The 72089-nt window shown below is 35.4% G+C and overlaps 1 protein-coding gene across 2 annotated transcripts; it reads left to right on the forward strand.

The window, feature by feature from the left end:
* The first annotated feature begins 8790 nt into the window (after positions 1-8790).
* Positions 8791-57974, forward strand: Slc38a11 (solute carrier family 38 member 11). Of its 2 annotated transcripts, XM_076866458.2 has the most exons (12): positions 8791-8829; positions 9306-9420; positions 11643-11717; positions 18032-18166; positions 19299-19364; positions 20534-20640; positions 24264-24343; positions 40583-40653; positions 41317-41478; positions 44591-44703; positions 48065-48196; positions 57681-57974. In XM_076866458.2, exons 1-12 carry the CDS (start codon positions 8791-8793, stop codon positions 57972-57974), a joined length of 1389 nt encoding a protein of 462 aa, XP_076722573.2. The 2 variants fall into 2 exon arrangements, with proteins under 2 accessions (XP_076722573.2, XP_076722574.2); XM_076866459.2 differs by lacking the exons at positions 8791-8829; positions 9306-9420; positions 19299-19364 and having other exon boundaries at positions 11657-11717.
* The last annotated feature ends 14115 nt before the right edge of the window (positions 57975-72089 follow it).

Raw genomic sequence — 72089 nt, forward strand, 5'->3', positions numbered from 1 at the left:
TGCATGAAGCTAGTATCATCCTAATACTAAAACCAAAGATACATGGGGGAAAAAATTTTAGACCAATATCTCTGATGATCATAAAAGCAAAAATTCTAAATAAAATACTGACAAATCGCATATGAAAACTTATCAAAAAATAGTGCACCATAATCAAGCGGGATTCATTCCTAGGATTCAAGGTATGTTTAACATACAGATCAATAAACATAATTCATCACATCAATAGACTTAAATTAAATTATCTCAATAGATGCAGAAAAAGCATTTGACAAAATATAGTACCTCTTCACATTCAAAACACTAGAGAAACTAGGGATCGTTGGAATATATATATATATATATATATATATATATATATATATAAAAAATACCTTAACATTGTAAAAACTATATATGCTAAACCCAAGGCCAGCATCTTTCTAAATGGAAAAATAATTGAAAACATTCTCTCTAAAAACTAGAACAGGACAAGGATGTCTATTTTTACCACTTCTATTCAACATACTCGTTGACCCCTTACTAGAGCAATCAGACAGATGAAAGAAATTAAAGGGATACAAATAGGAAAAGAAGTACTCAAACTATCCCTAATTGTCTACAATGTGAATCTATATTTAGAAGACCCAAAAAACCTCACCAGAAAGCTTTATGAACTCATAAACTTATCCAGCAAAGTAGCAGGTATTGGCACAGCATGGTATTGGCACAAAAATAGACATGAAGACCAACAGAATAGAAAGCACAGAGACATATTCACATAAATACAGTTATCTCATACTAGATAAAGACACCATAAACGTACGTTAGAGAAAAGATAGTTGATTCAACAAATGGTGCTGGGAAAACTGGAAATCCATATGTAGTAGCTTGAAATTGAACCCCTCTCACCCTGCACTTGAAGTGTTTCAAGGATCTAGGCATTAGACCAGAGACCCTGTGCCTACTAGAAGAAAAAGTAGACTCAACTCTTCATCATGTCAGCTGAAGAACCAACTTCCTCAATAAGACTCCTAAAGTGCAAAATATAAAATCAAGAATCAATAAATGGGATGGTTCTTCTTGAAAGGTTCTTTATAGCAAAGATAACAATCAAAAATGTGAACAGAGATCCTACAGAATGGGAGAATATCTTTGCCACTTGCACCTCACATATAGCATTAATCTCCAGGATATACAAATAATTTAAAAAACCCACCAAAAATAAATAAATAAATAAAATAACCCAATCCAAAAAAATGGGTCTACCATGCGGCCAGCGCAATGGTTTCATTAATGAGGTTCTTGGCATAAAAGTTAGCTTGTGAGATCGAAATAAACACACAGACTCAGTTACCTTTTTCTATGACCAGGTCCGAGACGGCTCCCCTCTCTGGTTCCCTCCTCTAACCGCCCGGCAGGGCAGCAAGGATTACTCAGGGCTAGCAGGAGAGAGAGAGAGCGAGCACGCCAGGGAGTAGCCTTTTATTGGGGAGCAAGAAATTCAGGGGAGAATTCCATCCAATGAAGGTTGAAGGGGGGCCGCACTCCAAGGTCAGGGTCAGTGATTGGGCCTCCGGGGTCAGTGGTCAGTTACACCCCCACACGGACAGGTTCTCTCAACAGGAGAGGGCCGGGAAAGCTCCGACACAACCAGAGCGCCTCAGACCCTAACCGGGAGTCACCCAGTCACGTGTGAGAATGGCTCCCGACAAATGGGAAAAGGAACTAAATAAGCATTTCACAGTAGAGATATAAATGGTCAACAAATATATTTTAAAAATGTTCAACACCTCTAGCAATTAGAGGAAATTATTAACAATACAAGTAACAATAAATACTGGTGAGGATGTGGGGGAAATGTATACTCATACCTTGCTGGTGGGAATGCAAATTGGTGCAACAACTCTGCAAAGCAGTATGGAGACTCCTTAGAAAACTTGGAAGGGAACCACCATTTGATTCAGTTACCTAACTCCTCAGCACATACCCAAAGAACTGAAAATCAGCATACTACAGTGACACAATCACATCAATGTTTATAGCAGCTCAATTCACAATAGCCAGGCTATGAAACCAATCTAGGTTTCCTTCAACTGCTGAATGAATAAAGAACCTGTAGAATATATACACAATGGAATATTACTCAGCCATAAAGAAAAATGAAATTATGGTATTTGCCAGGAAATGTATGGAACTGGAAAGTGTCATGCCAAGTGAAATTAGCCAAACCCAAAAAACCAAAGGCCAAATGTTTTCTGTGATATGCTGACACTAACACACAATAAGTGGGTGGAGGGAGGAGGAATAGAAGTTCTTTTGGTTAGACGAAGGGGAAGAAAGGAAAGGAAGATGGAATGGGAATGGGAAAGAAATAATGAATGGGACATAACTTTCCTATATATATGAATACATGACCAGTGTCACTCCACATCATGTACAACTACAAGAATGGGATCTTAATTATGATAAATCATACTCCATGTATGTATATTATGTCAAAATATACTCTGTCATGTATATCAAAAAAGAACAAATATATATTTTTTTAATTACCTAAGGCCAGAAGGAAAGATAAATGTCAGAGCTGGGAATTTGGCCACAGTTTGCCAGCTCCATAATTCTACATTATGGGCCATCTTGTGGTTCTAGAAACAAGGTTCTTTTTAGTCTCTTTGATCACTTTTTGAATTTTGTCCCACTTTCCATTCATTGTGACAAGGACTAAGTCCAGCAAGCCTTAGGTATCAGAAGGTGATTTTCCAGCCCAGAAAGAAGACACAGTCTCAGCTGCCCCTTATCCTTTTATTGCCAAATTTCCACCCTACTGTCTTCTCCAGCTGTGCAACTTATTTAGCTGAAGTGGTCCTAAGTAATTATCTCATGAATTCTGGTACACTAACTAGCCTATCCTAAGGGTATGCAATATCCTTCTTCCCAGTCTAATTCAATTGAGATGAGACTGAAATGTTACAAATGGAAATTGACTCAAACAGAATGGAAAAAAAAAAAAGGATCAAAATAATTAATTGAGGCTTTATTTATACTGGTAAAACCTTTATAGATCTCCTTGACCAAAAGACACTGAAGTGTACATGGCACCCAATTTCATTTCTTCATTTCATTTCTTCAACCCTGTCCTTGGTGTATTTAATTAGTGAGTGATAAAAGGTGGTATGGTTTGAAGATAAACCTCAGTTTTCTTATCTATTGTTTTATACCACATTTTGCACCTTATAATGAGTATGAAATGACTGCCCTCCATAGCAGACATTCATCTACAGCCTCTGGAGCTGGGGAGGTGTCTCATGATCTTACAATGAAAATATGAGCTTATACAGGTAGGATTAAGTTTCAGTTCAGATTTCCAGTGAAGCTGGGCACAGTGGTACAGGCCTGGGATCCCAGTGATTCAGGAGGGTAAGGCAGGAGGATCCCAAGTTTGAGGCCAGTCTGGGCAATTTCAGAAGGCTCCTCAGTAACTTAGCAAGGCCCTCAGTAACTTAGCCTCACTCAGTCTCAAAATTTAAAAAAATGATAATATTAAATGAACTGGGGATGTAGCTAAGTAAGGCGCCCGTGGGTTCAATCCCCAGTATAAATATATATCTTGGTGGAAATAGGTTTTCAAATTGCATTTTCTATCACACATGTAGAAAATGCAGACAGTGGAGTAGAAGACACTGAGAGTACACCCTAGTCAGAGCCAGAGCTGCAGTACCTGGGTCAGCCTGTAGGCTAATGATCAGACACTAAGAATTCTCTGTAGATCCCACCGTAAGACCTGGACACCAATATGGACCAGAAACGTAAGAATCAAAGGGTACAAACATAGGACACATAGAAGAGCATCCATACCAAACTGACAGAGTATTTCCCTACCTCTGTAAGCCAAGGTTTCTTACCAGGTAATTTGTAAGGCAACAATTTATAGTTTATTTTTGTGCATATACTGATAAAATGTACATATTTATTAATATAGGTTTTGATTAGTCGTTGATGGAACACAGGAACCCTTCTATTAGTTCCGAAAGGAATTTAAAGAACTTTTTAGGATTCATCCTATCTTCCATATTTGTATAGAGCAGCACCTAAAAAAAGTTCTTTAACTAAATTCCTCCTATTTTACTACTAGACTAATAGACTTGGTACCCAGAACCATATTAAAAAGGGTTACAATTATCTATAAGGGACAAAACATACATACACACACACACACACACACACACAAAAAAAAAAAAAAGAAAAACAGAAAAGAAAAAAACTAAAATAGCTATGGTTTAAGCAAGATTGGATTTTATTTCCTTTTCACATCCCCATGAACAATCTAGATCTGGCATATCCACCAGGGACCCAGTCCCTTATTTTATTATCTAGCCATTTTCAATATGAAGCATCCAGCAGGTGACTGCTCTGGGAGAAAACTCCATCTTCTGCCATGTGTCTGGGCATTTCATCAGGAAAGAATGACAAAGGAGAAGTCAAGGTATTATTATCCTTCTCTTTAAGGACACACATTTCATCTGCATCCTCTTAGTCAGACTTTGCAACATGACAACAACCAGCTGCAAGTGAGGATATGAATTTCAGTTCTCTTTTAGGCAGCCACAGTCTAGACAAAAATCAGAGGCTGTCTGCCTTAAACAATACCGACCTAACAGGGTGTTTTTCTGTTTAGAAGTAGCAGCAGATATCACATATGGAGAACTCATCATATGCCAAACAATTAACTAAATCCTTTTAAAATAGCTTTATGGGTTGAATGGTGCCAACACCCAAAAAAGACATGTTGAAGCCCTACCCCCTAGTACTTCACAATGTGACCTTATTTGGAAACAGGGTCTTTGCACGTGTAGTAAAGTAGAGATGAGGTCCTTAGAGTGGGGCCTAACCCAATATGTTTGGTGTCCTAATGGAAAAGAGAAATTGTGACACAGACATAGACATACACAGGGAGGAGTGTGTGAAGGCAGGCAGGGAGGATGTCAAGTGAAGATGGGGAGTTACAGTGGGACATCCGCAAGCCAAGACATGACAAATTGCCCCCAGACCACCAGAAGCGAGGAAGAGACAAGAGTCCAACCCTAAGGTTTGGGAGGGAGTGTGGCCTCACTGCTACCTTGATTTGGGACTTCCAGCCTCCAGAACTATGAAACAATATATTTTAGTTGTTTTATGCCACCAACTTTATGGTACTTTATTGCTAGTGCTATAGAAAACTAATAAAATTTGGTTATTTCATTTAATTCTCATAACTATGACCAAGAGAAAGGTACGTTGGTCTTCCCCTATTAGAGACTAAAAAAAAGTTAAATAACATGCCACAATTCCTTGAACTTTGATGCAAACTTTTGACTCAAAGGTTTTTCCAGAGCCTGAGCTTCTAATCTGCTGTATACTAGCTGAAGAATTATCCCAAAGTCCATTTTTTTAAGACCTATCATTCTTTCTTAGCTTAGAGATTACATCAGAAAACTGAGAAGTACTATGAAGATTTTAGGCAATAGTATTATTCCCTTAGTCCCTCTGTAACATAATATGTAGCCTATTGTCATGGTTTGGATATGAGGTGTCACCCCAGAGATCCTGTGTTTTTTTTAGAAATGTTCAGTGGTGATATGATTGAATTGTGAGACCTGTAACCTAATCAGTTCATCCTAGTTTGAATGGACAGACTGATGATTACTGAGGCCTGGTGGGGTGTGGTAGAGGAGGGGTATCACTGGATTTGCACCCTGGAAAGGTGCGTCTTCCCTGCATCCCCTCCCTCCTTCTCCTCTTCCTCCTCCCCCTCTTTTTTCACCTTATTCTCCTCCTTCTCCTTCTTGTTTCCCTCTTTCTCTCTGCACACATCCCCCAAGATGTTCTACCTCATCTTGGGCCCACAGCAATAAAATTAGCCCAACACGAGGACTGGGTTGTGGTTCAGCAGTAGAAGGCTCACCTAGCATGTGCGAGGCACTGGGTTCCATCGGCAGCACCACATAAAAATAAATAAATAAAATAAAGGTATTAAAAATTTAGCTCACCATGGACTAAACCTCTGAACCCATGAACCAAAATAAAATTTTCATCCTCTCAGTTGTTCTTGTCAGATATTTTGGCTACAACAACGAAAAGCCAACTAATGTACTTATCATCTAACCAGGATACTTTGGAGGATGAAAAAGATGCTATTTATAATTACACTGGAACAAGAAGTCTAAAAAGGGGTTGGGCAAGGCAAGGTTCACAGTTGCCCTAATTTTTATTCTTCAGCCCCACCCTCATCCTGAATCCTAACCAGGAATATCACTATAGTGGTTCCAACAATACAGTAAAAATATATCAAAATACTTGAGCATTTCGATAATAATAACAACATGGTGCAACAGGACTAAAATAGTACTTACTGTAATATAAAAATCCCAGAAAAGTTACAAGAATGACTTTGAAAAATGATTAATCCATGAAGAGAAAGGATACATTTTCATTATTTAGCTGAAAGTATCTAAGCAAAAATCCAGACTCTCCAAAGACTGAGAATCCTATCCCTATAAAGTTAAGAAAGAGAAAGGTTTATATTGTTTGAAACTCTGCATACTAGTGGTCTATTTGTAACAGTAACTAAGCCAATATCCCAATAATGTGAAAAATATCAAGCATCTGTTTTTTTTTTTCTTTTAACAATACAAAATTGCTCCTCTTACAGACACCTTTCCAAGATTAAGGGAAAATAAACTCTTATAAAGTTGTATATTGAAAGTTATTCCCTTTAGTTTCATCCCTACTTGAACCTACTTGAACTGAGTACCCATCAGGAAGAACTTTCTAAATTCAAATTGCTATCCGGATACAATTGCCTTTGATTATTTCTAAGAAGGCAAGGTGTTCTTTGATGTCAACTTGCCTGGACTGCAACCAAATAATGAGGAAAAGCAATATTTCAATGTGGGCTCACTATATCTCTATATAATTGTACAATCCTATAAAAAGCTCAAATTAAGTCTCTCCCTATTCCTGAAAGTCTGGTTTCCATGGCCTCTGGGACTAAAGCAGACTCAATAAAGCTGATTTTGTTTTTGTTTTTGTAAGTGAATATGCACTTACCCTTCAAAAAAAAAACACTCTATAATCTGACTAAACTGTAGGGTTCTAACACATTAGCTGTGTTTACCTCTGCATGGGAGGATTGTTAGTGATTCTCTGAGTCCTTTTCTTTCTTCTTGAAAATATCTCATTGAGAACATAGCACTTTTGAAATTATACTACATAACAATATTTTTGAAATTATACTACATAACAATATTTTTGAAATTATAAGAAAGGTCCTTTAAAGAAATATCATTAACATATGAATAGAATCACTGTTAAATATGTATGTGTGTGTGTGTGTGTGTGTATATATATATATATATATATATATATATATATATTACTATCATACATATTATAATATCATGTATTTCTATCATATGTTTGTACATATGTATGTACATATTGTTACATGTGTGTATGTATACATATATGTGTACATATATACATATACATATATTACTTTGAATATGAAAAATATACATATATTACTTTGTCTATGTATGTGTATGTGTGTGTATATATATATATATATATATATATATATATATATATATATATGGTACTTTGTAACAAATAAGCCCAAACGTTAGTGGTCTACAAAAAACAATAAACATTTATTAACCCACATTTTCTGTGGATCAAAATTTTGAGAGCAATTTGGTTGGATAGTCTGGCTCAGTGTCTTTCATGACCCTGACAAAGTGTTAGCATTTGTTGATTTGATGGTAGAGAGTTTGTGTCATTTATAAGTCTCTTTAGTTTTTCCATGTTTTTAATTTTTCACAATTTTAAATAAATATGTTTGAAAAAAGTCTCTTTTTAAATAAATACTTATATATGATTACCACCCTCATTTTCCCCGAAACTCCTCTCTGCAATCCGCCTCTGTGTGGTTGAGTACTCTGGGCCTCGGTTTCATTATGTGTAATACAAAGAGGTGAACAGAGCTAGCACAGACACTCTCGGTATGTTCGCTTTTCAGTCCCCAGAGAGCCCTCTTTCCCTTTCTTGGTTTTCTTACCCGAATCCAGTAACAACCCATCCTCCTTTTCTTTAAGTCTCCTTTTCCGAAGAGTTACCAAGAAGCATTTGATCAAGACTTGCACAATAATCAAGTTTGCTAAAAGTTCTAGGAACTTTTTTGGCTTTTTCCCCCCCTATTTATTTTCTAATGACTCCTTTTTTCCATTTCCACTTACCATTAAAGTCCTACATTTTCATTTGCCATCTCTCCCCTAGAAGAGGTGTAGAGAGAAGGAAGAGCTACCAGGAAGGATGCTCCATGGAGCAGGGGTGCCACTGCGCTCTTACCTGGGCATCAGATCATAACCGTATAATCTGGGCAGGGCAATGAGTGGAACAAGTTGTATTCTGCAGCTTCGTTAAGAGTAGCTCTCAGTCATCCCTGTGGGAAGGGAGGAGGAGAGAGATGCAGAGTGGGTGGGGAGAGGGCTGCCCAGGTCAGAAACTTCTGCAGCATCCCGTTATCAGGAGGAGAGTGCTTGTGGCTGGGCAAACTCCCCTGGGAAACCGCCCCGGACTGTGAGGACCCAGAGTTCAGGTCTATAACACAGCAGTGGGTGAAGACAGTCTGGGAAGCCAGCGAACCGGCTCCCTCCAGCCCCTCCCTGTGCGCGGGTACCTCGTGTGTATGCAAGGCGGTGGGGGAGGCTGGGCAGGCGAGAGCCTACTGCACAGCCCCAGAACCTTCCACTTGCTCAGGATCTCCGCGCAATGGGGTACCAGGGACAGCCGCCCCTCATCCCGCTGCAGGTAAAACTGGCAACTGGGTCAGGCTCTGAAGCCAGTTCCTCTGATTTCATTCATGCTGCAACAGGTCAGCTACATTCATCTGGGGTCTTAGTTTAGTGAAAAATTCTGCAGGAGAAAACTATTCTCCTTAATCTGACTTAATCTGACTTTCTTCCTTGGAAAGTACTTTTCAATAACCTCTTTATTTCATGCAATCTCATTGCTGGCTCCCCACAGACTCTGTACTCTGGATTTGCAAGGATCAGCTGGGGCAGCTGCAAACTGACACTTGAGGATGGAGTTGTTTGCAAATGTCCGTTGAATTACTATTAAACGCTATACGTTATTATCCTCATAATTAGTTTATTATAGTTTTTCATATTACTTATTACTACTAGTATCATGGTAGAATTTTGCATTGGATATTTGTCTGATATTTTCCAATTTTTCAAGCTAGTAAATATTTGTTTAATCACCATTTTAATCTATTAAAATAGAGAGATCTAGATGACAGAGAAACCCTTGTTTCTGAACACGAGAATACAAGGAAATCTTGTCAGTCTGCTGCTGTTTTTAATGTTGTCAACTCGATTATAGGATCTGGTATAATAGGTAAGTGTTCTGTGTTCTGTTTGGTTTGGTTTGGGGTTTTAAATTAAAAAGATAAAATCTAAGACTCAATATACTGCTAGTATTCATTGATTGTTTTTTAAAGGAGAAAGTGTTAACTAAGAAAATTTGTAATTTTCTTCCAGAAAAATCTTCCTTTATTTTTATCCTGCATTGTAAAAATATGCCTCCAGCTATTTTATCCTGAGGATGGAGTTGAGATTCACACTCTTTCCACAGTTGATAGCATTCTCCACATACATGGTGGAGTTGCACAAGCAAAGGGGCTGAATTTTGTTGTTTGTTTTGGGTACTGTGGGTACTGTGGGTTGAACCCAGGGCCCCTTTACCACTGAGCTACATACCCAGCACAGCACAGCCCTTTTAATTTTTTTCTTTGTTCTTTTCTTTCTTTCTCTTCCTTCCTTCTTTCCTTCCTTCCTTCCTTCCTTCCTTTCTCTTTCTTTCTTTCTTTCTTTCTTCCTTTCTTTCCTTCTTTCTCTCTCTCTCTCTCTCTCTCTCTCTCTCTTTCCCTCCCTCCCTCCCTTCCTTCCTTCCTTCCTTTCTTTCTTTCTTCCTTTCTTTCCTTCTTCCTTTCTTTCCTTCTCTCTCTCTCTCTCTCTCTCTCTTTCTCTCCCTCCCTCCCTTCCTTCCTTCCTTGACCTTGCTAAATTGCTGAGACTGGCCTCAAACTTATTATCCTCCTGCCTTAGCCTCTGAAGTTGCTAGTATTACAGGCATATGCCACCAAGCCTGGACTTTTTCTTTCTTTCTTCTTTTTTAATAGGCTGCCTGATCAATTGATTATATTGTCTGATTCACTTCTTTCTTATTCATGAAGTGTCAACCATTACTCAAATCACCTTCAAACCTTTTTTTAAATATTATTTTTTAAATATTACAAGTAGAAAAGTTTAATGTGAAAACATGAAAAATTAAATCCATACAATATTTCCTTATCTGTCTAAATGATGTTAGATTTTAAAGTGCAAACTTGTGATGTGTTCATTTTAAATATCATTTAATCAATAACACAGTTTGTTCATTGTTCTTAGCAGACGAACCAAATAATCAATTAAAATAAAGAAACAGTTCATATTTTCCCATGTTTCTGAGGCAAGGAAAAAAATTCTGAAAAAAAGTGCATTGTATTATAGTAACGAAAAGCAGTTATTATTTTCAGTGTTTATTATTCTTTTCATTGTTTGAGAACATTCCATTTCAGAAAGGGCAAAGAAAACAAAATAGTGCAAACTGCATTATTCATTGAGAATACAACTTTTTACTACAAAGTTTTAATAGGTTAATCTACTGAAAATTTTATGCTTATCTGTCTTGAGTTACTTTTCTTCCTTTTTCACAAGTTGAAGTTGATATGCTTCTTTATTTTACTTTCATCCATATATGGACATTTACTTAAAATTATACATGATTTGGAGGTATCTGAGATAAAGCAGAAGAAAGTAGGGGCAAAACTTATGTAAAATTCTGCCTCCATGTACCATGGAGGTATGGCAGTTCTGTGTAGCAGGGTTCTGGAGTTAATTGCTGATGTGCATGCTTTAAGTTAACCCATGCCAGCAACATTTAAAATACTACTTAATTATGTTCAGCAGCCTTTTTAAATTATATTTTTCAGAAAATAAAACATCTGTGTATAAGCATTTAAATTATGTTTGTTTTGAATATTTTATTTTTCATAATCTAAAATAGTTCACTTTCTCCAAAAAATGAGACATAATTTTATATGTCTCCTTTAGCTTCATAAAAAACACTTTTGCATTCACATTTTCTTCCCTTTTATCTATATGGTTGCTGCATTTTGATTCCAGGGTGAGTCTTTCTTAATATCCCATAACCCTTCTTTGTTCCTTATTATCCATGTAAGAAAGGGTTTGGGGCCATTACTACCCATATATTCCAGGAAAATGTCATCCTCACCCACATTATTTGTGGGAACTGGCATCTATTTTTCAAATTTTCTGTTTTTTAATTCTTATTTCATCATCTCATAAATTTGCTGTCTTGACATGTTCCTAACTTAAAAGTATTTTTTTCTGAAATAAGTATTAATATGCTACCATTTAATTTTAGGACTGTATATTGCTTACAACTATGTCATAAATATATGAATTTAACTTAACATTACATACAGGAATTAGAGGAATTTCTGTATTTCTACATGTCTTATTAATGTGAGGGTTGGGGTGTTTGTGTTTTTCCAGGATTGCCTTATTCAATGAAGCAAGCTGGGTTTCCTTTGGGAATATTGCTTTTATTCTGGGTTTCATATATTACAGGTAAAAATGCTATATAATTGCCTATTGCTGCAACTTAAATTGTGCAATGATTCCTTTACACACAAAATAATACTCTGCAATTGAATTTCCTTATTAATTAAGAAGCATATCAAAGGATTCTAAAGAATTTAAGCATTATGTCTGAGGGGATTTACTTTTCATCCTAATCCTTTAAACAGATTAGAAGAAGTAGAAGAACATTATATACTACCAAGCCTAAATCCTATTCATGTGCCTCTATCACTTCATCCAGAAAGCAATAGATGGGAAAGTCATTTGGAAGGTTGATTAAGGCTAAGAAAAGATGATGCTCTCAAAGTTCAGGCAGCCAAACTTGAGGGCAGGTGCCTGTGAATGAGGGCCCCATCAGCTGTGTTTGTGCAGGTCCACCTGGAAGCCCAGAGCTCAACCAGCAGGGTTCCCCTCCTCTACTGCCCCCCCAACCCAATCCCTGCTCAGTGCTTGCCACTGCCTTTAAATGCAGCAATAAGGTGCTTCTAAATCCCTTCTCTTCTGCTCCCCTCTCCATGCAACATGTTCATTAACGCCCCCGTTTTGCCACTCCCCATCTAAATGCAGGCTGTATCACTCATAATCATCTGCTCTTCCTGTTTTTATCCCAGCCTGTCATCCAACCAGCTCACCTTCTAACAAACACAGCATCTTTCCTCCACCTTAGGATCACAGAGAAAAAGGCAGCTGTTCTAAATAGACACCCCCTGTAATAATCACTACTGTGGTGACCACTTTGAGTGGTGACCTAGTATCCTACTACTAGCTAGTGCAAAAAACTCACTGTACCCTGTCTGCAGGGTGGGCCTGGGACTCAAGAGCTTCACCTTCCTGTGAGATTATGACTCCCACCATACCCCCAACTACTACTGTCCTATAGCCATCAGCCCAGAGCTGACAGAAATCCAAAAGCCAGCCTCTGCCTCCCTTTTACCTCCACAAGGTCCAATATGTGACATGGTAGGAGCTCCATAGTTCTACAACCACAGGGTTGGGGCGCGCTGGTCTCAACCAGGGACACATCCTTGCAGATTTGTCTTCTCTATCTTGTTCCTCTACTCCAGTCCTCCTGGAGCTCTTGCCCCAAAACTTCTGTCTCAGCTTTGCATCTGGAAGCCCTAACCAAGATTCCATCCTTTATAAAATCTCAGATTCCCAAGGCCAGCCCCCAATACTGCTATTTTTCCTTGAACTGAGAGGCAGTAAAGCATATAATAGATAGCAAATTCAAAGACACAGAGTTATTGGACCCCTTTCCTCCCTGCCATCTTCTCCCCACTACCCTCTCCCAAGACCTAAACTACTTCCAATTCTACAGCTCTTAGTTTGTGGCTTAAAACTCATTACCTGATGGCAGGGGACCCACAATTTTGTGCTCATTAAGATTTGCTGGTGTGTAAAATTTGGATTGCATTTATTAAAGCACGTATCACACTAGAAAAACTCATTCAAGAGATTTTTTTTTAAATTTCCTGTTTCCCAGTCAATCAGCACTGACAAGCAATTTCCACCCAGGCCTACAATAGCTTAAATGCACTGTAAACATTTACATACACTGTCAATCAGTAGATAGAAAAGCCAAGCAATATATATCACCTGAGAATTCAGGACTTAAGGAGAATGAACAGCTTACTAAAATCGGATCATATGATACATGAATAAATGATAAAGTAAGTGACTTTCAAATAATGATACATATAAACCCATGACAATGACTATGAGTTGTCCTTTTCAAAATCACATATTACCAAGCTCGTGGAAATTACCAACTTACTCATGTACTTGCATAATTCAAATACTTGAATAATTTTTTACAAAGGATTATTACACAAAAGCCAAATAATTCATAGGTTATAATTCACTTTGTTTCTTGGGCTTTGAAAGCAAAATCTACATGTAGAATATAATTGGTCACATATACATAATGGTTTAAAAGAAAATTTGCCTGTTAAACAACTTTAATTCATTCATGGCTTATTTTTAAATGTGCCTATAATATATTTAAAGGGGATCAAAATATTATAGTGATTGATACTTGAAATACCTTAAACTTTTAAGAGAATATATGTATAGCCTGTATTTTATAAGCAGACAAAAGCATTTATATTCTGTGGACTTAATTCTTAAAAATTGTTAACTTTAAGCAATACATTTTGAACTTTTATAAAACTCTCAACGTTCTCATCTCAAACATACAGTTTTTCCCCAAAACCTTCACAGCATCTGTGAAATTGGTTGCCTCCTCTCAGTGACTGACACCCTCATTGGTTCTCTTCCGTGGCCAATAAGTAGATGTTCAGTTTTTTGTGCTTCTAGTGTCTGTCTACTTTCTGATGAGTCCTGCTTATTGCTTAAGAGTTATCTTTCTAAAACAGCCTCATATCGGCTACTGCACCATTTTAAACTCTCTACAACCCTGTAATAATAACAAAAACAAAAAAATCATTGCAATTAGATTCCTTCATGATTTGGTCACTGTATTTTTACTCTCATTTCTAATTACTTAATGACCTGTCACTAATACTGTCACATTTAGACCTTCTCTTTTAGCAATTCTGGACAATCTCATTCCCCACATGTAAAATATGCTTTTACAATGCCTTCCTGATGCTAGTCCTCCTGCCTGATATTCCTTTTATTCTCTACCTGGAAAAATCCTGTCTTTTGTCCTGCAAGGCACTATTTAACTCTTCAGTGAAGACATTCCTGGTTTTCAGTAAAGGAAATAGAATTAATTGCGATATGCTTTAGGCATGAATGATAGTTTAAAGTCTCATTTCTAGGTCATTTATCACATTAAATGAGAAGCAAATAGATAAACAATTAGCAACCCTAGTATACTGAATTAGTTAATTTTATCAGACATGTACAGATCACCAATGTGCTGGGCATTGATATACTGCACCCAGTAGAGCAGTGATGAACGATATCCATGCTGTTATAAGAGCTCACGATGTAATGTATTAGACAGAAAACACATAATTATAACACATCATGAAAATACATGGTGATTAACATAGCCTCAATAGAATAAGCATATTCTGGGAAGGAGGAGATGTCCACTGAGTGTTTATGGAAAAATGTAAGTTAGTAAAGAAAATGGATGGGTACTCTAAGCAGATAGAAATGTGATTCAGTATGGCTAAAGTGTAGGGCTGATGTTCCTAAGTGGAGAGAGAGGAAGTTGGAGAGGTTGCTCTCATGTAAAGATAGTCATTACCATTTCCTGAGGACTGGCTTTATGATGAGCATAATAAAACCACAATATTAAATCCTTCTGTCCCCATGCGGTAGGTATTCATGTCTTACTTTTATGAAGGAAGAAATTGTGACTTCACTAGATTACAGTGGTTTATGCAAGATCTGCAGTTACTCGTGACAGAGTTGGGATATTAATTTAAGTGCATGGATTCTGGTTCCAGTCTACCACGTCCTGAATCCTGGATCTTCCATTTCTAGCAATGGGGAAATCAGCAATTTACCTAAACTTCTAAGCCTCACTTTTCTCATTTATCAAGTTGTAATAATAATAACACCAATTTAATGATTGTGAGGATTAAATGAGTTAATATGCAAATCTTTGGGAAGAGGACTGGCTTACAGAAAAGCATTCTAAAAGTATTGGCTACTATTTTGTTGTTGTTATCATTAATATTCAACCCCCACAATGATTTTTTTTTTCAACCACCATATGCAACCTGTTAAAAATAAGTAAAAATAGCACAACTTTTCATTAATTTAGTTAGCCTGTTGTTGTGGCTTGAATGTGAGGTGTCCCTCAAAAGTCCACAGTTGAGACAATGTAAGAATACTCAGAGGAGAAATGATTGGGTTGTGAGAGCCTTAACCCAGTGAATTAATCCCCTGATAGAAATTAACTGAGTGGTAACTGAAGTGGTAGGGTGTGGCTGGAGAAGGTGGGAATTGGGGCGTAGCTTTGGTCTATACATTTGTATCTGGCAAGTGGAGACCTCTCTCTCTGCTTTCCGATCATCATGTGAACTGCGTGCCTCTGCCATACTCTTCCACCATGATGTTCAGGCTCACCTTGAGCCCGGAGGAATGGACATGGCTGTCTATGAACTGAGACCTCTCAAACTGTGAGCCCCTAAATAGGTCTTTGCTCCTTTACAGTTGTTTTAGTTGGGTCCTTTAGTCACAGCAGCAAAAATAATAACTAAAACACTTCTCTAACATATCAGACATTGTGGTAGACATTTAAACTCCATGATCCTTATATCATTCTTCAAGATGGGCATATTGCTTTGCTTTACAAAGACTCAAGAAGGGCTGCACAGATAAACACATATGGTTTTTCTGCCCATGAAAGAATTTTATTTTTATTCAAAGTACTAGTGGATAGCCCTGGAGAGTTTAAAGTAGAAGGCTGATTAGATTTAAACTATGGTTAGATTCATTTGGGGGAGGGGGGTTGTCAAAATTTTACTGGGGACAAGTTTGGTGAATGGGAGAACTGTAAAGAGGTTATTGCAGCAATCCAGGAAAGAAATTGTAAGGCCAAAACTCTATAGTAAAGGAGGTTAGAGGTTAATAATTAGGAGATATTAGTCAATATTTATGATACAACAGTTACTGGATTTGGGGACCAAAGTTTATAGCAAGTAATGAATACTGAAGAGTTTAGGAGGAGTCTCAAGTTTCTGTTGATATTTTTCACCAATTGGAGAAGCATGGTTGAGGAATCAAGTTCCAGAACAAATGCACAGACTAGCATTTGGACTTTTTAATATTGAGATGCCTATAACATCTTGAAGGTAAGACTTGTATTAGGCAGCTAGATATAGAAGTGTGGAGTTTTGAAAGGTCTGAACTGGAAACACAAATTTAGGTGTTACTAACATGTGCATGAAAATTGAAACCAGGGATGTGATAAGGTCACAGGAAGACATCTTGAAGAATGAGCAAAAATTCCAGGGATACAGGGTTTGAAGCAGAGTCAAGAAACTGTTGAAAACCAGTATAAATGCCAGAATGGTAGGAGGACAACCAGGAGAAAGTGCTGTCACAAAGACTGAGGCAAGATGGATGAGTTAAAGGGAAGTGATAACTAGAAAGGGGAAAAAGTCAGAAAGAGCAAGTGATATTGTAGATCGGAGGAGGAGAAAAGAAATTATATTCATCAACTTGGAAACTGTTGATCTTGTGGAAAGAAGCTTCAATTATGGGGAGAAAATCAAGGTGGAAACCATACCACAGTGATTTGTATTTTCTAGTTTGTATTCTAATACTTTTCCAAATTACTTAGAAGATAAAAAGAAATTGCCATGATGGAAATATAAGAGAGATAGATTAAAGAGTGCCAGGCCAAGGGCCATGCTGGTGGTCCATGCATGTAATCCTAGCTATTAAGGAAATAGAAGCAGAAGGATAGCATGTTCAAGGACCACCCGGATAATTTAGCAAGATGAGAACCCACACACACAAAAAAAAAAAAAAAAAAGAAAGAAAGAAAGACTGGTGATGTAGCAACCCTGGTTTCAATCCCCAGTGACTCGAAAAAATAAAAGGAAATAAAATAAAGAATCAGTACCACACCTTGTACATGTCTTTGTACTCAATAAAGCTATAGTGTCCTTCAGTAAAAAAATAAAAAATAAAATAAAATCAATCAATCAAGTTAAATAGAGAAAGTAAGTTTTAAATGTAATTTCTATTTTTTTTTATTTTTTATTATTGGTTGTTCAAAACATTACATAGTTCTTGACATATCATATTTCATACATTTGATTCTATTTTTAACTTTGATTCTAAAATTGGAACTGGAATTCCTAAAATGTGAATTTTTAAAATATTCTTAACCATGATATATAAAAAATTAAGTTACTTTGTTATAAAACAAATACTCTGAATCTCCTAAAATTTATTTTCTAAAATGTCTACAGCACGTCCATTCTCAATATTTGCACATTGACTATGTATGAAACTCTTAAGTCCCTGTGTTCTGTTGCTTGAAGAGTTGTCACATTATGGTAACAGTGGTTACATTGTTGGTTGGAAAAGTAAAATGGAATCCTGACACATTGACTCCAGTCTGTATCCCTCTTCTACCCAGTTCACTGTCTGGATATGTTAAGTGCATATGCAGCCTGATTAAAAAATATGTCACTAAAAACATGACCGTTCATGAAAGGTAATTATATATATATATAGTCATGATAATGCTATACCATTAAACGTTTTTTTAAAAAAATTCCCTTTATCTCTGTGATAAGTCAAAAAAAAACATTTTTATCAAATGTATTTTGATACTTGTTTAATTGTTTTTTTTTTTTTTGCCACAGACTTTTCCCTTATTTTGTTGATAAAAGGAGGGGCCCTTTCTGGAACAGACAGCTACCAGTCTTTGGTTAACAAAACCTTTGGTTTTCCGGGGTATCTCCTCCTCTCTGTTCTACAGTTTTTATATCCATTTATAGGTAAGATGATTATGAAGATGAATACTACAATGATTTGTATTAAATAGTTACTTCTGAATAAAAACATTTTAATAATCATTTAAGAATCATTAAAGAAAATTAGCAGTTGAAATATTTTCCAAATTAAATGTTTACATCTTCACTAATTTTCTCCTTATTTTCTGGTCCTTTTGGTCAATTCTCTGAGTGTTTTTCCAAAATAAAATGACATTGATTTTCATCTAGTTAAGGTTGGGCTTTTCTTATTTGGCAAAACTATAGAATGTTTTGTAATTAAAAGTGAAATGAATGAGAGACATAACAAATTTCTTCTAAGGCTCAGTATATTTTTTTCTTTGTTGTGAAACCCTAAGCATTTGTAAAATGATGTACTAGACAAACATGCTATCTAAGATTTCTATGACAATGGTGAAAATGCTACCTGGCACTACTATTTTTTTTCTTAATTATTTTTGGTTGTAGATGGACACAATACCTTTATTTTTATTTATTTATTTTTATGTGGTGCTGAGGATCGAACCCAGGGCCTCACACATGCCAGGCATGTGTTGTACCACTGAGCCACAACCTCAGCCCCTACCTGGCACTTCTTAAATGGTAAAATGTTAATAGAAACCAATGCCCAAATAGACTTCATTTTTTAAATCATTATCACAAAAGATATTGTCCAAATGTCTAACTGCATATGTTTCCACAAAAGGTTAACATTGTATTTCTCCCAAATGTCTTACAATTTCAATTGAAGAAATACTTTGGTGCCTTCAAAATTTACTATTATTATTCTTCACTTTAAGCAGTACATGTATTCCTGAAAAAAGGTTTTGAAACTGAACTTTCATACCAAGATAAACTGCATTTTAAATTTTAAATGACTACCAGAACTCATTATTTAAAGGTGTTCTGAGGAAAATCTATTTGTAAATTGAAAATTTTTTTGTAATGCAAATTGATATTCTACCATAAATCTGTTGAATAGTTATTTTTATGGTGGCTCATATTAGTAATTATAATATATATTTTAAAAGGTAGGATTATGTCAATTCTTGGAAAGTAATAACTGATTACATTGAAAATATTCAAGATGAGATGTGTGGTGGTTTATTAATGACTATTATTTTAATTATATTTTTAGCTATGATAAGTTATAACATAATAGCTGGAGATACTTTGAGCAAAGTTTTTCAAAGAATTCCTGGAGGTAAGTGAAAATAAGACTTTTGAAGAATTAAATTGCTTCATTTTATATGATTATATATATAGTTAATGTGTTTCGTTATAATTTATAAATAAAATATTTGAAGGTGGAAGAGTTGGTTTACTTCAGATATCTTGCAGTTCCCATGACTGATGTTGATCCTAATTTTTGATCTATTTTTATACATAGTTTTTATTTAGCTAATTAAAAACTTTGTTATTCTTCATATACTTAGAATAGTCTACATTTTAAATTCCTTATGTTTCATATCACCGCTCTGTGGTAACATTTTTCACATCCTATTTATACTATATCTTTTCTAAAATAGTTTCCCCATTATTTGTATCAATCTATAATTTAATACAATAAAATTAATCCTTTTCTTAGGGTAGATTCTGTGAGTTTTCACAAATGTTTATAGTCATATAATCACTGCTACAACAAAATACAGAACCTTTCCATCACCCTCCAAAGTTCTGCCCAACTCCCTCTAGTGAAAAGAGTCCTCATCTCCAGCCCCTGGCAACCACTGACTTGGTTTCTCTCCCGGTCTTTGGCTTTTCTTCAGAATGCCATGTAAATGGCATCATACAACGTGTATCTTTTGAGACTGGCTTCTTTTCCTTGGCAGGTGTGTTTTAGATTTGTCTAGATCTATAGTTGTATCAGTAATTGGCCTCTGAAGGGGCTTTCCATTTTATGGATATACATAAAACAAGTGTGTCTTTCACCCAGGAGAGGGACATTCTCATTATTTGCAGGGTGAGATGGTTACAAAAAAGTTGCTACAGTATTCTCAAGCATACCTTTACAACATGCACCAGGATCCCACTTCCTGTTCAACATTTCACCATATCATGGTTATTAAGAATAATTCAGAGACCATGAGTCTATTTGCTTTGAAGAGCAGAGAAACTGATTAGGGAACTACCAAAATAATATGAATATGAAATTTTATAAATTCATTTCAGGCCTAGTATACCCATAAGTTATTTTGTTTTTGTGATTTATTTCTATTTTTACATATGTTTAAAATCATTTTCATTTAGGGATAATTTATATTATTTCAGTCATTTTTTTATAATTAACTGCTTGCCTATTTAGTTGTGTAGTTGTGTGACCAATGTGCTACTTGTATCTCCAAACACTAAATATTATTTGTTGTATTTTAGTTGATCCTGAGAATGTATTTATTGGTCGTCACTTCATTATTGTGCTTTCCACGGTAACCTTTACTCTGCCTTTGTCCTTGTACCGAGATATAGCAAAGCTTGGAAAGGTAAGTTTTACATATTAAATTGATGTAGAAATGAACCTTGTTACCAGCATTCATTTTGTTGATCTAGCATCTAGTTGGCAAAGTTCTGAATTATAGTACTCTTTTTAGTTTCTTATAGTGTTTTGTGATTATGCTAGAGTAAACCATGGTTGAATCATTAGCTTGTTTGGGGGAACCAATGGCTAAGTAGTTGATGAATGTGAACTAAATATATTCTTCCTGTTTCTTTTTCAAAATAGATACCCTAAGTGGTATCAAACAACAGGTATTAAATTTAGAAACATAAAGAACTATATTTAAAGCAAGTTTCAATTATTGGGAAAGTGTTCCATGTTTAAACAATTCAAAACTAAACTAAGCATCACAAAGAAATGAGAAATGGTTGAAGAGGTAATTATGTTTAACCTGATTTAAACATTATGCAATATATAGATATAGTATACATTGTGTTGTACCCCATACAGCTTTTATGTTTCCATGTAGTAGCTAAAATTTTAAAAATAAAATAAATTAACCTAGTAGTAAGCATGAATCATTCAATGGCACAAAATATTTTTATTTGTAGATTATAATGTCTTTTATGCCTTTTTCCATTCAGTAAATTTAAATGTCAATGTGTTGATTCATCACTTGTTGAAAATTTGGCCAATGTTTTATTCTTATTGCTAAAGATAAATACTGAACTCTTTCTAGGGAAGCCGAGCACATAATTATTCTACTCATCACATAAGCTCATTTGCGTAAACTAGACTTTCTGACTGTATTTTATACCCTCACTCTCAAGGATATTTATATTTTGCCCAAAATATCATTGGTGCTGTCTCCATGATTCCATGCATTCTGATGAAGAATATTTTAAAGGACTATTTATATGATACTTTTATATTCTATTTCGACAATTCCAACAACTGACTGAATTTTACTTTTCAAAGTGAGGTTTGCTATTATATACCCAGTGATGAATTCTCTCTTTCCACTTTAAAGTGAGGGTAGAGACAGTATTCAAGAGTATTCTGGAACTACAAGGGAATGATATTGGCCAAATTATGTTGTCATATTGGTTACATTGTGTGGATGTACAAATATTTAACAAAGAATCCCACCATTGTATACAACTATAATGCACCAATAAGAGAAAAAATATTCTTTCCACCATATCTTCCATCCTTAACAGTCATTCAGAAATAAATAAGAGTACCAAAATGGGATTTGTGTGTGTGAGTGTGTGTGCGTGTGTGTGTGTGTGTGAATTTTCTGAATGATGGAACTGTTTTTCATTTTACATGTTCAGTGTAGACAGAAATATTATCCAAGAACAGAAATCAAAGTCCTCATGAAAATAAAGCTACTGATATTTATTCTATTATTAATATTTGAACATTTCCCTCCATTTAAAAATTTTAATATTTTATTTATCCCAATACATCCAAAATATTATTTCAATATGTGAGCTATATGTTATTTTTTTATTTGTACAAATTAGTTAGACATGACAGTAGAATGCATTTTGACACAACATACATAAATAGAATATTCTTCTGGTTGTACATGGTGTAGAGTTATACCGGTGATGTAACATATACGCACATAGGACAATAATGTCCAATACATTCTACTATCCTTCCTATTCCCATGCCCCCTCCCTTTACTCTCCTCTGTCTAATCCAAAGTATCTCTATTCTTCCCTACCCTTTCCCCTTGTTTTATATTAACATCCACATATCAAAGAAAACATTTGGCTTTTTGATCTTTGGGATTGGCTTATTTCACTTAGCATGACATTCTCCAGTTCCATCTATTTACCTGTAAATGGCACAATTTCATTCTTCTTTAAGGCTGATATAATAATTCATTGTGTATATAAGCCACATTTTCCTTGCCCATTCATTTGTTGAAGGACACCTAGATTGGTTTCATAGTTCAGTTATTGTGAGTTGAGCTGCTATAAACATTGACATGGCTATGTCACTGTACTATGCTGATTTTAAGTCCTTTGAGTATAAATCAAGGAGTGGAATAGCTGGGTCAAATTGTGATTTCATTTCAAGTTTTCTGAGGAATCTTTATACTGCCTTCCGTAATGGTTGCACCAATTTGCAGTCCCACCAGCAATGTGTGAGTATACCTTTCCCCCCCACATCCTTGCCAACACTTACTGTTTCTTGCTTGTATTCTTGATAATTGCCATTCTGCCTGGAGTGAGATGAAATCTTAGAGTAGTTTTGATTTGCGCTTCTCTAATTGCTAGAGATATTGAGCAATTTTTCATATGTTTGTTGATCAATTGCATTTCTTCTTTTGTGAAGTGTTTGTTCAGTTCCTTAGCCCATTTATTGATTGGGTTATTATTTTTTGGGGGGGAGGGTGTTAAGTTTTTTGAGTTCTTTATATATCCTGGAGATTAATGCTCTACCTGAGGTGCAGGTGGTAAAGATTTTTTCCCATTCTGCAGGCTCTTTCTTCACAATCTTGATTGTTTCTTTTGCTGAAAAGAAGCTTCTTAGTTTGAATCCATCCTATTTGTTGGTTCTTGATTTTACTTCTTACTCTTTAGGAGTCTTGTTAAGGAAGTCAGTTTCTAAGCTGACACGATGAAGATTTGAGCCTATTTTTTCTTCTATTAGGCATAGGGTCTCTGTTCTAGTGCCTAAGTCTTTGATCTACTTTGAGTTGAGTTTTGTTCAGGGTGAGAGACAGGGATTTAATTTCATTTTGTTACATGTGGATTTCCAATTTTCCCAGCACTATTTCTTGGATAGGCTATCTTTTCTCCAATAATGTTTATTGCCCCTTCATTTTGAGGATTTATGCTTGATTTCTTTTTAGAATCTCTTTATTGTAGTGATCTTTCATCTCCTAATCTTATCTCTGATTTCACTCCTTATATCATCCTTTACATGGCAGATCAGTTTAACTATGTACATTCTAAACACCTCTGACATTTCTTTTACTGCAGTGTCAATGGATTCTATTACTGGAGCATCTTGGTTTGTGTAGGGCAATTTGTTCTCTTGTTTTTTCATGTTGTTTGTGTGTCTATCCATCTAGCAGTGTGGATTTGAGGCAATAGAGTTTCTATCCTGTAAACCCATAGGGTCCCTAAAGGTCTCCAGTACCTGTCCTTTAAGGGAAAGACAAATAATAACAACACCCATTGCAAACAATATATAGCCTTAAACCAAATAGCTCCTATTAAGACATCTACAGTTTTGTTTCAATAAACAGAAATACATACAGAACAGTTGATATTTTAATCAGTTAAAATAGTGACAAAAACGAAGGAGCAGAACAGACCCAGAAACAGAAGAAAAAAAAAGTACAATTTTATATTTTATGCAGAAAGCCACTGAAAATGTTTAAAAACATGTTGCAAAATTATAACAATAGTCATCTTTAGTACTTGAATATCTGTTTGGAGGTGAGGGACCAAACTGTGATTTGATAAGAAGTTACATGCCTAAGGTTAACAACACTAGCATATAAGAATATATATGACTAAAGAATCAGACTTTAAAAAAAGAAACTGTGCATTAGTTTACCCAAGTAAAAAGGAAAAAGATGCAATATTTTAAAAATAAATAATCTGTATGCTATACTAACAATCTTTACATTTTTCTTTGCAGATCTCCTTTATTTCTACAATTTTAACAGTTGTAATTCTTGGAATTGTAATGACAAGGGCAATTTCATTGGGTCCACACATGTAAGTCTTGTTACATTTGTTAGTCTTTGATTTATAGCCTTTACATAGATGTTTAAATGATATATTATCAATGCAGAAATATAATCAGAAACATGAAGAAAATATAGAAATAAATATAATCAGAAACACCATTTATCTTAGTGTTTGAAAAACTAACAGAAAATAAGTATAGGCAAGTAAACATGCATTATTCACTTGAACCCTACAAGACTGAAGGGGTTAAAACAAATTTACTGAAGATTTTAGTGACCAGTCCTAAGAATTTGAATAAGAAAGGGGTTTTGAATGATGGAAAACAGGAACAAAGTAGACATGGATTTATTTTTAACAAAGTTTTGGCAGTCTAAGCCAAAATGAGAATAAAGAATATAGTGTTTTACCCTATTAAGTTAAATGTAGTTACTTTCAAGACTGCCTTTTATTCTCTTCTAAGGTTATGTTCTTTAATTATTTTGTGTTAAAATGCTCCATCAGCGAGGGATGGCAGCACACATCTGTAATCCCAGTGACTTGGATGGCTGAAGCAGGAGGAGTACAGGTTTGAGGCCAGCCTCAGCAACTTAGCAAGGCTCTAAGTAACTTAGTGAGACTGTCTCAAAATAAAAAGGGATGGGGGTGTTGCTCAGTGGTTAAGCACCCCTGGGTTCAATCCCTAGTACTAGAAAATAAAAATAAAATAAAAATAAATGCTCCATCATTTGTTAACTAATGGTGATAGTTGGCAGTGGTATTTGTTTTAAATGTTATTATTTGGTCAAGTAAAATATTGGCACACTGCTATTAGTTCCCCAAATGTTAAAAATGTTATTCATCCATGAAATTCAAGTGTGTGACTGCTAACCTAAGCTACAGTTTTTATGCTTTACTTATAGAACAGGTTCACTAGGTAAGGGCCATATAACTTATATTTGTAGTCCCAAGAATTTGTTGGAATGAAACCAACTAAAATAGTCTTTAAACAGAGTTGGATTTCTACAATGCATAATAAATATTTATTGAATGAATAAATAATATATTAGGGAGTTTTCATGACACCTTAAATATTCTGTCTGCACCAAACCAGGCAAAGTAAAACAAATTTAAGACATAATGTCTGAAGCAGTGCAAGGGGCACTGAGTCTTCAATGAGAGGTATCTATGACAAAAAATGAAAAGAATACCTGGTGATTAGCTCTAATTGATAATGCAGGCCACAAGGTAATTAGACTGATTGTTGCTCTGCAAAATTACTTCATTTCAACTGTATGTAGTTATGAAAAAATTCTTAGTATACCAGAAAAATGTAAAAACAACAACGCTAAATCTCAAGTTTATTTGGAAGAAAGTATTAAATATAGTCCAATTATATTTAATATGGCCTTTGCTTTACAAAATAAAATGCCTATCTTTTAGAAAACTTAAAGAAAGTATAACTCTCAGTCATGTTGATATTAATTTTCTCTTCAAATTACTTAATCCTGATTCATAGTCGAGTAAGTTAGGTCAGACCATCACAAAACACCATAGAATGAGTTCCTTAAACAGAGGGCAGAAGTCAGAGGTCAGATCCAGTGAGTTTGGATTCTGGTGAGGGTCTTCCTCCTCTTCTCTGTTCTCACACAGCAGAGAGAAAGAACAAGTTCACTGTGGCCTCTGCTAATGAGGAGGTTAATGCCAGCTCTCATGGCCACATCTAACCCTGACTGCCTCCAAAGTCCTCTTTTCCAAATGCCAGCCCACTCAGAGTCAGAGCTTTGACATGAATTTGGAGGGAATTCAAGTCAGTCTCTAACAGTAGAGATTGTGAAATGCTATTGAGTGTTTATTGTCTCCAGTTACTGTAACATTCTCTGAGAGAAAAAGAGTAGAAAGGCATAAATCAGTACCTGATGCAAGCTGTTCACAGTCAATTATGGAGAAGGGATTTATTTTACAAACAATCAAAAAAAGAAAAATAAATAAATAAAAAATACGTGATAAGTAGCCAAGTAGAACCATGAAAGGGGCAGAGGAAACACCGAGAGAGAGTGTTTAATAGATTAGGTGAGATTCCGGGAGGAAGAAAATATGATCTGGGAATTTTGAAAGATAAAATGGAATTTTTCTAGATAGATAAGGGGGTAAAAGGCATTACAGGTCCAAGAAAGGCATCTATAAGAGCTATAAGAGTTCAAAAGCATATATTCAATTCTACTGATATTTATTTAGTATATATTATATTGGTTCTGTATTCAACTCTGCTTTTCAAACTCTAAATTTATAGCAACAAAAAGCATTCAACAGAATATAATAAATAATAATTTGGCTAAAATTTTAATTATATGAAACCAAACCATTGTAATTGAAACATTTTATTGTTAACAATTATTCTAAGGAACAAATCATATTACAACAAGAAGACATATATTTAGATTTTTTTTTTCTTCTGGTACTGGGAATTGAAGCCAGGGGCTCACACATGCTAGGTGACCACTCTTACCACTGAGGCCCAGCCCTATATTTGATATACATAATACTTTGAGGCAAAATTAAAGGCGGGGGGAGTAGCTAAATTAGGGAGTAAAGAAATTAATCCTTAATTGTGCCCCAGAAGCAGAGTGTAAATCAGTGATTTCCACCTCTGGCTTCATATTAGAATCCCCTGAATAGCTTTAAAATCTGTTGTTTCCAGGCCCCACCTACAGAGATTCTGACAGAACTGACCTAAGGGACAGGCAATTGAATTCATTACTTAACAGTTGAAGATTCTGTGAACAAGGATCTCAGCTTACAGGAATTAAAAGCTCTTGGTTTAAAGAGATTACAATCATGAGTATATCAACTGACACATCGTTTCTAAAATTAAACCAGAGATTTTGTGTTATCTTAGTTGCTGTTGTATGATTATTTTTTACAATTCATTCACCACTATTTCTCAGTATTTTTATATATAAGTGAAATGTGAGGTACTATCATGAACACAAAGTAAAATATCTCTGCTCTCAAGGGCTCACATTTAGTGAAGATGATAAAGCTATACAATGACTATCAGATGAATAGTGTGGCTTGATACAGAGAAAACAGGTTAGGAGAGTCCACATCCTGGTGGTGTTAAATAAATTGATTTTATGTACTAAGAGCTATTTAAATTCAGCAGTATAAACAAAATGTGGACAGTATCTTCCTCTAGCAGTGATATCATATTTAATCTGAACCTTGGAAATTTTCTAATAACAGGGGCTATTTACTTAACTCTCTCAATGTTTAGATATTAAAAGAGTATGTTTTTAAATATTGTGCCTCCTTTTATTTCTGTTTGAATACTACTGCAAACAACTTCTGTTTGTCCCTATTTAAGATCAGGCTAATTAAATCCCATGTTCAGAGGTTGGCTAGTCAAGCAAGATTCTTTCTGAAAATATGGCAGCCATGAATGCTTATAATCCATAAAACATGAGAAATTCAATACACCATGTGTGATTTCTTCATTTTTGGTTCAGATGAATGATCAGAAAAGCTGTAGTTTTTTCATAGGGCTTTTAAAGTGGTATTTGAAAAAGATCTTTAAACCCGCTATCAGAAAAGAGGAAGGTCTGTAATGGCCACTGGTATTGACCTTGTTACTATGGAAACATCTTTTTAGTGGTTGTGTTTTAAAAATAAAACACAATTCAATTTCCTTTTCCATAACTCATAGGGCTATAAATCCTGCTTCTTGATATGATTTCAAATATCTCACAGTCCAATGACTTCCAGTACTTTTTGGAAATTATGTTCAATTTTATTGTGTTTTCTAACCTTTTGCTTTCTAAAAACTGAGGTGGCAAGGAAATTTAATTGCTTTCCAGAAAGTGTGTGAGTATAAAAATGCAGTAATACATTTCTCCTATTTTTTTCTACTTTTTTTCTTAGCTAGAGTAAGAGGCATTGGGTTGCAAAATCCTTCATTTATTTTCTCATTAATATTCAATTTTTACATTCAGAATGGGAACAATAATATGCAGTTCCAAACTTAAAACTATTTTTCCTTCCTATGACATCTCTTTTAAAAGCATCTTAATTGGGCTGTGGCTGTGGCTCAGTGGTAGAGCACTCACCTGGCACGTGTGAGGCTTTGTGTTCAGTCCTCAGCACCACATGTAAATAAATAAAATAAATGTATTGTGTCCATCTATAACTAAAAAAAGTTAGAAAAAAAGCATTTAAATCAATAATGTGGAATTCTAAACATAATTCCGTGTGTCTGAACTTTTAACAAGCATTTATATATATGCAGTGTGCCTTTCCAGAGAATCTCAGTACATATTAATTTCCTTACCCTTTATCTACTCTAACCCTGAAATTCTACCATTTAATGCTACATATAAAGCACTAGAGGGGTTTAAAGAAAGGATCATTTAAAATATGAGTAAAGGCAGAGAAAGAGTACAAAATAAAGAAATAATTCATTCTGCCAAATACTGGCCATTGAAAATTTTGATGATATATAAATTATTCCCCTTTTTGTTGTGCAAATGACAACCACAGGATTATGAACTGGTTGACACAAAGGAGAATTTATTGACTCAACTGTAAAGTTCAAGATTATTTTTTATAATTAGATATGATTGGATGTAGGGTCTCAAATAATGTTTTCTGATTTGGGGCTGTTGTTGTTGTTGTTGTTGTTGTTGTCTCTTTTCTCTGCTTCCTGTTCTGGCTCTTGTATCTGAAAGATTTTCCTCACTGTGTCACAATGGCCACAGCCGTCTTAACCTATATCCATTGAAGTCCAAGTCCATAGAAAGGGAAAGAGCTTTCTCTTTTAGGGTTCCTTCAGCCTCACTTCCCAGAATTAGTAGTGGTTGGCTCTAATGAGGATTCTAATGAGGACCCAGGATGATCTCAGACCTCATTATCACAGTTTGTGTTGAGTTGCTTGTGTTTGGACTATACATGCCCATTCTTGGAGTTAAGAATATAGTCAACCCTTCCAAAGAGTAGAAAAAACAAAAGGTGATCCCAAAAGAAGTCAAGTCAGTGATGCTAGAAGAGTGGCCATTATGTGGTGCAAACCACAGAAATCCTCTTCAGAGGATAGGAGTTTCAGTTAAATGGTACAGGAGGAAGCAACTGAGAGAGAATTAAGAATTAAGAAAATAATAGAAAAATTAATTTGGCAAATCTTCCCCTTCTCTCTTTCCTTCTTCCTTACCCTTCTCCACTTCCTCTTATCTCTCTTCTCCTTTCTTCTTTGATGAAAAGCATCAATGAATAAAAGTAGTATGGTAAAACTGTCTTGAGTCAGAGCTCTAAACGTACTTTTTAAAAAGTGTATTTAATATATATATATATATATATATATATATATATATATATATATATAAATTTTTTTTACCATGGGAGATAGTGAGCATGTTATAGATCAAGTCAAAAGATGAAGCCACAAGTCCTCCATGAAATCTTGAATGATTGAAATTTAGAATTTTGGAAAGGAGCTAGTACATTTCTTGAAACGGTAGAATAAGGATATGGAGAATAAAACATGGATACCTTCTGAAGACCATAGTAGGAGACTTGAGTGTCTGTACCTAGTAGCCTCAAGTATCTCAACAAAGAGATTATTACCTAAGAGTATGATGAATGGGAATATGTTCAGGACTTGAATATTCTAGTTGATTACATTTGGAGCCACACACAGGAATAAAATAATGATATTTCTGTTAAATTGTCTTTATTCATATTTTATACATTTCCCTTTGTATTTTATTTTTCTCAACATACCACAAGTGCCACGATAACAGAAATCACATTTGCTTTTTCACACTGTATACCTATTACTCAGCAGAGTGCCTAACATGAAATTAGAATTCAGCAAAGAATTGTTGAATTATCAGTTGAATATTTGAATGAATCCATATGCTTTCTGGATTTAGTCAATGTAACTTGGGGATTGACTGACCAAAATTTCAAAGTAATGAGATAATAAAAGTTGTCTTGAGACGATAAAAAAAAAAAAAAAAAAAAAATCATGTCAAACAAAATTCTCCTAAGTCTAGTTCCAATGCTTTGCAAAATTTGCTAACTCATTTGCTAAAACATCATTTGACTTTAGGTTCTGCCGCTAGTGGTGTGTTTCACTTGACAAACTGCCCATGTGAAACATCACCCAGAACTATTGTTTGATTTGAGACTATATGAACCTAGGAAAAACGTCTGCAATATGGTATGTGCTTAAGGAGGATTCATCCAGTCATTCCAAATATCAGAAGAGCAAGAGGAACAGCCTCAGTGGCTCAATGTCAAGTCCTCCTTTACTCATGATCAGGTATTTTTATAAATGACTGTCTTAGTCATGTTTACAGCTCTCTGTTTATTCCAGTCAGAAATCTAACTGGTCTCTGGTACAGATTCACAAACAAAGAGCAAAAAATGACTAGCCTTTTCTTTGAGCCAGTAATAATTTATTAAATGGCCAACTGACACCTGTCTCTCTTGTAAATATTTGGACTACAAAGATGAAGAAAGCACAGTCCCTGACATCACATCCTTATGTTTTATAGAATAAACATATAAAGTAGTGGTTAGTTCTATATAGAATAAACATATAAAGACAATCACAATATATTATTATTCGGTGCCATGGAAGCAGAGGAAGGGCTCTTAATCCAACCTGTGTAGGCAGGTAATATATCAGGATAAGACAATATGTGATTTGGTGCTTGAAAAAAACACAAAGGCATTAGTTGTGTCAAAAGGGGATGAGGGTGGGGTGGAAGCTACTGTTAGCACAAATGTGTGAGGTCTAGAGATGTACTATGTGCAGTGGCAGAAGTTCAAGGTTCCAATATTAGGAGGAATTTGGACAGCAGGCACACACTGCCATTGGTTGGGGGAGCTAGCCTGTAAAAATAAGTTTATGTTACTCCTTTCTAAACAATGTGTCTATTTCTGTCATTCTAGGACTTCCTTTTTCCTCCTTCTTGTGTTAGGTACCCTGTATCCCAAATGCCTTGATAATTTTGTCAAGAATTCTATATGCTCTTATATTGCTCATATATATGTTATATGATTTTAACAATGACTAATCTCCATATTGTCACTTTTGAAAAATTGCTGAAAATCGTGCTGTCCTTACCCACTGTTTTAGTCTGTTTTGCTGCTACAGAAATATCACAGGTTGGGTAATTTATTAAAAAACAGAAGTGTATTTCTCACAGTTTTAGAGGCTAAGCACAAGATCAAGGCAGGCACCAGCATTCAGTGGCTGTTAGGATTGCTGTCTCTGCTTCCAAGATGGTGTCTTGAACTCTGTTTCTTCTAGAGGGAAATAAGTTCTATGTCCTCACCTGGTGGAAGGGAAGGAACAACAAAAATGGCTGAGCTTACTCCTTCAAGTTCTTTTACATAGTGAGGGTTCCTTACAGCCTACTAACCACTTAAAGGCCCCACACCTCAATATGATGTACTGGGGATTAAGTTTCAACAAGTATTTTATTTTACCTATTTTATTTGTTCATTTATCTGTTTAACACTACTGGGAATTAAACCCAGGGCTTCATGCATACTAAGCAAACATGCTACTACTGAGCTACATCCCCAGCCCACAACATTAATTTTAGAGGGGTCATGATTACTCAAACCACAGCTCCCACCAGCCCCTATAACCTTATCACTACCCACTATATAGCTTCTATATTTAAGAAGTACCTAGAATTTGGTGATTCTGGGTGCAAAGTTTGGGTAGAATATAAAAGGAAAGGAACTTATAGAGTTTAGCAGAGACCAACATGAAGGAAAAACTTTATGTGTAATAAGAAACTGGGATTTGTTCTTTAGTTGAATGGGCATTGACTGTTCTTAAGCAGAAGAATGGCCAGTCAAGTCTCCATTTTAATTGGACTTCTCTTGCAACAGAGGTGAAGTTAGATAGGAGTGTAAAAACCTAGGAGGCTATCCATAGCAAGTGTCCAGGCAAAAGACAATTGGAACATTATAAAGGCAAAGTGGATAAAAATGAAGTGGAGAAAATATTCAATTAATTTCAAGCTGATGAAGTTAGAAAGACTTAGGGACAGCAAGGGTCATGGGAGAAGGAGTTACCTAGGGGCAATCTGGCTTAGACACGTAGATCAGTAGATGGTCCAGAATTTGCCACCAATTTGAGAAAATGCAAGAGTCTGTTCAATCAATTAGTATTTATTAAATAAATGACTGCAGGTCAGTCAGTCTTCTAGGTTTAGGGGCTGAAAAGAAAATATACCCCTGCCCCTTTCTGTGGTTCTCTTATAGCTTATCGATGGTAAAGCAGAACAAATAAGCACATGAAATATAACTTCAAAGGCTGGGGTTATGGCTCAGCAGTAGAGAGCTTGACTAGCACGCATGAGGCCCTGGGTTCAATCCTCAGCACCACATAAAAATAAATAAAATAAAGATATTATGTCCAACTACAACTAAAAAATTAAGAGAGAGAGAGAGAGAGAGAGAGAGAGAGAGATGCAGTATCAGTACTTTGCCCAGGTAGGCCCTGAATTCTTGAGCTCAAACCATCCTCCTGCTCAGTCTCCCAAGTAAGCTGGGAGGCCCACCATATCCAGGTCTCAATAGATAGGGCTATAAGCAGGGTGCTATGGAAATGTAGAGGACAGGACCCTCTTTTAGTTTCCTTACCAGGACAGAGAAGAAGCAGATTTGGAGAAAATATAGTAAGTTTTTGATATTTTGATATCTATATATAGTGTAACTTTTGTGGGGGGGAGATGGGGGAAGAAGAAGTCATCCAGAGTTTTAGAAATGCAACTTTTAGAGTATCTGGAGAGTCTGGTGGGGGCAAGACTGTACAGGGACAGCATATAAGGTGAAGCAGTTAAAACATGAGTAGAACCTCAATGAAAATAATTATCAGTAGCTCACATCTAAAATTATGTTAATTTTTAATATAAATTCACATCATATTTTAATTGTTTTGTGGAGAGACACAATAGAAAACCAAAACAACATCCAAAATTCTTACAAATTTTTATCATATGAAAGAAGTGAATCCCATCCTCTCCTACGCACACTCCACTGTTCATTCTGAACAATAGTAAACAGGTAAAGACAATTTTTAAAGGGTTGACACAGGAATTGGAACATATTCATATTTTAAAAACCAAAATTATTTTATGGCAAAAAGCCAGCTTGAAGATTTAGGTACATTTTAAATCAAAACCAACTTTTAAATTTTATTTTTGAAAAATGTATCAGTTTTGATGTTAAAGTTCCCCAAGAAGAATTTACCCAGTCAGGTTTTTATGTTCCTGTAAACCACAACTGTCTAAAGAACAGAATACAAGCCATCCAGGCAAGGAAGTGGCAGAGAGCTATCAGCTAATGCCAGAGCTGCAGGAAGTGCTCAGATCTGCCTGTCATGAACAGCCTGTGGTCTGACAGGAAACAAGAGCCTCGTGTGCCACCCAGAGCACTTAACTCTCAGATGTGTGATTGAGGAGGTTAACATATAAAACTTACAATGAAAATGGAGGCTCTGCCAGGATTGTATAGTTTGGAGGTTGCTTCTGTTTAGCCAGAAAGAGCGTGGACATGTGCCAGAGAGAGGCATAAGGTTGTTTGATCATCCTGATGTGGAGGCCGCCTGTTCTAAGGCTCAGGAGCAGTCACTCTAACGCTTGTTTTCCTGAGTGGGTGAAGACTGGAGGTATACCTAGGACTTGCTTCCTACTGCCTGGCCTTATTGCTCCTCAGCTGATGTGGAGATAAGGAGGAGTCTGTCTTTCAAAACAGGATGAGAGCCTGAATCCTGGAATGCAAACTTGGACAACTTTGCAAAACCAATTCAACTTCCCCAACTTCTCCACCTTCATCACTCTGCCATATGCACACACCAAGGGATTTTTAAAGTAAAAGGGGCTGGCTGAGGTGTATCTCAAAGCTAAAGCTCCTTTGTCCTAGCACAAGAGAGCGCTGACTTTAATCCCCAGCACCAAACAACAATAACAGAAGACAAAGACAAAAACCCAAGTATGTGACTTAGCATACGCTTAGATTTTGGAGGATAAGGGAAGCAATCTTTTAAAGGTATTTACCATACTAAGGCTGCAAACTGCTATAAGCCAGTCACCAAATTATCTTTCCTCTTTTTAGGTATACATATTATACATGTCATAATACATCAAGACATAGCACAACTTTTAAAGTTAAATAGTTTTATTTTTCTTTTCTTTTCTTTTTTTTCTTTTTTTTTTTTTTTTTTTTAGTTTTTTTCCTACAATGAGCACTTTGCTCTCAGAGTTATTTTTGACCCATTTAGCTAGGTGTCCAATTTAGCTTTTAAATTTGATCATTTTTGTTACTCCTCTTTCAAATGTTCAAACATATGGATACCTATTAATTTTATTTATTTATTTATTTATCTATCTATCTATTTATTTATTTATTTATTGGAGAGCTTCCTCCAAAAGCTTTCATTCTGTTGTACTGATTCTCTCCAGAGAGACTGGAGTCTCAGTTTTCTTCCCATTGTCATCCTAGGACTTCCTTTATCTCTTACCTCCATCTACTGACCTCTATCCAGGACCTTCCATTTTTCTTATTTTTACCTTTTGGTGAAGTATCCTTCTTAGCTTTCTGATGTTTCTGAGTTTATACTCAAAGGGTTGTGTGCAGCAAGTCAGCTCTTTCTCATCATGAGCTCCCTCTGCTTGGCTGTAATGCCTTCCATTCTCAACTGCTGCCACAACAATATTTTCACAAAATATACTTATTTTTAATTTTTTGCCTAATGTCTTAATGAAGTAGGGTAATTGCAGCTATAAACAGGTAGAGAAAGGAAGTAGATGATCCAGTAGTTAGATGATTTTGTTCTTTATATTTTTCATTGACATACAAAAATTAAGAGGAGGTGGGTGCTGGTTCTTCAAACTCTGTGGAAGTCCCGTTAGCCAAGAGGAAGTGACTTGCCACAATGGGAGGAGATGCAGTAATCATGGTTTGCCACCTTTTTGTCGGCACTTTTGTCATCAGAAGCAACAATCAGAAATCTGAGCATAGATCCCTGTATCTGGAACACATGGTGTTTTTTTGTCCACTCTGGCTCCCACAAGCTCCAGGCAAGTTCCTCCTAGAACATGTGTGAGCATGGCTGTCTGCCAAGTATGGGTCTTGGGTGATTGCTCCGATGGTGAAAACTCAACTTGATTAAAAGTAACCTCAATTTACCATCTAATGCTTCTTCTGGAAGTTTCAAGCTTCAATAAGCTCCAGAGTTCTAAAATGGTTATGTCAGGTAGACTATACCAATGCGATTGTTGTGTATGTAGGGAGATAGACAAATTTTTGATGTTTTTCCAAAATCCCTTATTTTTAAAAGAATAAGCTATCTTTCATTGCCCAAGGTCCTTTTTTTCTTGAAGAAAAAATTATGAATACTATAAAGAAGTTTTCATTTCCCATATTTGCTGATCCTTACACCCAGATTTAGACATGGATTATTACTTTAATTATAATGCAAGGAAAAAGAACAAGGAAAAGAGGGACTCATCTAACATTATCCACTGTGTACCACTTTTTTTCCTTCATCTTTTCATTTAACTCTTACATTAATACATAAAATAGCATTATCAATATTGAGAACAGTATCATTAAGCAATCTGACAAAAGTCACTTGCTAATAAATCATAAAGTTAAAATTTAAATCCAAGTTTCTTTGAGCCCAAAGTCCATATTTTTTCTATTACAATCTGCTGTGTATTTCTTAGTCATAAAGAAAATGTGTTTTTCACAATGAAAATTAAGTTTATTCTTATTTTAGTTGTTCCTTTTTTGATTATGTTAGTCACTATTTGGTCTTTACCCAGCAAGTACATTTATTAAATTAAAGAAGCAGGAGGAGCAAGATGTGGATAAAGAGCTTCCATTCATAGGTGGGTAACATTCACACTTGCAGGTTAGACAACATTGAGCTCAATGGGCTAATTCCATAACTGTTGGCTTCTGTTAACTCTAGACACATACCAGTAAGTGCCATTGATTTCAATTCTTCAGGGAAATGAATTTTAATAGAATGATCTAGAACAAACTTAAATTGGAGAGAAGTTCTTATTTAGGAGTTCCTTCTGACTTTTTGTGGAAAAGAAATATTTCTGAAAAGTCTAGGTTAATTAATATGGTTGAATTTGAATAATCAACTGAAAAATATTCCTTATTTAAAGCCATGGAGACACATGTCTGTGTCCTAGCAACTCGAGAGGCTGAGGCAGGAGAATGGTAAGTTAGAGGCCAGTCTCAGCAACTAAGTGAGGAAAGATGCTGTCTGAAAATAAAAAATGAAAAGAACCAAGAATGTGGCTCAGTGGTAAAGCACCTCTAGTTTTAAATAAAATCAAGCACTTATTCCATAATTTAATCTTTTAATTATGAAGTAGTTTAATTCATATTTTATAGTAAAGTATGACTCCTATGTACTGTTTAATTCATATTTTATAGTAAAGTATGACTCCTATGTACTGTTTTACATATAACTCTATATGTAATTATACTTTAAATTATGTTACCTCCTTTTTTTTTCTTTTTGACAAATTCTCAAATATCCATGGTTCTATAGAAGTTAATGAAGTACACTTGTTAGCTATCTTAACACGCAACTACTCCATTCTTTTAGTTGTCACTTGGAAATTTCAATGGTAAATAGTAAGCTGTAAATTAATGAACAAACTATGTTACAGGAAAAATGAAACTTCTTTAGGTAATTTGTATAATTCCTTTAGGCTATCTAAGACTTTCTACATGACTCCTTTCATATCTGTGTTTTCCTATACAATAGTTACTAGGCACTTGTGGCTATATAAATTTAAGTTAGATGAAATTAAATAAAATTAAAAATTAATTCTTCAGTCACACTAGCCATAACTTCAAATACTCAATAGCCACTTTTGACTTCTATATCAGACAACCATATTGCACAGCATGAATATAGTACATGCCCATCATTACAGAAAATATCATTTTACAAGTTGTTCTATGATGCAGAATATACACCAAAATAATTCACCTCTTTATCTTTAGTCTTTTTCTCTGCAGTATTCCCAAAGATTGTAACAATAATTACCATAGAGTGGTCAACAAATATTTGTTGAATGTTAAATGAATGAATAAGTAACTAGAAAACAAGAAGTATCAAGTTTCAATTATAGAATACTCATTGAAATTCAAGGTTAAAAACTAGGTTAAGGAGCTAGAGCTGGAGCTAAGTGGTAGAGCACTTGCCTTGCAGGTGTGAGACCCTGAGTTAGATCCTCAGCACCACATAAAAACAAACAAGTAAATAAATAAAGATATTGTGCCCTTCTACACCTCAAAAAATTTTAAAAAACTAGGTTAAGATCCAGAGAGGTTTTGTTTTTGCAGTGCTGGAAATCAAACCCAGAGCCTTGCACATGCTAGGCAAGCCCTCTGCCACTGAACTACCTCTCCATCTTTGAGAGGGAGGTTTTATGTAGAAAATACTGTATACTTACATACAGTTCAGGAAACAGGAACTTAGACAAAAATCATTTTTTATGTTTGCCTCCAATCTTGATGGGCGATATATGATCATATTTAAAAGTTGATTCATTTCTGTTTCCCCAGAGATTACTATTATGTGCTAACGTTAACTTCATTCATGTTCATGCTTTTATACCCTTAACAGGCACATATTATTGACAATATGTAGGACCAGTCAATATGTTTGTAAAACAAATATTGATGATTACTGAGCAATAATTTTTACATTTTTTTCTATAACTTACTATTTTACCTAAATATTCTATTCCATATATTTTATTTTTGTACATTTAGCATGTAACAATTGCTTTATAGCACACAAGTTTATGATTATTTCACAATCACATAAAATATCCAAGTGTATGTATGTGTGGGGGTGCATTTTTTTTCTGTGAAGCTTTTTTTCCCCTAGTACTCAATCCTTTACTATTTTATAAATAATTCAAAAGTCACATTCAGTATCTCTTATCTTCCTCTAGATTTATTTGGGCAACATGCAACTTTTCTGTCTCTAATATCTTCTTTGACACTTCCCATCTTTAAAAATTACCATCATTAAAATGAACAGAGAGGGGCTGGAGTTATGGTTCAGTGGTATAGCACTTGCCTGGCATGTGTGAGGCACTGGGTTCAATTCTCAGCATATAAAATAAAATAAAGGTCCACTGACCACTAAAAAATATTGTTAAAAAGATGAACTGAGAAAATCCAAAATCATCTTCAGGTATTATTGTACACGCCAGGAATATCTTCAAAAAAACCATAGGGACCTGAAAAAAATTGAATTAAAGGAGGAAAATGAAGCTCAAACTCTTCCATTTCTATTTTTAATAGAAGTTTTAAAAGCAGGACACTATCACAATCTGTTTTGAAGGGGAAAAGAGAGTATTTTTCACAAGCAGAAACCCTATGAAAAAGGATATCATTTATAACATCCTAGAAATTTAGACAGTCTTCAAATTTCCATAATGGTTATTTGTCCTTGATCTAAATTATTTTTTAAGGATGATAAACAAAATGTGTGTGTTTTCCACATTAATTTTGGAATTTAACAGGTGTGCTGGGATTGCTAATGCTGACTGTAGTGACAGCAGTGTGGGCAGCAGGTGGCAGCAGCTCCCGCTCCAACAAATGGAATCAGAGCAGGTCAGGGCACCCTTGGGGCCTCCCTTGCCACAGCCCTTCCTATCATAGCTCCTTTCCTATGTGGAAAGAAAGGTGATATCCCGCACAAATCCCACAAACTTTGGCAAAATGTACAGGGTTACTTTGTGTCCTATTTACATAAAGAATGAATAACAAAATTAGGAAAGGTAGATTTTAATCTTTGGAATTTCTCTTTTTTAAATTTAAAAGCTCCAGTGCCTTCATTTTTATAGTATGCTTCCGGTGCCCATCTCTTCTACCTTCATGCATTATTCTAAGTATTATCCAAGTTTTTCCTTTCTAGGGAAGTTGGTCATACTTTTATACTTTTTGGTGCCTTAAAAAAAAAAAAAAAAAGACAGGGTCTCCCTAAGTTACCCAGGCTAGCCTCCAACTTGCATCCTCTTATCTCAGTCTCTCAAGTCTCTAGAATTATAGGTGTCTGCCAGCATGCCCTTTTTTGCTACCTTTTCTTAAATAACTATAGATGATAATAAAGGTATTAATAAAAAATGATGATAAAAATGACCACTTATTTAACATGTGCTATGTTGTAGTCTCTCTTTCGGAAGTTTTACACATTTTCTCTAATCTGCACAATAATTCATTGATTTAGGTATACTGTTATCCCCATTTTATAGATGTAGAAATCAAAGCACAGGAAGATCAAGTAACTAGCCTGAGTTCACATAGATAAGAAATAGAAGAAGTCAGACGAACACAGAGACTATCTGTTTGATCTTAGAGCCTATGCTGTTCATCATTGCTGACTGGGGACAAGAGGATTCTAATCAGGGAGGCAAACTCCTGCTTATACTGAATATTTTAATTCTGCTAGGATACAGGTTGCTTCAAGCTCTTTAAAGTGTATATATTTCCAAAACTCCTTTTGAGGAATATAACCACAGGTGGAAACTTGAGGCCACTGGCAGAAAGTTCGGCATGGAAGATACATTTGATGAGGATAAAGTTTACCAAGAAGATGAACCCCAACTTCCTCATTTATTATCTGTGGGAGCTTAGCAAATTATGTCACCACCCAGACATTGACTTTCCTCGTTTGTTAAATGATGAGAGTAATACTCAATGTTGTTGTAAAAGTTAAATGAGATGACACAGTTGAGTTCCCAGGATACACTCAGTACATTCTTAGTTACTATTAGTTCATGTGCATCACCCTCAACTGCAATGCTAAATATAACTTGGGTAGATGGAGCCTGAAAAAGTAAGGAAGGGAATAAAGGGTAGCAATTGGACATTATTAATTTTATATCTCCCTCAATGAGAGTCTCAACGATGAGTACATAATAAAGGCTTGTTGTTAAATTGATGAGCAAACAAATCCACAAAATTACATAGCCAGTGGATATTTTACATATGTAAAAATAGAATCTGCACAAGTATTCCAAATGCATTTTAAAGGACTGGGGTTGAGATTGTATTGATGATCCCAGGAAATTTATTTATGACTAAATAAAATGCATGGGGGCCCCTTTTTATTTTGGGCTTATAGGCCTCCAATTTTTATTTGTGGCACCATTTCTTGCTCTCTGATATATACATGTTTACATTTTTAAAGATAATTTATCAAATTAACTGGTTCTCTTCTAGACCCAAAATGGAAGATGCCTGGGTATTTGCAAAGCCCAATGCCATTCAGGCTGTTGGGGTCATGTCTTTTGGTGAGTACACGGCTTCAAAAGGCCCTTTCCCAATAACGAGTCACCTATTCACTGAAAAAGATCTATTTAATAAAAATACCTGGACGTCTGGTGTCCTAAGTTTTAAACTTCCTATTAGCAGTGTATGATCTAATTTATGCTCAAACTTTTCTCACTCATCACTAAAATTTGCTTCAATTTGGAAAAATCCATTTCTCATGCAGAAACCCTTATAGTTATCTTGTTTCTTAATTTGGAATTCTAGCAAGTATTATGGACTTCTTCAAAACTTGCACACAATGTACTAAGAATTGGCTGGATATCTAAAGCAACTCTGTGTCCCAGATGGCAGAGGAAGTCATGCATTGATAATTATGGTGTTGTTTAGATTTTCCTTTAGATGGGAAGGGTCATTAGGAGAAGGAAAGTGGGAGAGAAGTTTGGATAGTCTGGTTTATATCAAGACAAAATACAACATAAGCCTGATATGAATGAAGTTTCTCATTTCTAGACTCATTAGAAAAATTGTTTTCTTGTATATTTAGTAAAATAATATTTTGAACATCAGTTGATTGACATTCTAAACTAGTATTCATCTCTAAATTACAGAATAAATGAAAAAAAAAACAAACCTGGGTTTACTTCAATAATGCTTGCTTCCTTTTTTCTTTTTTTGTGTTACAGCATTTATTTGCCACCATAACTGCTTCTTAGTCTATGGCTCTTTGGAAGAAGCCACAGTAGCAAAATGGTCCCGCATCATTCATATGTCCATCTTGGTTTCTGTATTTATCTGTGTGCTCTTTGCTACGTGTGGATACTTGACTTTCACTGGCTTTACCCAAGGTAAAATGAGAGATTCAGTTCCATGGTATTTTGGTGCTCATGTGGATTGGTACCAATACACCCAATGTTCTACTCAATTTTTAGTACAAATTTGTCCACTGTTATTTTTGAAATAATCACTCTTCCACCCATTCTTTGCTCTACCCTCCTGTCTCTCTGCTGTTTCCTCAGATTTCCCTTCTAAACTTTTAATCTTAGTTCTGTGGTCCATAATCTCTCCTTCCATCTTCACTCCAGGCTCACGAACCCAGGTTCAGGTCCTCCCCGTACTCTACTGCATCTTCCAACTCAACTACCAAAGGCCTCCTCGTGCTCAAAGCTGATAATCTTCTGGGTTCTGTGTCTCCTGTCTCTTTCTGAATCACCTAACAGCACTGAACATCCTTTCTTTGCTCAAATTTCTTCCTACTGTACTCTCATTGTTATTCTTTCTTTCTGTTGATTTTCCTTTTTTTTTTTTTTTTTTTTTTTTTTAATTTGACCTCTCTCATCCTCTACCTCACCTGGGTGATTAATTTAGGCAAGTTGCCTGCTTCTCTGTTAACCAATTCTCTAGATGTTTGCATTCTTTTAATTCTAATCCAGACTGTTCTTATCCAGACTTTTTTCTTTTTCTTTCCCAGCCTGTAGGGCATTTTTATTGAATTGTTCCATTCTCCTCTTAATTACAAAACATCATCTTTTCCATAAAAGCAGTCCTTTCCCTTCCTCCTTCCAAAGTTACTTCTCTTTTCTTGTTTTCACCCAGGCGCAACAACTGAATCATCCTTTCTTAAAGGGCCTTTGACCTTTTCATTCATTCATTACACTCCTACAGATGAGTGCAATACGAAGGGTAGTCTGACAGCAGGCCAAGGCTGTGATTCATGTATTTCACAGCTTTTGCAGGTCTGGTGTCTCACTTGACCTTCAAACAACCCTTGGAAGGTTAAGTGGAATAACTAGTTTTACCTCCTTTTAAGACACAAAGAGTTGCAGTAGCTTGCCTATGCTGGTTTGTGACAAATTAAAGAAAAAGTCTTCTGACATCCAAGTCCCATTTTCTTTCCATTCTCTTCCTGCCTCCTCCATTTTGGTCTACCATGACCCCCTAAAAGCTGTCTCTTACCTCCAGCTCCTCTGGGCTTAGTTTTCTGTGACACTAGAATGTTCTTGGGAGAATGGCTACCTTTTTTTTTTTTTTTTTTTTTTTTAACAGACGTTACAGGTTACTGGGATTGTACACAGATATTTCTCAGAAAATGAAGAAAGATGGCTTAATAAATAATGAATAACATGATACCAATGCAGCCAAAATATAATACCTGTGTGTGCCAGTAAAGAGCAGTTAAAAGTGACCTTGAAGATCTTGATAAAAAATATTTCGAAACATTGGCATGTGTCACTATTGCTACACAGTTTGTCAAGATGAATGGCCTAAGGGTTCTGGTCTGTGTGGGACCTTGGGTTTTAAATGCCTCTTCAGTAAAACATAAACCATTTTTTTTTTTTTTTTTTTTTTTGCTAGTCACACCTTCCTGGTGTATATGTGTATGTGTTTTTTTGGTTTTGTTTGTTTGGTTTTTTCTTTTAAATAAGTAGTAATTGCTCAGATTTAATTAAATCTTTCTATCACAAAGCTGACAGGTGTTTGATGTGGTGGTGGTTGTCCTTATTTTTCCCCGGGCTATAATTCCCTAAAATATATTTCATTTCAAGCTGGAATAAACTGACCCTGGTCCTTCAGGTCATTTCTCCTTAGGCAAATCTGGTCTTGTTTGTACAAACTGTGTGCTGCTTTGCTCCCCTTGATGAGTAGATAAAGTCCAGCTTGTGAGGCAGTAGGAACTCTAGATTATTGCTGACATTCTCATTGACTTTTGATAAGGCGCAGGGCCCATTTATTAGTGAAGGCTAGTGAATGGGGAACTTCACCCTTTTTATTTTCAGAGAATCTGGAGCCTTTTCAATCAATTTTCAGACCATTCCCTGTCACTGCTGCTTTGTGGTACAAACTCATTCTGCCCAAAAAAGGACATTAGAAAGGAATGTCTGTTTGTTTTACTTGATGGGGGAGTTGAGGGGGTCACTTAAATGGCTCTCCAGAAGAGGCAGTTCATTTAGGGTATTTAGCTTTTTAATGAAAAGAGTACAAAGGTATTATTTTGTTTTCTTTTTAAACAGTAGTGAGATATGTGACTTTGATGTAGTTTTGTACTCAGTGCTCTTGAAAAAAGGCAACTGCAGTTTTCAAATTTAAGCACGCTACTGGGGAAATAAATGGATCCAAATGCATGTTATTTGGGAAATAAACATGTTATTCAGGAAATAAACACGACTGAGTGTTTCTGGCTGATGACTTCTCTGCCCTAATTAGATTCCTGTATTTCTTCATCAATTTCTGCAAACATATGGGATCTAAAGAACTGGTTCAAGGTATATGGTTCATTATTTAGTCTGGAACTAAATTTAATGTTCTTTCTGGGAGGCAGCCATATTTTCAGTTTTGAAACAGTGCATTTATACTCAGGCACATCGGATGACATAAAAGACAATATGTTTAGAATTCCTTGGTGTGGTCCCAAGACTGTGATTAACCCCTACAGCATCGTGTGCAGGAAACTCAACTCCCCAGATGTACTGGACTACTCTTCCTTTCAGATTTGTCCTTGATCTAAGAATAGCACTTCAAAGGGAAATTTGTTTATTTTAATAGATTTTTTTATATATGTAATTCAGTCGCTTACCACAAACAAAGGCCAGAAGCAAATTTACAAAGCCAGTGAGCAAGAATTTAGGGAGTTGATTCTAATGTAAGAAGACAATGGATAAAGTGTTTTTTAGAATTTGATTCAAACTTGAGGCAAATCCACCAAAAACAAATAATAGGAATAATAAAAAAAAACTATTAGTGTTGCATTTCTCATCAAATGGGACATGTATTGATTTTAATATCAATAAATAGCTATATGGTACTGAATGCAAACACATTTAGACCTGGTAATCTATTCCTTTAATTAAATGAAGTGAAGATTATAGAGCTTGACTTATAATAATAAATATTTCATTTGTTATATACCTCAAAAATCTAGTAACTAATAAATAAATGAATTTATTTTATATTATTCTCTAGGGGATTTATTTGAAAATTATTGCAGAGGTGATGACCTGGTAACCTTTGGAAGGTTTTGCTATGGCATAACTGTCATTTTGACATACCCAATCGAATGCTTTGTAACTAGAGAGGTAAGCATGATTCTTCTTTAATACTTTATCCAGGTTCTCTCTCTACTACACTTAAATTAGGAAGGTTTATAAATAATTTTATTCTGAAAATTCTCAAGGACACGACAATGATGTAATTTATAAAATTTTCTTTCTCAACTTAGAATAATAGAATATAAGATTAATTTTGCAAAAGTTAGAAGTGAAAATTATATTTATAAGCATAAGCACAAATATTTATACAACTGCATTCCAAAGTGAATGCCAGCCTTCAGTATAGTTAAACTAAAGCTGTTGGCTTTTTTCTTTTTTTCCCAATACCATGTGTAGAACCAAGGGTACACTATCTCTGAAGTACATCCCTAGCCCTTGATATATTGAGACAGGGTGTCATGTCGGTAAATTGCTGAGGCTGGCCTCCAACTTGTGATCCTCCTGTCTCAGCCTTCTGGAATAGCTGGGATTATAGGTTTGCACCATTGCACCTGGCTTACTTATTGGCTTTTTTTTTTTTTTAAGAGAGAGAGAGAGAGAGAGAGAGAATTTTTTAATATTTATTTTTTAGTTTTTGGTGGATACAACATCTTTATTTTATTTTTATGTGGTGCTGAAAATCGAACCCAGCGCCCCGCACATGCCAGGCAAGTGCGTTACCGCTTGAGCCACATCCCCAGCCCATACTTATTGGCTTTTTAAAAATAGTATTCTTACAAATAAATTAAGTACCAAGGTTTAAAAAGCATTTTTCAAAATTGTAGTTTGGGGAAAACATTTTGTAAACCAATGTGCATTGAATTCTAATCGGTTTTGCTATTTTTAAAAAACTAAAATGTCTTATAGTCTGTGCTGAATCAAAATGCAACATCAACCTATGGTTTTACATATATACTTCATTTATGTATTTATATGTATACATTTATATGTGACATGCAAAAATTATATAAATAATGTAAGCATACAGTATATTATTTCCCTACAAATTTTTTGTTTATAAATTCAGTTCCAAATTATGTTGTATAATCCACTTGGATTTGTGGAGAAAGATTAGCTGAAAGAGAATGAGTCCTTTTGGTGTGAAAGGGGATAGCATGGCTTGTCAGGAATCCCTTTTGCTGACAGCTAAACACCCACTGCACTGGTTAGCAGTGAAACATGATCCTGAGGCACAGTGGTTCTTTCAGGAGTCATACTGAAAAGGGCTTAGTCTTAGGATCTATTCCTGGGGGCTGTTTACACAGTGCACTATGTGAATGGGTCTAATGTATGAAGTGAAACGTCCACAGAGCCTTAAATGCACTCAGTAATCAGCAAGCCTCTCAGGACAGCCCGGAGCTTCCCTTCCCATGGGCAGTGCTGGGTGAGGACCAGCACTGGGACTTGAAAGAGGGAAGAGGGCAGCACTGTGTGTGCCCTCTGCTACTAGCATTTCTGCTCACTTGCTAATGTGGCACTCACAGGACATTTTCTACCTTGACTAGAGGGAGAAGTCAAATAAACTGATACTTCATGCAGGTTTTTAAAATGTAAGAGCCTTTTAGAAATTTTCTAACTATTATTAGATGCAGGAAATGGTATTCTTGCAGCATCTGCCCAGGACTTGAGGTTCAGATTTGATCTCTAGATCAGAAAGAACAGATGGTGCATTCCCATGCGGTTTCTGGTAAACTGTGTGTGGACCGTCTGAGTCACTTCACCTGGGCAGCCTGTGTCTTCAGTACTTGGACATGAATTTCCTTTCTAGCTGCCATGACAGGAAGACAGAACTAAATCAAGATCTTTGCCATTGTAGCAAATATTAGGCAGAGGAATGTCATATATACCTCACCCGTTCACTTCTTTCTATACACATAAACACACACACAGAGCTAATATAATGAAACCATCTCAAATCATGGATAAGATATCCAACCACATATAAAGGGAACGAAAAGGCTGTGTGTCCCTAATAAATATCCCTCACTAGCCTACCCAGATTTTTTTCATTCTCACAGTCCTATATTAGAAGTTTTGATAATAATAGATTTTAAATAAGATAATATTTGGAAGACTGTTCAAATTATAGTCAGTTAGAGTTATTAGTTCAACTCTAGCAGAGCCACGGCAGCATCTGGCCTCTGGGGAATGTTACCTACCAAGGTAACACAACTTGGAGAGCTGCTTCTTTACCATATTAAGCATCTGACCCTCTCCTACCATGCCATCTCTGCCCCTGATCTTCTGCACAGTCACTCCTCTATTCAGTCTCCTGTCTCCCTCCACAGGTTTGTTCCTACTCTCACCTCTTTGCTCTTTTGCATGCTATTGACTCAGTTGGCAATCCAGCTTCAAATTTTATCCATGTTTCAATTCCTATCTCAAACCAAGGTGGGTCCAGAACTTTTCAGGAATGCTGTAAAGAAGATTACTTGAAGGGAGATAGATCTGGATGATTGAAGCTCTTTCTAGTTCTAAAAGCTATTTGATATTTTTTGTACCATCACAAATTGATAAATTTGTTTGTATGTTTATTTATTTATTTATTTTGGTACTGGGGATTGAACTCAGGGACACTCGACCACTGAGCCACATCCCCAGCCCTAATTTATAGTTTATTTAGAGACAGTGTCTTACTGAATGGCTTAACACCTCACTCTTGCTCAGGCTGTCTTTGAATTCACAATCCTCCTGCCTCAGCCTCCTGTATACATTCATTTCTTTAGATGGATTGTCAATTTCTAGTTAGGATGTTAATTCCAGAGAAAGGAAGAATCTCCCAGACATCTTCTCTTTGTAAATTATACCATAGTGTGGGATATATTACATAGGAGACTGTCAATTGGTTTCCTGATCTGAGTATTAGTAAGAAATAGTGATAAACTCTTCTATGTTTTTGTTGAGGAAAAGCAATATATCATGGACTTAAATTGTAACAATTAGGATTTCATTTATGTAGAATCAATTTCCTCTTAGTAAAGGATATTACACATCCAGCATCATTAAAAGGAAATGTGGTAATGCTTTCCTCAGAGGCCATTCAAGTAATCTAAATAGCATCTGCAGTTTGTTTTAGTAGTAACCTTGTTAGGCTCAAGAAGAAGGATAAGGTAACTTCCTAAGGGTTTGCTTATTCTTGAGAGATGCATGTATTTAAACCCTGGTGTGTCATGCTCTGCATCTGTAATATAATCAACTGACTGACTAATAACACCACAAAAACAATACTTGTTCTTGCATTATGTGTCTATGTGTAAGTAATTTGGAAATATAAAGCATTCACAGTGACAGGACTTGATTGTCTTATTGACAATATTGTATACAGTCCTACATGCTATTATGAAATTCTCTTTCAATAAATCTTGCATGTCTGAAGACTACCTCTTAAAATAATCTGTTTATTTGGCAGGTCATTGCCAACGTGTTTTTTGGAGGGACTCTTTCATCATTTTTCCATGTGTTTCTAACAGTGGTTATAATTATGATAGCCACATTGGTTTCATTGCTGATTGATTGTCTTGGAATAGTTTTAGAACTCAATGTAAGTACATTTAAAGATCTACTTCTTCCATCCTAAACTCTCTTTTAAAATAATGGTTCCACTGGGTGAGGAGGCACTTACCTCTGATCCCACCTACTATGAAGTCTGAGCCAGGAGGGACACAACTTGATGGCCAGCCTGGGTGACTGAGAGGAGACCCTGTCTCAAAATAAAAAGGAAAAAAGGTTGGGGATGTAGCTCAGTGGTAAAATACCCAGTTCTGGGGGTGAAAATGTTTCTATTTAATATAAGATGTATTTTCCTAAGAGAATTGTCACTTTCTGAATTAGAATGAAACATGTTTGTAATATAATAGTAAATATTTATAACAATGATACTCTGCACTTAATAGGACTATATAGTTTTGAAACAGTGAGTCTCAAATGGGAGTTAACTTTGCTCTCCCTACCAATATCTAGAGGTATACTACTAACTAGGTGGGCAGTGCCGTTGACATCTAGTGAGAAGGTGAGGGGTACTACCAGCATCCCAGAATGCATAGCACAGCCCCTCACAACAAAGTATCAACTAATCCAAAACATCAAGAGTACAAGGTCATGGTTGTATGATATATAGATATTTCTAAAAGAAGAAAATATCAATTAAATGGACCTGAAATATTTTTTTCTGAGTAAAAATATATACCTAGTGAAATTCATTGAAAATATGAAAGGAAGAGAGTTATATCCATATTGTATAATCACTTACCCAGGCCAAATTTCTTTTTCTTTTAATATTTTTCTCTCTCCAGATCTTTCTTTTGTAGCATTTACTGCCTCCATTCAAATCTAGATCTTCATCACAACACATCTAAATTGATCCTTTTTTGTTGTTGTTGTTTCCACTAGAACATATTAAAGTTCTACTTTCAGTTTATTAGCATCCTGCCCCAAATATCTCCACTTTCCTCCCAGAGCAAATATAAACAAAGTTTATATTTGCTTTTATGAAAAGCTATTTCCCCTTTACTTAGTAAAATCTACCCTAAGTACCAGCCAACCTTCTTTTTATGGCTTATATATATTCCAAATCAGTTCTTTCTTTTGTCTTTTGTCTTACCTGTTTCCTTTTCCTACAATGACCAGTTTCCTTTCATTTCTGTCAATATATCACAAAGACTTCACAATCAAGTGCAAATAATAACACATGTACTTATAGATCACATATTTATTGTTTACTTCTTATGTGCCACAAAACAGGAGTGATGGAAGGAAACCAGAAGGGATCCTTGCTTTCTCAGAAACATAAAAGTTCAACTGCTATGTATGTGATGAAGATGATAGGGAAGTAGATAGGATATCTAAAGACATTTTTGAGGAAAATATGTCATAATTTGGTGACAGGTTTAATTAGAAGGACAGAGGGATAGAAGGGCACATTATGCATGACTCCTTGGTTCTAATTTCTAAGCATAAACAGCACAGATTTCTAAATGAAATCATACCGTTTAGGATTTATTAGGTTATGCACCATGGGAGGGCAGACTTTTATAGGTAGGATCCAAAGTTATCATTCACACATTACGTTAAGAGTTAGGGCTTGGAGAAAGTATTATTGTTAGTGCCCAAGACACTATTCCCTCCAGATGCCATTATGATTTGAAGTTCCCAGAAAAGACCATAGGAGATTCTGTCGAGAACACACTTCTGGGAATTTTCTGGGAACAGAGTAAATGGAAAGTGGAGAATATGCAGCTTTTCAAAACCTCAGGGCACTAGGAAATTGCCCTTTCACTGGTGGTGAAAAACAAAGCCCAGCAGCACACAGTGAGGTGTGCCTGAAGTCCCAGTTATTTGGTAAGCTGAGCGAGGAGTACTGCCTAAGCCCAGGAACTCAAGGATAGCCTGGGCAACATGGTGAGACCCCATCTTGAGAACCAACCAACCAACCAACCAGGAGGTGGACAAATGCCAAAGGCAACTTTAACCTGCTTCCTAATTTTGTATAGGACAGAGCTAGTAGGTCCACTCAAGATTATTTCATGTAGCAACCTTGATGCAGTAACTTTAATGAAGTAACTTCATTTGTATATTATCTCATATCATGTGCTATTTGAACCATCTGTAAATTTGTTTTCCCTACCAAATTGTAAGCTCTTTGAAGACAATGTGTAGCCACCTTCTTCATTTTCCACGATACTTGGAATAAGGATAAAAACAGTGTATTCAAATTCCTGCATGGGTGATTGCCCCTTGAGACCAAAGATCAGGACTTATTTCCATGTTCCCACATATGACATTGTTTACTGTAGTACCAGGAAATAAAGTGTGACAAAAAGTGTTAGTGTTAATAGTAGTAGTGATCTTTCAACTATGCTGTAGATACGACCAACATGATCCCTCACCCTGTTTTCTCTTGTTTTATGAAACGTCTCATTTGAATTCACAAGTTTTGTTTTTTAATGTTGTAGAATTTTGTTATTGGGAAAAATATATCTATCAGTTGCCTAAACAGGCAACCACATCTTGGTAAACTAAAAAATGTTTTGTTTGTCTCTAGTTAGCCAAGCACATACATATGGCTCATTTTGGGGAAATGACATATTTTTGTAAATTTAACCATTGCTTTACCTAGACTTAATTGCTAATTTTCATGACACATGTGCAACCAAATCCTTAGCACATTAACACTAAATATTCACTATTGTACTTATATTAAAAACATTTGTGATTAAGATAGGTCCTGGTTATTATAGTCAGAGAATGCCTTGTAAATATTAAAAAGTCAAAACCTGAGCTTCTGTGGAAGACTACTTTATAAAATTTAAAACATAATTCTAGATTATTAGATTTTTTTAACCTATATAGAGAGATACACACAAAACAATTATAGGAAAGTGTTATATTATTGGCTATAACCTAATAACCCAAGACAATGACACCTGTTTTAAAAGCATTTTGCGGAAGTTAGTAAAATCTAAAATCTCCATTCTCTATAGAACATCTGAAAATATGTGTTTTGTCCATCAATAAAAGTTTTTGGTATGCACAATAACATCTTCTGCTATTTCCTCACCTCCCTTTTGTGTGGACACTGACGATGAGTAATCAAGCCAAATTTAGCATCATTTCTGTCAGTAACTAATACATGCTGAAACATGCAACATGTGAGGAGTTAACTAAAGCACACTGTGTTCTACTGCATAGGGATAATATCAGCTAACATGTGCATATGCTGGGCTAAGTACTTCGCATGCATTATCTTCCTTGATCCATGTTAACTTTACAGATGCAGAAATTGAGGCCCAGTGATTAATAATCAATCTGAGGCCATACTAGCTAAGTAGAAGAATCAAGATTTGAACACAGGTATTTGGATCCTCTGTAGCCCATACATTTAATCATTGCATTCATCTGAAATTTTCTACATGTCAGGCATTAAATTATGTCAAATAATTCTGTTTTTTTTTACCCATTTTATAATTAAAAATCTATGCATTGAGTTCATTTGCAAATAAGGTTCAGAGTGATTCATAATACATATGAATTGACCTTAATAATGGTTTAAAATATCAGGAAATGGATTAAAATAAAACTAAGACTTTTTAATCTTAAGTTATAGTTAATAGCTTTCATTTTAATTTATAATTTGGGGTGGGGGCTGTTGGAGATTGAACCCAGGTCCTTGTCATCTTCATTAATAATTGTAGTACTTTAGGAATTCTTTTCTATTATGGCTTCTCAATTATCACTAAGTAGAACAATGACCTTCATAGATGTGATACATATTAGAATAAGAAAACTTTCGAAATTAGGGAAATGTTATTTAGTAAAATTGAACATCAAAGGATAAATTATTTGGGGTTATATTACTTATTCAATAAAATTAAAACCTCATTTAGAGTTTTATGTTTAATTCATCATTTTCATGGCAGTAGACAATGAAATATTTTTCCAAAGCAAATGTACCCTCACTTTTAAAGGATTAATTTTAAAAGCAAATAAAATGAATGTAAATCTCATTCTTGGTAATAAGAATCCAGCATTTGGGCACTGACATTGCTATTATAGAAAAGAGGCATGTACAGTAATTGGGCCCTATGGGTTCCTACTTGCAGCAGCACAGAGAGGAAAAAAAAAAAGTGAAACAGCTGGTGCCTGTGGCCAGAGGAACCAGTTCAACAGGCATTGTGTGAAGCTTGCAAGGAAGTAATAAAGCAAGCCAAATACCAGTGAGAACCTAGATACAGAAACACAATCATCAGAGTGAGCAAGACATAGTTCAAGTTGACAGATCCTGAGCTAAAGACAGTTTTTGTTTTTTAAGGTATAGAAATAAATTTCATGTGTCTGAACTGGTTAAAAATAGAAATTTAAAAGATTAATAAGTCTTCTTCTTTTTTTTTTTTTTAACCTTCCCTGCACAATTTGAGAGGTTTTTGTTCAGAAAAGAGAATTCAGACACTTTTCCCATCCATATAGTTGGTAAAATTCTTCAACACTTTCTGTTCTTTCCTTGTTGCAAATGGTAAAATGTCCTGGTATCAGTTGTACTATTACCAGTGGATAGCACTGTTCTGTCTTTATAAATAAAACCATGTTTTACTCTCTCTTTAATAAGTAGTTCTGATTTTACAAACTGTCAAGCAATTTTAAAAATCATTCCAAAGCCAGTAATGTATCCTCAAACAGGTCTACACTAAAGGAAGGAAATAAGTTGGACTAATTTATGGGAAATAGAGCAGATAGAAATGCACTATCATTTTACTGATGATCTTGAATTCCAGCAACAACCTCTAGCAAAACTGAACTTTCAAGTTACCAGAAAGTAACCGGTATTCAAGACATGATAATCAACTGGGCTCTTTCCAGTACAAACGTCATCAATGTAATTTTCTCTGTAATTGTTACTTTCTCACCTCTCATGAATTACAACATAAACAGAACACCCCTTGCTTTGCCCTGCCCAGGGAGTTAGGTTTGAAAGATTTCAAGGGCTGACAGCAGCCTTTCCATAGCAGCTGACAGCAGTTGTCATCCTGATGACACCTTCAGACTCTGCAGCTCCAGATCTGTTCCTCCAATGAGAAGAGACTACATATACAAACCAGTATATACACGGATTTGAATTACTTTGTTTCAGAAATTCTTCCTTCAAAGAAATCATAGAGTATAAGCACAGATTGAGTTCTATAATATTTTCTATAACTTAGAAAAGCACTGTGAGGCTGGGGAGGAAGCTTGGTGGTAGAGTTCTTGCCTAGCATTTCTTTAATTCTAGCCATATGACAGCTAATCTTTTGCTTATTATGTACCTTTATGGGTATTCTTTTGTATTCAGGCACTATAAATTGCAAAAGTACTTTGTCTACATATTTTAAATTGGAATGTGATATTGTTTTCTCTTATTCATTCCTCATTCTTGTGTTTCTCTTACTGGTGAAATATTTTCCATGCAGTGTGGTCACTACTAGTCTTCCACAGACCTTTAGATACTCCCTAACTAGTCTGATTTGATAATGTGAAACATGTAATTGATAATTTAGATTTCTTTTTTGGTTTTGTAAAAAACAAAAAGAGGTGTATTATTGAAATCATAGTAATAATATTTCACCTATAATAATATAAGTGGTACTTAATGTGCAACACACAGTAATTTGATTAAGTGGTGACATTGAGAAAATAGGTAAAGTTTTTTTAAAAAAATATAATTTGTTATTCTTCATCATCCAACTTCAAATTCAGTTTTCTTTGGTTGAATCTGGGAAAAATCTGTGAATATAGTTTTCCAAAGAGCTCATAAAACATAGGTTATAGATACATAGAGTTTCATTATATTATGCTTATATATACTTAAAATTTACACAATGACCTTTTAAAATATAGAAAAACATTTTAAAGAAATCTTGTATTTAATTATGAATCAATATTGCATTTTTAGTTATTGATTATGTATTTTTAACACTTTTTTATCTTTAAGATAATAACATGTTATATTTCACATTAACAAAATGAAAGCTAATAACCACATGATCATCTCTATTGTCAGAGTAAAAGCATTTGACAAAGTCTTCAGCAGCCTTTTGTGACAAAAACTTTTAACAGTTTAAATATAGAAAGAAAGTTTCTCCATGTAATAAAGAACAGTTATGAAAAACTCCCAGTTAAGATCATAATCAATGGGAAATAACTAAAAGTGTTTCCACTAAGATCCAGTACAATGAGAGATACCTACTTTCAGCACTTCTATTCAGTGTACTAATGGAAATACTAGAAAGAGCAATCAGAAAAGAAAAAGACATAGAAGACATCTGAATCAGGATGGAGGAAGTAAAACTATAATTGCAGTGACACAATTGTGCAATTGTGCCAGGTTTCCAAAAAATTCTAGAAATAATAAATGAATTTGGTGAAGCTGAAGAATCCAAAGTCAACATACAAAAATCAGGAACATTTCTTTACACAAATAACAATTTAGAGTAAATTTAACCAAGGAGATAAAATACTGTTGAAAGGAATTTAAGGAGGTTCAAATAAACAGAAGGATACTCTGTGATGATGAATTGGAAAAATTAGTATTGTGAAAATGTGTATATTCCAAAGCAATGTATAGATTCAATACAACCTCTATCAAAATACAAATGGAGTCATGCATAGAAATAGGAAAAAAATCTAAAACCTATATGGAGCAACAGAAAAAGCCCAAATAAACTAAAGCAATACTAAGAAGGAAAACAAAGTTAGAGGAATGACATTTCCTGATTTTAAAAGATATTGCAAAGCTATAGTATGGCACTGGGATAAAAATAGAAACATATTAATTGAGCAGAACAGAATCCAAGCATATAGTTAAATCAGTATTTGACAAGGTCATCATGATGGGGAAAGAATAATTCCTGAATAAATAGTTCTGGGAAAATAGATTTCCACATTCAAAAGAATGAAATTGGACCCTTATCAAATACAAAAGTCAACTGGACAGGTTTAAAAGACAACTGTAAGATCTGAAGCCATACAATTCCTAAAAGAACATGGGATAAAGCTCTTTGACATTGGTTTTGTCAATTACTTTTAGATATCATAGCAAAAACTCAGGCTACAATGACAAAAAAAAAAAAAAAAAAAAAAAAAAAAAAACAACATATAAATAGAACTACAGAAAACTAAAAACCTCTACACAGCAATGGAAACAGTCAACAAAATGAAAAAGCAACCTAGGGACTAGGGGAAAAAGTATTATAATAAGGGGTTGATATACAAAAATTTTAAAGAATTCTTACAACTCTATAGCAGAAAATCTAAAAATAACAGAAATATTAAATAATGGACAGATGGCCTAAATATATCTTTCTCCAAAGATATAAAAATGACCAATAATAAAAGGTATTCAATATTACTAATCTTCAGGAAAATACAAATTAAAATCACTGTGCAATATCACCCCAGAGCTACTAGAATGAATATTATAAAATAAAATAAAGTTTTTTAGTACTTCTTTTTTGCTGAGGCTGGCTTTGAACTCTAGATCCTCCCGCCTCAGCCTCCTGAGCTGCTGGGATTACAGGTGTGCATCACTGAACCTGGCTAATAACTTGGTACTTTTATAACTCTACTACCCATTATTTTCAATCTGGCATTCTACCAATAAATATTGGCAAGGCTGTGAAGAAAGGGGAGTCCTGGTATGTTGTTGGTTAGAATGCAGATTGGTACAGTTACTATCAAAAACATTATGGAGGTTCCTAAAGAAATTTAAAACAGAACTACCATTTGAGCCAGCAATTTCTATTCTGGGTTTATAGCCAAAGGAAGTAAAATCACCATCTCATAAAGATATCTGTACTTCTATACTCCCATGTCAATTGTAGCATTATTCACAACAGCCATGATATGAAACAACCTAAATGCCCATCAGGGGATAAATGGATAAGGAAAATGTGGAATATATACACAATGGAAAGTCATTCTGCCTTTTAAAAGAAGGAAATCCTGCCATTTGCCATGACATTAATGGATATTAGGCTAAGTGAGCAAGCCAGACACAGAAAGAAAAATATTACATGATCTCATTTATATATGAAAATTTTTAAAAAGGTCAAATATTCATATACAGAGAATAAAATTGTGATTACCCAGGGACAGAGAGTAGGGAGGAAATGAGATAAAGCTTAAAGGACACAAAGTAGCAGATAGGGTGAACAAGTCTAGAGATCTAATGTAGAACATAAGAACTACAGTTAATAAAATTGTATGGTATATGGGATGCTTGTTAAGTATATTTTAGCTGTTCTTTTCACATATGCAAAAAAGTGATTATGTAAAATAAAAGTCATGAACTTTGCATTACTATGATAATTATTTCACTATCCATATGTATTCATGACACTTTTTGATGGATAAATCTAAAATATACACACAAAAAAACCCCACATATTTTAAATGATAACTTTTATTTTGTGGGTTGAGAATAAAATTCACCATATTTTAATATATTTTATTAATTTTATGTTCTAATTAATATATGATGTCATTAAAACAGAATAATTAGAACAAATATATTACCAAAAATGAATTGAATTTCAAAATTTACATCATTTGCAAAGTGTCTAATGAGGTTTAGGACTATTCAGAGAGAAGTCTCCTTTCCTTTGAAGTCAATGACTTGGTATTTTGGAGATGGGGTTACCAGGGATGGAACTCAGGGGCACTGGACCATTGAGCCACATCCCCAGCCCTATTTTGTATTTTATTTAAAGACAGGGTCTTAGTGTACCTCTTTTGCTGAGGCTAGCTTTGTACTCTCAATCCTCCTGCCTCAGCCTCCCAAGCTATTGTTATTACAGGCATGCACCACCATACCCTGTTATAAGTTGGTATTTCTATAACTCTGTTACCCATTATTTTCAATCTGACATTATGCTTTAGGTTAAATTTATCTATAGCTAATGTAGGGGCAAGTTATAGTCATTTAGTTCTGCTGTCAATTTTCTAGGGAAATTAATGCGTTTCATTTTGCTTGAAAGAGGATTTAGAAATGTTCTTCCATGTTAAATGCCCTGTGGTTATAGTTTTCCTTTCTCAACACAGACAGGCACTACTTTCATACAAGCACAGATTTAGAGGAAGACAATATGCCCATACAAGTTTTCAAAGTCCCCATTTGTACACAAATGACAAACAGACCACTCAGGTTTGAAAGACATAGTGGATACCATAAATGAATAATATAAGGATACAGGACGTGACTGAAATAAAGGGAGACTGCAGTTTGCTAGAAGTTGGTCTATTTATGTTTCATTTTCTATATTATTTTCTGATCACCTGGTCTTAAGTCTGATGTACTATTATATATTATCTTTTTCATTTGTAAATATTCCTTTGGAAAAGGAAAAACCTATTTCTGTGTCTTTCTTGGAATTATTTTTCTTTCCTTTGCTTGATTCAACAGGTGCAATGAAAAATACATTTTGAAAATGTTTTTAAAAATTGTCCAAAGAATGTTTCCATCTAGTAACGTTATCTTGTTTCTTGTTTTCAACTCACAGGGTGTGCTCTGTGCAGCTCCTCTGATTTTTATCATCCCCTCAGCATGTTATCTGAAACTGTCAGAAGAACCAAGGACGCACTCAGATAAGATTGTGTCCTGTGTCATGCTTCCCATTGGTGCTGTGGTCATGATTTTTGGATTCATCATGGCTATCACAAATCCTCAGGACTGTACCCATGGGCAGGAGATGTTCTACTGCTTTCCTGACAATGTCTCCCTCACAAACATCACAGATTCTCATTTTCAACTGACAACACAACCTTCCATTTTAAACATCAGCTTCTTTCAATGAGTTGACAGCTTTAAAAATATGCATGTTTTCATAGACTTCTAAACCACTTAATAATATTCACATTTGTCTCTATTTATATGATAAAATTATCATTTTGGCATTTATCAAGACTTGTGTTTCTTTACTCTTCAGTGCAATGTAAAAGATAAAGAAAACTGAATATATTTTACTGTAAACTAGAACAAATGCTTCATTCTACTGACCTCAGTACACTGATGCTAATTGGGGAAAGAAAAGTGAAGCCTTTAGTGTTTGCTGCAATCTCATCAAAGCATTACTCTTTTTACTTACATGTGAGCCAAGATATTGTGCTCCAAAATATGTAGGTGATTATGAGTTGGATTTTGTGTATGTGTCCTTCAGGACAGGGAAAAAAATGTCTTTAAAGTATATAGAATCGAAGCGAGTGGGAAGCTAAACAATTAAAAAGAATGACTATCTGGAGAACAAACAGAAGCTATTACAACTTTAGTAGCATCCCTTGTTTAGGGAAAAGTGGATCCCTGGAGTAAAATGCTCCCACTGTTAAGAAGCTTGAATAATAGATCTGATGTGCAGACCCAGGTGTGTGAGGAAGCAAAATCACCTCCCAATTTTTGATGTTGTGGGACTATGATGGTCACATTATTATAAAAACAGAACACACACATGCATTGTTCTGAAACATAAGCCTTAAAGACTATTTGTGCATCAAATTTGGAACTCTTGAATTTGCAGTGCTGGCAGGAAGATACAATGAGAAGCTGAACTGCATGTAAGAAGCTGCAGTAAGAATCAGAGCTACACAAGAGGCATTCTCTCTCTCCTCAGAGACATGTTGGAAGTTCTTATTGACTGGGTCCTTTGGAAGTAGATGCTGAAATGGGGTTTGTCCTGCAGGGTATTGACCAGGAATCATAACTAGTGAGAGGGAGAGAGAAACAGGATTGGAAACGAAAAATAGAACTGCAGTGCAAGCTGGCGAAGCCTCCTTGGAGTTCACGGAGAATCTGGAGCACATAGGACCCATCAGAGCTCTCCCAGTTCAGAGTAAATAGCCAAAGTTTTAGTACTGCTGCCTCCATCAATGGGAATGCAAATGGACACCTGGGGAAGGAAGAGCCCTTGGGCTAGGCAGCTCTCTGCAGCTGAGCACTGGACAGGAAGTGAGAGCAGGAGATTAGCCTCTGCTGATAGCTGGGGCACCACAAGCTTCCTTCTTAGGGGAGGTCTGGAAGGCACAGCTGTGTCCACCAGAGATGCCCTGAATTTTTACTGAAGACTTCTATACATTTTAATGAGAATTTCACATTTTCATATTGATGATGATCTTTAAAAAACCAGTGCAACATTGCTTTCATTTTCATTATAGTCTGTACTATAATTTATCACAATTATACTGATAGTCCCTGCAATTAATATCAAAGTCAGGAAAACTCACCGATGAGCTATTGCAGTGAACAAGCAGGACTCCTTGACTTCTGTGGGGAAAAAAGGAATCGTTCTCTCTTTTTTTTTTTTTTTTTTTTTTAATTTATATATGACAGCGGAATGCATTACAATTCTTATTACACATATAGAGCACAATTTTTCATATCTCTGGTTGTGTGTGTTCGTGTTTTCATACCTGTACTTTGAATAATATTGATCATCACATTCCACCATCATTAATGACCCCATGCCCCCTCCCTTCCCCTTCAACCCCTCTGCCCTATCTAGAGTTCTCGTTTAAAAAAAAAAAAAAAAAAGCAACAAGAAAAATTGGACCATCTGAATGACTTCCTTATATCAAGTAGCAACCAAATTATATTCCCTACCTTTCATCTGTATTTCATTCAGATTGACCATACATAGTTGTACATTGATTATTGCCAAATGAGGAAAAAATACGACAAGAAGAATTAATATATACACAATTTGTTTTTACAATTCCATAGGTGAAATAAGGGAAAAAAATCCAAAATCCATACCATGTATATAAAAAATAGCTTCACAGTAGTTTAAATACAGTAGCAAGAGTTGAGTTGTCATCACATGACTCCTGCTAAGAAAGCCCTAAAGAGTTCCAGGAGCCTGAGCCTTGGCTGGTTAGGGCTTCAGTTGTGGTTTTTGCTTCAATAAAACAGTCACTAATTTAATTAAAATCCTGTTGACTATATAGCTTTTCTGTATTTAACTTGTAAATTTGTTTCTTACAGTTCTTTTAAGTTATGAGACAAAGCTACTTCTGCCTATTTTTAGGTTAGGTAAAATTATTATAAAAATACTTTCCTTCCATAATAAAAGAATGTGAGACATTTTTGCAACAGTTTATTCCTACATTCTTGAGACTGAGAAATACTGTTTCATGTAGTTACTACTTAAAGTCACGAGAGATGAGATATTCAAGAGTGTACAGAGAGGCACATCAAGAATAACGTCATTAAGCACTTAACCGTCTATTATCTTATACTTTGGGACATGTTATTCTTGATTCTCCAAGTATTTGAAAAGCTCCTGGTAGGAACTAAATGCAGCATCTAATTTGTTTGTTATTAATCACCTGTAGAACAAGACTGCCTTTGACCTAGTTATCAGGAACATGGGTTATCAAGATCTTTAAACTGATGAGTGAATAAATCTTAGGAACTCACATCTATTTCACAAGAATATTTGGTTATTTGTTTTTCCCTGAACAGAACAGCATAGTGGCAAAACAAAGCAGAACCTCTACCCTTATCTACTTTCTGCCTCAATTTAATCAGAGATTTCCACTGAAACTTATTCAATCTTAACTATTTCTTGCTCCTAACAAAGTAATCTGAAGGAAGTAAACCTCTTTGAAGCTGTTACTACTTTAAAATTTACCAAGCATTTCTTAGTTTTAAAAAGGTGTTGGCAGCCAGGCACTGTGATGTACACCTGTAATCCCAGCTAAAGTGAGACTCCCAATCAAGAGGCAGAGGCAAGAGGATAGAGAGTTCAAAGACAGCAAATTAGCGAGGCCATAAGCAATTCAGCAGGAGTCTGTCTTTAAATCAAATATAAAAAGAGCTAGGAATATAGCTCAGTGGTTAAGTGCCCCTGGGTTCAATCCCCAGTACTGAAAAAAAGAAAAAAAAAAAAAGTGGTGGCAGAAAGCAATAGTATGTGTTAATACAAGCATTTTGCCATATGCTTCCATTAAAGATATTAGTTGGATGTCATTTGTGTTTAGGAATTGGGTCCCTATCCATTTCACTTAGAATTTTAATTTCAACCTTACCTGAATCATCTTCAAAAATCAGAACAGGTTAACTGTCTTGCCTCTGAACTCTTTCCAGTGGTTCCTCTTGTCATTCCCCAAAGAAGTCCAGATCCAGATGATCCAACTAAGAAAATCCCAAGAAGTCCTCCACTGGAGTCATGCTGTATACTTTTTCTTAATTAATGACTTCTGTCTCATTTTCTGCTGCCCGCCCCCCCCCCCCCCCGGCCCCATCCCTGCTCAAGAAAGCAGTGCTAGTCCATTTCTTAAGGAGGGGAGGCCTACAAGAGGCATGGTTCCCATAAATGCTTCATGGACTGTGCCCAGAAAATTAACTTTCCCACTCGGATAAGCTCTTTTAGAAATTTACACTTACTCTTAAAAGTGCATAAAGTATTTACCAGAGTAACAGAGCAAATATTCCAAGTGAACTGGAGACACCATGAGCTAGAGAACACATAGACCAGGAGAGAAAGCAATGATTCTCCAGAGCAGTGGTTTTTCAACTTCAGCACATGTCAGAATCACCTGGAGGACTTGAGAAAACACACATTTCTGGGCCTCCTCACAGAGTTTCTGGTTCAGTACTCTACAGTGGGGCCTGAGATCTGCATTTCTGAAAATGTTGTTGGTTCAACGACCACATTTTAATAAGTTTGGAAATGGGACATAAGAAGGTGCTAGGTAGGGACATCTGTTTAGAATCTGGGGCAAAACTCGAGCAAGATGTAGGAAGGAAGGGGGAGGAAAATTGAGAACAAAGGAGAACACAGAAATTACAGCCTAAAGTCAACACAGCTGTGGTGGTTAAACTGAAAGCCTGGTTCCTAGCCTGCCAGCATTCAGGGACTAAGCTTTATAGCCATTACTGAGAGAAGGGAGACCATATACCAGTTCCTCAAGAGTACACCAAGTTTTCTGAGGATGAACTCAACAGGATGTCTCACTTGGAACATTACTCAGGGAACATGAGTAAAACTGGGTTAAGAACAATGTTCCTTCCCCCCCCCCAACCCAGGACTGGGGATTAAACCCAGGGGCACTTTACCAGTGAGTACATTTCCAGCCCTATTTATTTTTTATTTTGAGACAGGGTCTTGCTAAATTGAGGAGGCTCAGATTGCAGGCATGTACCACCTCGCCCAGCTTGAACAGTGTTCTTGATAACATCAGGCAGGTGAAGAATTGGTACACTCTTACAAGACACTTGATCACTCCACTGATGTTTGCTACTCAACAAGGAAAATTATCAGTACATTTAGCTTTGGCATTTTCATTATATTATTCATTTGTAGCAATGTGTAAGTGGAAGTCCACTAAAACAAAAACAAACACACACTAGACAGTCTGTTCTTCATTCTTAACTCCCATGTGATTCCTGTCCTCACCAGCTAGCTCCCAGGATAATGGTGACTTCTAAAATGAACATTATGCTTTCAGGCTCTTCGTCTTCCAAAATGACTTTGGATTACTTCAAGAATTACCTTCTTAAAGCATGCTTTGCATAAGATCACTTGCTTACTCAAAAGCTTTCCATGAAACTTGTGGGATGAGGAACAAACTGGGTAGCCTATCTTCAAAGCTTTCATAATGTGGCCTCAACATGCTGGTCTGGCCTTATCAGCCATCACTGCAAGAAGGAACAGTTACTGGAGCATAACTAAAGCGTGTCTTTACACTGAAAATGTTTTGCATGCCCTTTGCTTTGCCCTTGAATTCTTGTCTTTCTCTCATCTTTAATGCCCAAAATTCTCACAGAAATTCTGTCAACCCTTCTGTCTTCTCCATGCAACATCCTTGACAACCTAATTGCAATTTACAAAATTCTCTCCTTTGAAATTTTGTAATTCTTGAGGTTGTTACATGTAGGAACCTTGTGAGGCAATCCATACTAAAAATTCCTTGAGAACAGAGAATGTATTTTAAAGCCTCTTTTCATTCTTTGTAGCCCATGGCTTGATGCCTTGGAACATAGTAAACACTAAAATATTTAACATGAGATTTATGGTGCAAAAGAGTAACTGGATATTTGTACCAAGAACAATGCAAAACACTTTATTGGATTTTTCCAGCTGTATTGATTATCATTTAGTAAAGTAGAAATTTAATGTGATATAGTCATTTATCTAACAAGCTGATTTATATAATTGGGTTTCCTATTTTGCTTTACTATGCATAGAACCTTCAGAGAAATTTTGTGGCTTTTTTTTTTTTTTTTTTTTTGGTAGTGGGGATTGAACCCAGGGGCACTTTACCACTGAGCCACATTCCTATTCTTTTTTTTTTTTTTTTTTTTTTTTTAATTTTGAAACACGGTTTTGCTAAGTTGTTTAGGGCCTCACTAAGTTGCTGAAGCTGGCTATGAACTTGTGATCCTCCTGCCTCAGCCTCCAGAGTTGCTAGGATTACAGTTGTGCACCCCCACACCGGGCATGTGGAATATTCTCAAAAAGTACATACAAATCAGCCCTTACCTTTTCACTTGTTTAATTACTAAATGAACATTATTTGTATCTTTCTTAATCATAAACTCCTTGAGACCTAAAGTCATGTCATATTTAGTTTTATTTTTGACATCGTATGGTCACATACTTATTTATTCAAGATGCTCAATAAACACTTAGTGACTTGAAGTCTTGAAGTTATCTAATTTAGACATCTTTAATGCATATTTAAATTTATATTCCACCAGAGAAAGGTACATTAATTCCTTTATTTAATATTACTTATAAAGAAAGAGTCAAATCTTGAAACCAAATTGTGTGCATGGTTTAGGTACAGTTCTCAGCAGACAAAAGAGGAGGTGGTTTAGGAACAAAAAGGGAACAGTTTAGGAAAATCATTTCAGGCAACAATTCAGTCTCTAGTCTAAATTTGAAAGACTTTGGAAACTTTTATTTCCAAGGCACAGGGGCAGCTATGCACTATCATTTTATCATTTTTTTTTTTTTTTCTTAGTTTTGTTTTGCCAGAGCATAGTAAGGCCAGTTCCAGAAAAAGGAATTCAGCCCAGGCTTCTTGGAGTCAACCACCATCACATAACAACATTGTTCTTAAATTTTTTAGGTTGTGGGAAGAAAACACTAAAGTATCTTCTAAGTAAAATTAAAAATAATTTTACCCAAGACAGGGAAACTTTGGATAGCTTTGGAATTTTCTTGCATAATTTTTGCATGTGGATGAAGTCCTAAGAATTTGCTAGGCTATACCTTTAAATACTATTCACCTTTGTGAAAGATGGAAACAAAGTTGAGGAATATGACTTGGGGTTTCATGTGTTCTACATCTCAAAATATCTCTAAATGAGTTCATATTTTTAAAAGGCTGTAAGAATAGACAAGAGAAGGAAAATATGTTTAAACATTAAGAAAAACAAGGCTTAGAGAACCCTAGGGCTTTGTAGAAGGGACTATTCAACTGTAAAAACACAGTGGGAGATATTCTGTGTTCTAGAAGACTGTCTGACCTTTTAAAGTAGATTTTTAAAAAGAAAGCAAAGCAATTAAAAAATGTTAGATTCAGGTGAAAAGTTTCCTAGGAACAAATAATTTCATATAAATATCAGTTGAGGACCCTTTGCCTCTAATGGTCTGGTTGAACTTGCTCTTTAACCCCATTCCACAGTTTTGAGAGCCTACGCCATAATTTCTGCAAATCTGGCTGTCTTTCTCACACTTCTCTATGCTGCCATATCTAGAAGCCTCTGTAAGACTCTGGATGCAGAACATAACCTCTTCATTACTTTCCATAAAAGCCACTTACTTCATGCAATGTGTACATTTTCTTTTTCATTATTGTTGCCTCTGAGGATGTAGAGTTGTGCAACAAAAGGTCTTCCAGGAACATGGCTTTCAACCAGTTTGGGGCTTCACCATCCATTTCCTAAAGTTAACTAGAAAATATTTTCCTCTACCTTCCTCAGGAAGGTCCCAGTACTTATAGGCCCTGAGATATATATGTGTGTGTGTGTGTGTGTGTGTGTGTGTATTCTCTCTCTCTCTCTCTCTCTCTCTCTCTCTCTCTCTCTTTCTGTGTACCCCACATCTTGTCATTTTTTCTCCCAACAAAAATGCTGACCTTGGGGCTGGGGATGTGGCTCAAGCGGTAGCGCGCTCGCCTGGCATGCGTGCGGCCCGGGTTCGATCCTCAACACTACATACAAACAAAGATGTTGTGTCCGCCGAGAACTAAAAAATAAATGTTGAACTTCTCTCTCTCTCTCTCTCTCTCCCTCCCTCCCTCTCTCACTCTGTCTTAAAAAAAAAAAAAAAAAAAATGCTGACCTAGGAAAACTTCAGAGAGAAGGTGTTAATATGCCTGTCTTTCTATCTTCTTAGCAATATGCACTTTGTGATTTACATTCTCAATTAGATTTCTGGTGACTCTGTTCTCCATCAAAAGAGAAACCCAGAAGACTTCTGCTTTGTATAAAACCAAAACTTCAGTTCATGACTTTAAAATAGGAACCATCCCATCTAGATGGGCTTGGAAGGGATGGACTAGCTCCCCCTGGTTTCAGCACGCAGGGCAGCCACACAGTTGAGGCTCCCCAGGCATCAATAGCTTATTGTCTGTCATTTAATTTTTCACCCCAAAACTATACTGTCCTCCAAACAACAGCTGTGTGTCTGAATGCTTTGTTTGCCCTCTGGATAAATCTGGCCTTTCAGAATCAGATTAGAGCAGGCCCAGCTGTAGTGGGTGGATTGTCATCTGTTTCATGAGTGAGGGAAATCTCTAAATCTACTAGTTTTCTCAAATATTATCTATGAAATGACAGAATCTAACATGCTGCTGATTCCTCTTCCATGTTTAAAGGAGAGACATCCATTAATAATGGAGCATAAATTAGAGGATCTAGATTAGTAATTAGGAAGTGTGATTCTAAGAGAATAGAATGTTGCCCTCCCACCTCTCTCTACCTCCATAAATTCCAGCAGAATGCAAGATTACAACCAAATACTTCACTCTTCTGAGAGATCTCTCCAGCCTTTTCTAGTAGACAATAACTGTCTCCCTCTGCAACCTGTGGGTACTATTTCCACATTTGAAATAGAAGGAACCATCTGTGTGAATAAAGACTTTCTAACCACGTGAGCTGACCAATATTGGCATGAGCTGCTCTAGAATTTAATGAACCTTCTGTGCCTGGAATAATTTAAACAGAGGTTTGATAATTGCCTACAGTATGGTAGTTAGTTCGTGTGCTATGTAAGAACTAAATTTAATAATCTTTAAGGTCTGCTCTAATGCTAAGCTTTTAGGTTATGCCTTGTTCTTACTGTTGAGATAAAATACAGCTGTTTTGGAACTCCTTTGTTATTTATTGTTGCATGTCTTTAAAAAATATGTAGATGTTAAACTACATTTAACAGTGACCATTTGTTCACTTGTTAAACTACATTTAGCAGTGACCATTTGTTTCTTTTAGAGCTTAAACTACCTTGTACAAAATAAGTGTTCAAAAATTTATGATTGGCCCATGAGAGATGATTTTAAGCATGGGGTGGGGGTGTGAAAGGGAAGGGAGAACAACTTAGATATCATAAGAAACCAGGGAGCTAAAACTCCAAACCTCTGTTCTTGTGTTCTGACGAAAAAAAATTTAAAGTCACACACTAAAATCCATGCAAGAGAACTTTATTATAGATGAAATTAAAGTAAAAGCAAAGTCAGGCTTAAGCAGAAAGCGCACTCAAGAGAGAAATGGCTGTCTCCAAGAACAGAACTACTAAGGAGACAAGGCTGTCTCCAAACTTATTACTATTTGATGTTTACCAGGAGATCTGGGGACCACCTTTTTTACTTTTTGCCAATCAGGTGTTCAACTCCTCCTCGCCTAGGGTGGTGGAGTTTGGGACCTTAGTTGTTCCTCTTTGGAATGGTCATGGTGGCCATCCTATTTAGGGGGACTTCATCTACAAGTCAGTCCCATATTAACGTGGGCAATGGGATCAATATGTGGTCAAAATTTACCTTAGTGTGCCTGAGCTACTAAAGGACACTTCCTTCCCAGACAAATGGAGACACTTGTAGCTATAATTCCTAGCTTTACATCAACATTAATGAACCCTACCAAGAATTTGTCTAATTAATCCTTTTTTCTTGATGTGATTTAGAACTAACTCCCTTGTTTCTGTTTATTTTCTACAAATTATCTATCACCCTTTGCTTTCTTGTCTACTTTGGAACTTGTTTAAAGAAGACCCTAAAGTAATTTAAGAATACTTGTGACCTTGCCTGTGTTTCACTGCTCATTCTAGCTACTACCTAACACTGGAGACAATAAGCAGACATGAACAGCACCATAAACTACCAGGTTTCTAGTTTTGAGACCCTGAGGAACGATGGGGGTTCACTTATTCTGCCATTGGGCTCAGGCAAAGGAGTTATGGGGCCACTGCTAACCAGTGTGCAAGACTCTTATTCTCTTCCTTCTTGTCTTCATTTCTACTTCTCTACTAAAGGTAGGATCACTTGCAAGAAACACTGCACAAAGTGTTTAATAATTGCAGAAAGTGATCCTTCAATAGAAGGAGATTCTCTCAAACAGAACAGAATATAGCCAAGAAAAAGATGAAGACAAATGCATCAAACCCACAATACACAGATGTGCTGCATACATTGGTGATTAAGAGCTGGGAGGTGCTTCTACTACTTTAAACTCACAAATTATGCTGGATAGTGTGGCACAAGACTGTCATCCCAGTGATTTGGAAGGCTGAGGCAGGAGGATCACAAGTTTGAGGCCTTGGCAAACTAAGGAGACTCTCTCTCCAAATTAAAAAAGTGAAAAGGGCTGGGGATATAGCACAGTGATAGAGAGTTCCTACCTTCAACATCCAGTACAGCAAATAAAATGAAACAAATCCACAAAGTATGGTCTGGAATCAGCAACATTGGTATCACTTGCGTGCTATTAGAAATGCAGATTCTCAGGCTGCACCTAAAACCTACCAAACCAGATCTGCATTTTAATAAGGCTCACAGGTGAACTGTGTGCATGCTCAAGTTGGAGAAGCTTGAGAAGCCCTGGGATAACAAATGGCGCCTTGTCCTTTGGTAGGGGAGCTTATCAGAATCAGCTAGGAAACTTGGTTCAATACAGAATTTACTTCCTAGAGAGGATATTGTGTCTACACCAGAGATTCTGTTATTGATGAGAATGTGCAATAATCATCGATGACCAGCTGTAAGACTGAAGCCTATTTAGTTTGTTCTACTTATAATTACTAAAAAAAAAAAAAAACCAAAAAAAAAAACTTTTTTTCCCCATCATTGCCTCAGAATAAAGACACTAGTCATAACTCTCCCTTAGGTCACACTAGCAATTTCTTTTTAACTATGATTAACACAATACTACAAATAAAAAATAAATAAAATAAAATACAGCCTATCGGAGCTAAGGTTGTGGCTTAGTGGTAGAGTGCTTGCTTAGCGTGTGTGAGGCACTGGGTTTGATCCTCAGCACCACATAAAAATAAAATAAAGATATTGTGTCCACCTAAAACTAAATATATATATATATATTTTTTTAAACATCCTATTGATTTCTGGTTGCATGTAAAAATCCCTAATGAATAGATCAGATAGATTTTTTTTTTTTTTAATCAGGGAATGTACTTTGAATTTATGGTCATATCAAATAAAGGGGTGGGAGTGGATAGTGAAGAGAAATATTACTGCAATAAATATGGAAAACCTAATCATAGTATTTATGTTTGAACTAACAGAAACAACTTAATAGATAAATGTATGAAAGTCCTTAAAATTTTTTCTTCAAAATAGTTTTAGATTGTCAGCTAAATATAAATTATTCAATATCATAAGAAATGCTTTACAAAAAAAAAAAAAGAGAGAGAGAGAAATGAATTACAGTAGATGGGGTAGAGAGAGAAGATGGGAGGGGAGGGGAGGGAAGGGGGCATAGTAGGGGATAGGAAAGGCAGCAAAATACAACAGACACTAGTATGGCAGTATGTATAAACGTGGATGTGTAACCAATGTGATTCTGCAATCTGTACACATGGTAAAAATGGGAGTTCATAACCCACTTGAGTCAAATGTATGAAATATGATATGTCAAGAGCATTGTAATGTTTTGAACAACCAATAAAAAAAAGAAATGCTTTACTAGTTAGACTGAAGAATAACTTAAAATGCATTTGACTGTAATAATGGTGATTATGTAATTACTTTGTTAACATTAAAGGCTTAATAAAAATGTACACTCTACATAGAACCAAACAATGACTGAGTCATACAATTTAAACTTGGTGAGTGTCTAGTATTCACAGAAGAGAGACTAATCCTCATTCTAACCTCGAGAACTTAATTATAAAGATAAAACAGAAAAAAATGTTTTGTTTTGTTTTTTATTAAAAAAAAAAAAAAAAAGGAGGAAGAGGAGAAGGAAATCCTGTGTTTTGCAAACATGGATGAACTGGAGGACATTACAGTTAAGTGAAGTAAGCCAGATGAGGAAAGACAATACTGTGTAATATTAAGTACATGTGAAATCTAAAAGCTCATAAAAGTTGAGAGTTGTCGGGGGCTGAGTGGCTGGATGTGAAGGGAATGGAGGGATAATTGGCCAAAAGGTACAACATTTCAGGCACACACAATGAATAAATTCTGGAGATCCAGTAGATACCATTTGTGAATGTAGTTAATAATACTTTAGACTATCCTTTATATTTGTCAAGAAAGTAATTCTTAAGTGTCCTCATGCCCCCTCCACAAGCAAAGGAATAATTATATGAAGTGATGTGTATTTTAATTAGATTGATTCTGATAATCATTTCAAAGGTATATGGATATCAAATACCTGCTTTCCACCTTAAATATATACAGATTTTGTCAATTATATGTCAATAAAGCTGGGGGAAAGGACGGTGAGCCACAAGAAAACGGATCTAGCTGAGGCACAGCTTGCATCCTTAGTTCTGTGTAACAGGGCAGGAGTTCTGAGCCCATAACGAGGGCGAATTTCAGCTTTGTCATTATACATGAAAGTGACTTAACCTTTTTGATCCTCACTTTCCTCACCGTAAAATGAAAAAAAAAAAAAAAAAAAAAGATTAAATACTAGGTTTCTGTAATAGTTTTTCCTGTTTACTGGTCATTTGAATGAATTCTATGTACTGTATTTCTTTACTTATTTTCTTTCACTGAGGTTTTGGGCTTTTTTTTTCTTGATAAATTATTGATATCACACCTCTATAAAGATGTATATAATAACTTCAAAGAATTATTTTAGTATTTATTTTAAAGTTTATTAATGATTATTTTACTTCACCTTGTTTTTCAATTTACATAGACAAATATATTTGGTTTAATATTTTCAATAGTCTCATATCATTCTTCAATTCAAAGGTAATACTTTACACGAATTTCTTCTAGTTTTAAAATAATCATAATTTGACTTGTCTTTATAAGAATTTTATCATAAAATTATAAAATGTACATTACATATAAAATGGAATAATGTGGCATAATAAGAAAAGTATTACCACATTGGTAATATTTTGATTTGTGATCATCCAATCATTTTTCTATGTATATTATCTCCAAAATTCAGGTAATAGTACATGTAAAATTTTGGGTCCAGTATGTTAAATATCACATTATGAGTGTTTTTTCTTGTCAGTAAAAGTTTCCTTGGGAAATTTGAATTTTTTTTTTTTTTTATAGCTGCAAAATATTCTGTGTCTCATATATTTCGTAATCATTCTCCTATCATTCTGTTTTTAGGATATTCCTCATGCTTTTTATAAAAAAACCTTAATGAACACATTTTCATATAGAGCTGTATACCATATTTTATTTTATTAAGACAAAGCCCCAGACATAGAATTACTTAAAGAATTTTAAGTTTTAAATTTCCTGATTTTTTGCTGCTGCAAAATTGAAATCTACTTAAACTATAGTTATTAAAATTGCACAAGTATACATAAAAGTCTATTTTGACACACATTAATACTATATAATACCATTGAAAAATATTAACCAACAAATGGGATCTGATCTAAATGATTTTAAAAAATAAAGATTTTGACTATACCTCCCCAAAGAGATATGCTTTGAAAACAAAAAGAACATACTTTTTAAAAAACCACAATTTTCTCATAATCTTATTGCTGATAATTGTGGTGGTATAGTCATGGTTAGTTCAAGGCTAATCTGTGGGTAATGCAGCTCAAAGCAAATGAGTAATTAGATGGTATCCTTACAAATCAGAGTGTGGACATGGGACAAAGGAGATACAGATATAACATCAAAAAATTTTGTAAAATTCTTGCAGCCATAATATTGTCTATGAAATATCTGTATAAATTAAAAAACATTTATCTCTAAAGAATTAAAAGCATGTTTTCTTTCTGTTCACATCAGTGGCCTGGGAACAATGGCCAATGTACAACACACTAAACACAACTGCCAAGACTATGATTTCCAAATATCTTTCCTCTAAAAGAAATCAGGACCCTTTGAAGAGATGGCTCACTGCAAAAGTAGGCAGAAAAGTTGCAAGATAAGAATGGATTATCATTTGATAATAGAAAACAGAAACCGATCTTCCAAAAGAATCTGGAGGTAAACTTGAATTGATTTGCTTTAGTGAGTCAATTGGGACAATATGAACACCAATCAGAATAATAATAGCTGTGGTTTTAAAATCCACCCTGTATGTGTTTAAAAACAAAACTCATTCATTTTCTTTGGAGGATTAGAGGAAGCCAATATATTATGTGGTTTAAAACTGGTTTAAAAAGGCGAAGGAAGAAGGGATTAGATCATAAAAACTCTAACCTCACCAGTGGATTAATTCATTGATGGATTTATAGCTAACTAGATTATTGGGAGGTAGTTAAATCTATAGAAGGTGGGGCCTCATTGCAAGAAGTGGCCCT

This window comes from Callospermophilus lateralis, chromosome 9 (genome assembly GCF_048772815.1).
Source record: "Callospermophilus lateralis isolate mCalLat2 chromosome 9, mCalLat2.hap1, whole genome shotgun sequence".
NCBI classification, from domain to species: domain Eukaryota; kingdom Metazoa; phylum Chordata; class Mammalia; order Rodentia; family Sciuridae; genus Callospermophilus; species Callospermophilus lateralis.

Excerpts from the sequence above, each read along its gene's own strand:
- Slc38a11 (XM_076866458.2), top strand. The coding sequence starts at position 8,791 with ATGGGGTACCAGGGACAGCCGCCCCTCATCCCGCTGCAG. Across the intron at positions 41,479-44,590 it reads TTTCACTGGCTTTACCCAAG|GGGATTTATTTGAAAATTAT; the intron begins GTAAAATGAGAG and ends ATTATTCTCTAG. Across the intron at positions 44,704-48,064 it reads AATGCTTTGTAACTAGAGAG|GTCATTGCCAACGTGTTTTT; the intron begins GTAAGCATGATT and ends TTTATTTGGCAG.